Genomic DNA, 64207 nt, shown 5'->3' with positions numbered 1-64207 from the left:
GCAACAGATAGAGACAATTCCTGCCCAACAGCGGATTGAGCGCTTAAAGGGTGCAGAGCACTGTACTAAGCGTTTGGAAAATACAATTCTGCAACAGATAGAGACAATTCCTGCCCAACAACGGATTGAGCGCTTACAGGGTGCAGAGCACTGTACTAAGCGCTTAGCGCTGTACAAGTGGAGGGGTTGGAGATGGAGGGGGAGGGCGTGCGGGGAGGGGGGAGGGAGGGGTCGGGGCTTTCCCTGACGGGCGGAGCGGTAGGACGCAGCCGAGAACCCGCCCTGATAGGCGGGGCGATGGTGGGAGGTCTGCTGTGTGACCTTGGACAAGTCGCTACACTTCTCTGGGCCTCAGTTCCCTCATCTGGAAAACGGGGATGAAGACTGTGAGCCCCACGTGGGACAAGCTGATCACCTTGTCTCCTCCCCAGCGCTTAGAACAGTGCTTGGCACATAGTAAACGCTTAGAGAAGCAGCGTGGCTCAGTGGAAAGAGCCCGGGTTTAGGAGTCACAGGCCATGGGTTCTAATCCCGGCTCCACCACTTGTCAGCTGTGTGACCGTGGGCAAGTCACTTCACTTCTCTGGGCCTCAGTTCCCTCATCTGGAAAATGGGGATTTACTGGGAGCCTCACGTGGGACAACCTGATGACCCTGTATCTACCCCAGCGCTTAAAATAGTGCTCTGCACATAGTAAGCGCTTAACAAATACCAACGTTATTATTATAAACAAAGAATGAATGAATGGATGGGTGAATGAATAATGAATGGATGAATGAATGGTGAATGAATGAATGAATCTTCGGGCCTCGGAGCGGGCTAGGTTTCCTCGCCCCCTGCTGGCCAGGCTTTGAACTGCGGCCAAAGGCAAAGAAGCAGCACGGCCGAAGGGCTCGGGACTCAGAGGGTCAGGGGTTCTAATCCCGACTCTCCCACTTTTAAGAAGAAGAAGAATAACCATGGTATTTGTTTAGCGCTAACTATGTGCCAGGCACTGTACTAAGCGCTGGGGTGGGCCCAAGCAGCTCGGGTTGGACACAGTCCCTGTCCCACGTGGGGCTCACAGTCCCAATCCCCGTTTTACCGATGAGGTCACTGAGGCACAGAGAAGTGAAGCGACTTGCCCAGGGTCACAAAGCAGATAAATGGCAGAGGCCAGAGTAGAGGCCATGGCCCTCGTCCTACCACTGACCTGGAATGCCCTCCCTCCTCACATCCGCCCAACTAACTCTCTTCCCCTCTTCAAAGCCCTACAATGCCCTCCCTTTCCCTTTGCCCCTCCTCTTAGACTGTGAGCACGTTATTGGGCAGGGATTGTCTCTATCTGTTGCCGAATTGTATATTCCAAGCGCTTAGTACAGTGCTCTGCACACAGTAAGCGCTCAATAAATACGATTGAATGAATGAATGAATGAATGAATTCCCCCTACTCCCTCCCTCTGCTCTTCCCTCTCCCCTCCCCACAGCACTTGTGCATATTTGTATATATTATTTTTTACTCTATTTTATTAATAATTTGTATATATCTATTATTCTATTTATTCTGATGGTAATGATGCCTGACTACTTGTTTTGTTTTGCTGTCTGTCTCCCCCATTTAGACTGTGAGCCCATCGTTGGGCAGGGATTGTCTCTATCTGGTGCCGAATTGTACAATCCAAGTGCTTAGTAATAATAATATTGGTATTTGTTAAGCACTTACTATGTGCAGAGCACTGTTCTAAGCGCTGAGGGGATACAAGGTGATTCAGGTCCCACGTGGGGCCCACAGTTTTAAACCCCATTTTACAGATGAGGTCACTGAGGCCCAGAGAAGTGAAGTGACTGGCCCAAAGTCACACAGCTGGCAATAGGCGGAGTCGAGATTCGAACCCATGACCTGGGACTCCCACGCCTGGGCTCTTTCCACTGAGCCACGCTGCTTCTGTTCTGCACACAGTAAGCGCTCAATAAATACGATTGAATGAATGAATGAATGACTCCCAGGCCCATGCTCTATCCATTATACCATGTGACCTTGGGCAAGTCACTTCTCTGTGCCTAGTGACTTCATTTGTAAAATGGGGATCCAGTCTGTGAACCCCACGTGGGACAGGGATTGTTTTCGACCCCATTTGCTTGGCTCCACCCCAGTGCTTAGTGCTTAGTACAGTGCCTGGCACATAAGAGCAGGCCCACTCTGAGGCTCAGAGGTTCCCCCCAACACCGCCATGGGGTGGGTGGGGTCCTCTTCTCAGTGATGGGGAGTGACCAGAAGGGCAGAGTGGGCTGGGGTCCCTCCATCTCACCTGTCTAGCCGCCGACCCCTGGCCCATGTCCTACCTCTAGCCTGGGACACCCTCCCTCCTCAAATCCCCTTCAAAGCTTTACTGAAGGCCCGTCTCCTCCAAGAGGCCTTCCCAGACTAAGCCCCTTTTCCTCTTCTCCCCCTCCCTTCTGCGTCACCCTGATTCGCTCCCTTTGCTCTTCCCCCCTCTCCCAGCCCCACGGCACTTATATATCGGGATTGTCTCTATCTGTTGCCGAATTGTCCATTCTAAGCGCTTAGTGCAGCGCTCTGTACGTAGTAAGTGCTCAATAAATGCTATTGAATGAATGATCTGTCATTTTACTGATTGATATTGATGCCTCTTTACTTACACGGATGTCTGTCTCCCCCCGCTCTAGGCTGTGAGCTCATCTTGGGCAGGGATGGTCACTCTTTATCGCTGCATTGTACATTCCCAAGCGTTTAGTACAGTGCTCTGCAAACTGTAAGCTCTCATTAATAATTATGGTATAATAAATACGATTGGATGAATGGATGGGTACGGCCCGCTCCCCGGACCACCTGCGGACCTTTTCATCTCCTCTTCCCCCAGCCCCAAGTCCACCCCCCCAACCCAATCTGAGCGGCTGCCAGTGAAGCAATTACGGCGCTTTGATCGGCCTCAGAAGCGGCTTTGTCGGGGCCGCGGCCGGAGCAATTAGGAGGCCGGAGCGGGAAGCGGGATGCGTGGGGCCGCTGCAACCGCCCCCAAAAGGACCTCCTGCTCTCCTCGACCCCGACCTCCCGTGGGCCTCTGCAGGGCGTGGGATGGCCCAGTCCAGACCTGGCGGGGAGAGGAGGGTCATCTTTGGGAAACCTCTCCTTCTCTCTGCATGGGTTGGGGGTCATCATGGGAGACCCTCTTCCTCTCTCTGGATGAATAGGCGGTGTCATCTTTGGGGACCCTCTCCCTGAGTTGGGGAGGTCATCTTTGGGGACCTTTGCCGTCTCCCTTCCCTTCAGTGGCTGGTGGAGGAGGGGGGCTACTAGAGTGTCCCCCAAACCTAGCAGACCCCTCCGGTCCCCGGGCGAGGGACACCGTGAGCTTGGGAGTAATAATAATACTGATGGTAATTGTTCAGTACATATTATTCATTCATTCAGTAGTACTTATTGAGCGCTTACTATGTGCAGAGCACTGTACTAAGCGCTTGGAATGGACAATTTGGCAACAGATAGAGACAATCCCTACCCAATGACGGGCTTACAGTCTAATCGGGGGAGACGGACAAAAACAAGACAACATAACCTTACTATGTGCCAAGCACTGTTCTAGGAGCTGGGGTAGAGGCAAGGTAATCTGGTTGTCCCACGTGGGGCTCAGTTTCAACCCCCGTTAGAATAATAATAATAATGATGGTATTTGTTCAGCCCTTACTATGTGCCAAGCACTGTTCTCAGCGCTGGGGTAGAGGCAAGGCAATCAGCTTGCCCCATGTGGGGCTCACAGTCTCAATCCCCATTGTAATAATAATAATGATGATGATGGTGTTCACTAAGCGCTTACTATGTGCCAAGCACTGTGCTCAGCACTGGGGTAGAGGCAAGGTGATCGGATTATTCCATGTGGGGCTCACAGTCTTTATCTCCATTTTCCAGATGAGGGAACTAAGGTCCAGAGAAGTGAAGCGGTTTGCCCGAGGTCACACGGCAGACAAGTGGGGGAGCAGGGATTAGAATCCGAGTCTTCTGCCTCCTTCGCTCCATTCATTCATAATTTTCGAGCACTTACTGTAGTAAACGCTTGGAAAGTACAATTCAGCAATAAAGAGATACAATCCCTGCCCACACCGGGCTAAGCCACCGGAGCTTCATTGTACAGATGAGGTAACTGAGGCCCAGAGAACTTGATGCGACTTGCCAGAGGTAACAGAGCAGATGAGTGGCGGAGCAGGATTAATAATAATAATAATAATAATGATAATAATAGTGTTGGTATTTGTTAAGCGCTTACTATGTGCCGAGCACTGTTCTAAGTGCTGGGGTAGATACGGGGTAATCAGGTTGTCCCACGTGAAGCTCACAGTCTTCATCCCCATTTTACGGATGAAGGAACTGAGGCCCACAGAAGAACTGACCTCCTCCAAGAGGCCTTCCCAGACTGAGCTTCCCCTTTTCCCTCTGCTCCCTCTCTGCCCCCACTTCACCTCCCCTCAGCTAAGCCCCCTTTCCCCCCCTTTCCCTCTGCTCCTCCCCCTCTCCCCAGCACTGTGCTCATTTGTATATATTATTTATTACCCTATTTATCTCGTTAATGAGGTATACATCCCCTCGATTCTATTTATTGCTATTAAGTTGTCTTGTTTTTGTCCGTCCGTCTCCCCCGATTAGACTGTAAGCCCATCAATGGGCGGGGATAGTCTCTACCTGTTGCCGATTTGTCCATTCCAAGCGCTTAGTACAGTGCTCTGCACATAGTAAGCGCTCAATAAATGTTATTGAATGAATGAAGTGACTTGCCCTAGGTCACACAGCTGACAGGCGACGGGAACCCATGACCTCCGACTCCTCAGCCCGTGCTCTTTCCACTGAGCCACCCCCGCGTCCTCTGCCTCCCAAGCCGTGCTCTTTCTGCCCATCCACGCTTTTCCTCGCTCCCTTCGTGCCTCAGTTTCCCCCATATACACGTGCCCCTTAGAAGGCAGTCCTCCGGGTGTTTCAATCCGCGCTGCCCGGCCGGCTCTCCTCATCCTCCTCCCTCCTCGGGGCCTGGTGGGCCCTGGAGCCCACCCAGCCCCCCGCCCCGGCTCCCAGACCAACGGCCAGCCCCCCGCCCCCCCCCCCCGTCCATCCCTTTGAAGGGGCCGAGGGAACAAGAGGACCATTGTGACCACAAGCTCTTCAAAGGCCCGGCCCAGGGCGACCCCCGTTCTTCGGTGGCCCCTCTCTCCCGCTGACCCGGGGGCTGGGCATGGCTCCTCACCCCCCCCCACACCATCCCACCCGCTGCCGCGGCTATTTAGAGAGCGCCACCGCCCTCCTCGTCCCCTCTGGGCTCGGCAGGACCGGACGGTCCAACTGAGAGGGCAGGGCTCCTGGTAGGGGACTCCTGGTCCTCAAGGCGTCGAGCTGCAGGGGCACGAAGGGGCAGAAGGACTGGCAGAGGGGGGCAAGGGCTGAAGAAGAGGCGCCACGGGACAGGGCCGCCCAGGGAGGGAGAGGGGAGGCTGGGAGGCCGTCCGGGCCCCGATCGCCGGGCCATGCTGCCTCCCCTTCTGCCGCTCCTGCTGCTGCCCCTCTTCCCTGGGCCCCGGGTGGACTCGGTCCCTGTGGGGCCTGGGCATCGCCTGCCTCCCGCCGCCCTCAGAGGTGAGTGCCCACCCCGGGGGCGAGGACCGCCGGAGGACAGAGCTGCGGGGGAGGCCGGACCTGGGGGAGGCTGGATGGGGGAGGCTGGAAGTGGGGGGGAGGCCGGAGCTGGGGTGGAGGTCGGAGCTGGGGGGAGGCCGGAGCTGGAGGGAGGCCGGCAAGAAGCTAGAGCCAGGGTGGAGGCCGGAATGGGAGAGGCCGGGCCGAGGCTGGAGCGGGGGGAGGCTAGAGCTAGGATGGAGGCCGGGGTGGAGGCCGGAGCTGGGGTGGAGGAAGGACCTGGGATGGAGGCCGGAGCTGGGTTGGGGGCCGGAGGTGGGATGGAGGCCGGAGCTGGGGGGAGGTCAGAGCTGGGATGGAGGTCGGAGCTGGGGTGGAGGCCGGAGCTGGGGAGGAGGCCGGAGCTGGATGGGGGCCGGATCCGGGATGGAGGTAGGAGCTGGGGGGAGGCCGGCACGAGGCTAGAGCCAGGGAGGAGGCCGGAACGGGGGAAGCCGGCCCGAGGCTGGAGAGGGGGGAGGCCGGAGCTAGGATGGAGGCCGGGGCTGGGGTGGAGGCCGGAGCTGGGGAGGAGGCCGGAGCTGGGAAGGAGGCCGGAGCTGGGAAGGAGGGAGGCCGGAGCTGGGGGTGGAGGCAGGGGACAGAGGGCTGCTTCCCGGGCTCCAGGGCGAGGGCAGAAAGGGAGGGGCGGAGGTAGGAGCTGAGGGAGGCGTCCTCCCCTCCGGGGTGTCCTCGGGGGGGTCCCGAGGGGAGGGAAGGTGCCGTGCCCCTCCGGCGGTCCGGTGCAGCCGGGTGGTGGGTCCGGGCAGCTCTGTCCATCCGGGGGACGGCGGTGCTGCGGGAGGCCCGGAGGACCGTCCAGCAAGCAACCGGGCCCCGCCAAGGGGCCTGTCAACCCTGCCAACCCTGCCAACCCTGCGCCCAACCTCCTGCTCCCTGCCCTGGTGAGACCGCCTTCCCCTCCTCCTCCTCCTCCTCCTCCTCTCCAAGGCAGATCTGTCCAGCTCCCGCCTCCGGGAAGCCCTCCGGCCTGCCCAGCTGGCTCCTTCCTGGACGGGGCCTAGCGGAGAGGGCGGCTCGCCCTCCTCGTGGCTCTCCCCACTGGCAGAGGGAAAGAAGGCTGGGGTGGGGGCTGCATTCATTCGGTCGTATTTATTGAGCGCTTACTCTGTGCAGAGCGCTGGACTAAGCGCTGGGAATGGACAATTCGGCAACAGATGGAGACGATTCCCCGTCCAACGACGGGCTCACATCTAAAAGACCGGGCCGCAGGACCCAGGCTTCGGCCCAGGTCCAAGGGGGTGTCCGAGATCCGGTGGGGGAGTGGGGGGATTGGGGAGGGGAGATGTCTGGATTAATGATATCCGTTAAGTGCTTATTATGTGCCAGGCGCTGTACTAAGCACTGGGGCTGGGGTAATAATAATATAATAATGCTGGTATTTGTTATAAGCGCTGGGGGAGATACAGGGTCATCGGGTTGTCCCACGTGAGGCGCGCGGTTCATCCCCATTTTCCAGATGAGGTCACTGAGGCACAGAGAAGTGAAGTGACTCGCCCCCAGTCACACAGCTGACAAGGGGCAGAGCCGGGAGTCGAACCCATGACCTCTGACTCCGAAGCCCGGGCTCTTTGCGCCGAGCCACGCTTATGATTGTGGTGTTTGTTCAGTGGTATGCCTGGGGTGGGTACGAGGTAATCAGGTTGTCCCACGTGGGACTCACAGTCTCAAACCCCATTTTACAGATTGAGGGAATTGAGCCCAGAGAAGTAAAGTGATTTGCCCAAGGCCACACAGCAGACAACTCATCCAGGTCCTGCCCCACCCTCAATTTGTTCCCATTTTCTGCCCAGGCAGCAGGACATTGTGGATAGAGCAGGGGCCTGGGAGTCAGAAGGTCCCATGTGGAACAACCTCATTACCTTGTATCTACCCCAGCGCTTAGAACAGTGCTTGGCACATAGTAAGTGCTGAACAAATACCATAATTGTTATTATTATTACCTCGGACAAGTCACTTTTACTTCTCTGTGCCTCAATTCCCTCGATCTGTATGGTGGGGATTGAGACTGGGAGCCTTATGCGGGACAGGGACTGGGTCCAACCCGATTTGCTTATATAATAATTATGGTATTTGTTAAGCGCTTACTATGTGCAGAGCACTGTTCTAAGCGCTGGGGGAGATACGGGGTAGTCAGATTGTCCCACGTGGGGCTCACATTTTTTAATCCCCATTTTTACAGATGAGGTAACTGAGGCACAAAGAAGCCAAGTGACTTACCCAAGGCCACACAGCAGACAAGTGGTGGAGCCGGGATTAGAACCCATGACCTCTGATTCTCAAGCCCGTGCTCTTTCCACTGAGCCACGCTGCTTCTCCAATATAAGAAGCAGCGTGGCTCAGTGGAAAGAGCACGGGCTTTGGAGTCAGGGCTCATGAGTTTGAATCCCAGCTCTGCCACTTGTCAGCTGTGTGACTGTGGGCAAGTCACTTAACTTCTCTGTGCCTCAGTTCCCTCATCTGTCAAATGGGGATTAAGACTGTGAGCCCCACGTGGGACAACCTGATTCCCCTGTGTCTACCCCAGCGCTTAGAACAGTGCTTGGCACATAGTAAGCGCTTAACAAATACCAACATTATTATCTGCCCCAGCACCTAGTACAGTGCCTGGCACATAGTAACTGCTTAACAGATACTATTATTATTACCCCAGTGCTTAGAGCAATGCATGGCACATAGTAAGCGCTAAACAGACTTCTCTGTGCCTCAGTTCCCTCAAACTGTGAAAAGGGGACTGAGACTGTGAGCCCCCCGTGGGACAACCTGATGACCCTGTATCTCCCCCAGCGCTTAGAACAGTGCTTGGCACATAGTAAGCGCTGAACAAATACCAACATTATTATTATTATTATCCAGGTGGGCGGGTGGGGGTGGTTTGGGACCTGGATGTGGGGTGGGCCGGATCCAGATTAGGGAAGGGGTCGAAGTCTGTGTCTCTTTCGTGTCCCCTTAGAACCGCAGAGCCAGAGAACCGGTCCTCACCCCCTCGCCGCCGACCACCCTCAGCCGGGTGAGGAGAGGGGTGGGAATCCTCAGGGGGAGGGGGCTCTGGACGGACGCAACCTTTGCATGGCCTAATGGTTAGAGCCTGGGCCTGGGAGTCAGCAGGTCATGGGTTCTAATCCCGGCTCCGCCACTTGTCTGCTCTGTGACCTTGGGCAAGTGACTTCGCCTCTCGGTGACCTCATCTGTAAAATGGGGATTGAGACTGGGAGCCCCACGTGGGACAGGGATTCTGTCCAATCCGATCTGCTTGTATCCACCCCAGCGCTTAGTACGGAGCCTGCCACATAGTAAGCGCTTAATAAATACCATTATTATTATTATTTGCTCGTCTCCATCCCGGTCCAGTACTTAGTACAGTGCCTAGCACATAGTAAGCGCTTAGATACCATTAGTAGTAGTAGTAGTATTTGCTTGTCTCCACCCCAGTGGAGTGCTTAGTACAGAGAAACAGCGTGGCTCAGTGGAAAGACCCCCGGTCTTGGGAGTCAGAAGTCATGGGTTCTAAAGCGACTCGGTTGCTTGCCAGCTGTGTGACTCTGGGCAAGTCACTTAACTTCTCTTGTGCCTCAGTTACCTCATCTGGAAAATGGGGATAAAGACTGTGAGCCCCACGTGGGACAACCTGATCACTCTTGTATTCCCCCCGCAGCGCTTAGAACAGTGCTTTTCACATAGTAAGTGCTTAACAAATGCCATCATTATTATTACAGTGCCTGGCCCATAGTAAGCGCCTAACAGATACCATTATTATTATCGTTATTATTTGCTTGCCTCCACCCCAGTATTACTATTTGTTTGTCTCCACCCCGGTCCAGTGCTCAGTACAGGGCCTGGCCCGTAGTAAGCGCTTAACAAATCCCATTATCATTATGTTGATGATGATGATCTGCTTGTCTCCACCCCAGTGTGTGGCAGAGTGCCTGGCACATAGTAAGGGGTTAGGAAATGTGAGAGGGACGGTGATTTGGTGACCGTCCGTCCCCGCTTTGGTGTCCCCCGCAGAGGCGTGCGGCCGGCGGCGCCCGGGAGAGGCCAACGTGACGTGGGCACGGGGCCGGATCGTGGGTGGCAGTGTGGCCCCTCCGCGCTCCTGGCCCTGGCTGGTGGCCCTGCGGCTCGGTGGCCAGGCCATGTGCGGAGGCGTGATCGTCGGAGACGCCTGGGTCCTCACTGCAGCGCACTGCTTCTCAGGGTACGGCAGGAGGCTGCCAGGGCGAGGGCAGAAACGGGGTCCGCAGCAGGCATGTTTCTGGGCATCGAGGGCAGGGGCAGAGAGGGAGTCGGCAGAAGGCACGTTTCTGGGCACCAGGGCCAGGGCAGAGATGAGCTAGGCAGAGGGCACCTCTCTGGGAGTCGAGGGCGAGGACAGACAGGATCAGCAGCGGGCACATTTCTGGGCATCCGGGGCAAGGGCAGAGACGGGGTCTGCAGCAGGCATATTTCTGGGCGTCGAAGGTGAGGGCAGAAACGGGATCCTAAGCAGACATATTTCCGGGCGTTGAGAGCGAGGGCAGAGACAAGTTAGGCACAGGGCACCTCTCTGGGCGTCGAGGGCAAGGACAGGGAGGATCAGCGGCAGGCACATTTTTGGGCATCCAGGGCGAGGGCAGAGACAGGGTCCTGAGCAGGCATATTTCCGGGCATCAAGGGTGAGGGCAGAGAAGGGGTCAGCAGAAGGCACATTTCTGGGCACCAGGACAAGGGCAGAGACGAGTTACGCAGAGGGCACCTTTCCAGGCGTCGAGGGAGAGGGCAGAAATGGGGTCCCGAGCAGGCCTATTTCTGGGCATCAAGGGTGAGGGCAGAGATGGAGTATGCAGATGGCACATTTCCAGCCACCAGGGCAAGAGCAGAAGCGGGGTGGGCAGAAGGCACATTTCTGGGCACCAGGGCAAGGGCAGAGATGGAGTGTGCAGAAGGCACATTTCTGGGCACCAGGGCAAGGGCAGAGATGGAGTATGCAGAAGGCACATTTCTGGGCACCAGGGCTAGGGCAGACACGGGGTATGCAGAAGGCACATTTCTGGGCACCAGGGTAAGGGCAGAGATGGAGTATGCAGAAGGCACATTTCTGGGCACCAGGATAAGGGCAGAGTTGGGGTATGCAGAAGGCACATTTCTGGGCACCAGGGCAAGGGCAGAGATGGAGTATGCAGAAGACGCATTTCCGGGCACCGGGGCTAGGGCAGAGACCGGGTATGAAGAAGGCACATTCCTGGGCACCAGGGTAAGGGCAGAGATGGAGTATGCAGAAGGTGCATTTCCGAGCACCGGGGCAAGGGCAGAGATGGAGTATGCAGAAGGTGCATTTCGGGGCACCGGGGCTAGGGCAGAGACCGGGTATGAGGAAGGCACATTTCTGGGCACCAGGGCAAGGGCAGAGATGGAGTATGCAGAAGACGCATTTCCAGGCACCGGGGCTAGGGCAGAGACCGGGTATGAAGAAGGCACATTCCTGGGCACCAGGGTAAGGGCAGAGATGGAGTATGCAGAAGGTGCATTTCCGGGCACCGGGGCTAGGGCAGAGACCGGGTATGAGGAAGGCACATTTCTGGGCACCAGGGTAAGGGCAGAGATGGAGTATGCAGAAGGCACATTTCTGGGCACCGGGGCAAGGTCAGAGATGGAGTATGCAGAAGGCACATTTCCAGTCACCAGGGCTCGGGCAGACACGGGGTGGGCAGAAGGCAGGTTTCCTGGCATCAGGGGTCCCTCGGTGCTGGGCGGGACAGGGCAGGGTGGCAGCGCTGCCAGCCAGTCCTGGTCTCCGCCGCCCTCTTGTGGCACAATTCGCTCCAATCTCCAACCGGGACACGAGCGGGCCGGGGGCGCGAGGGACTGTTTTGGACGCCCCGGCCCCCCACCCCCACCCCGGGCTCCCAGACCGTAGCCTGTTGCCCATCTCAGGTCAGGGGGGTTTCCTTCGCCCGTTTTTCCGGCTGCCCTGATCCTTCCTCGCCCCTGTGCTCCCGGCAGCGTTCAGAACGAACTCTCGTGGACGGTGGCACTGGGTGACCCCCCTCCAGGACAACACGAGGAAGAGATGTCCGTCAATCGCATCCTGGTTCACCCCAAGGTGAGGCCTCGGTGCCCCGTGGCCTTCCCCAGCCCCCGGGGCTCCCCGAAATCTCTAATTCACCATGAAGCGGCGGGGCCTAGTGGGTAGAGCGCGGGCCTGGGAGTCGGGAGGTCATGGGTTCTAATCCTGGCCCCACCACTTGGCTGCTGTATGACCTTGGGCAAGTCACTTCACTTCTCCGGGCCTCAGTTCCCTCACTTGTAAAATGCAGATTAAGGCCGGTGAACCCCATGTGGGACGTGGATTGTGTCCAACCTGATTGCTTATAACTTCTCCAGCCCTTAGTACAGTGTTTGGCCCATAGTAAGCGCTTGACATATATCATAATAAAAAAGAGTCCTCCCTCCCTGCCCCTCTATCCCTCTCAGCTAAGGCCACGGCTGGAATCCACACTGCCATCCCCCCGCTGTCCCCCATATCTATAGTTTGACCCCCGGACCTTCCACAATGACCTGGCGCTGGTACAACTGCAGACCCCACTGTCTCCGTCAGAGTGGGTACAACCTGTTTGCCTTCCTGAGGGATCTTGGGAGCTCCCGGAGGGCACGATCTGTGCCATCGCTGGCTGGGGAGCCATCTATGAAGGTATAAGGGAAAGAGGGAGGATGGGGAAGGAGGAGGGGGTGGAGGAAGGGATGGGGAGGGGCAGGGCACGGTTAGGGTTGTGATTGTTCCTTGACCTGTCCCCCAGGAGAGGGTAGGAACCAAGTGGGTATAATTGATAGATGGCAGGTATAGGTGTGTTTGTGTGAGAGAGAGAGAAAGAGAGAGAATGTGGTGTGTGTGAGAGTTCGTGTGTGAGTGAATGTGTGAGTGGGTGTGTATATGAGGGAGAGAGTTTGTGGTGTATGAGAGAGTGAGTGTATAGAGCGTGTGAGTGTGTATGTGGTGTGGTGTGTGATCCGGAGAAGTCCCTGTGGTCCGCGCTGACAGGATTCCTGTACTGGATGTCTCCCCCAGAGGGTCCGGCAGCAGAGACGGTGAGGGAGGCCCGGGTGCCCCTGCTCAGCTTGGACACCTGCCGGGCGGCCCTGGGGCCGGCCCTCCTCACCGCCACCATGTTCTGTGCCGGCTACTTGGCCGGGGGCGTCGATTCCTGCCAGGTACCAGCCCCAGAGGTGGGGGAACAGGGTGGTTAACCTCGGAGAGCAAGATTCCCTGCAGCTCCAGGATGACCTCCCCCTCCACCCTGCTTCCTGGGCTTCAGAAGGATCTGGGGGTTCAAATGTGTGTAGGGGAGGTGGTCAGCTCGTCCCCCTAGGGAGCATCTCCCTCTCTGGCCTTGAAGTCTGGAGGAAGACAGTGAGGGGTGTGGTGTCCCACGGGTCAGGGGTGGCCAAGGGGAGATAAGGGAAGCTAAAGGGACCCGTCGGTCACTTCCGGGTCACTCACGTTCCTGTGCCCGCAGGGTGACTCTGGGGGCCCCCTGACATGTGCCGTTCCCGGGGCCCCTGAGAGGGAGATGCTCTATGGAATCACCTCTTGGGGGGATGGCTGTGGGGAGCCGGGGAAGCCCGGTGTCTACACCCGGGTGGCGGCCTTCAGCGACTGGGTCCACCGGCAGATGAGCGGTGAGTGGCCCCGGCCCCCAAGAGTCCCCTCTACCCTTCCCCCGACGGTGGGATCGGGTGAGCAGAGCTCCGAGGTGGAAAAACCCAGATTCCCGGGATCGAATCCCCGTCCGTCGTCCGTAACGGGCGAGCCCCTTCCCCACTCTGTGCCCCACTGAGGAGTCACGGCCTCCCGCCCGTCCTGTTGGACCCTCCGGTGCTGGTAGGCCGGGGAACCAGGAGTGGGTTGAGGGAGCCAGCTGGCCCACCTTCTCCGTTCCCCCCTAGCTCCCCCCTCCAGCCGGGAGCCCAGCTGCCTGGAGCTCCTGACCCCGGATCCTCAGGGAGTACCCGCCGGAGATCGCACCGACCTCTGCTCCTTCTACTCTCGCTTCTGCCCGGATCCTCCAGGTGGCCGAGCCTGTGCCCAGCTGGCCCAGGAGGAGTGCCAGCTGCGTAGAAGAAAATGCAGTCAGTTCCGCCTAACTGTTGTGTGGTGGCAGGGCAGAGGCCTGGTGGGAAAGTCGGGAGGATGTGGTGGGGACGATTCCTTCCTCGGGTCGTCGGTTTCCAGTGTCCCTTGCCGTGTCTTCCCCCATCCCAGAGTTGCGCTCGGTGGCCCAAACTCTGTTGTCTCTACTGCGACGTGCCCAAGATTTCTTCACCCGTCACCTGGGTCTGTCTGTCCTTGCTCGGACACTGCCTCGCCTGACCCTGTGGCTCCTTGGGCATCGCTGGCACCCTCTACAAGTCCTACATGGAGACACAGGTACCCCATTCCCCTCCCCACATATCTCCCAAATCTGGGGGATGAGCTCACTGTATCATCAATCAATTTATCACTATTGTTCTTGTCTGTCCGTCTCCCCCGATTAGACCGTAAGCCCGTCAAAGGGCAGGGACTGTCTCTATCTGTTACCGATTTGTACATTCCAAGCGCTTAGTACAGTGCTCTGCACATAGTAAGCGCTCAATAAATACTATTGAATGAATGAATTACCAGATACAGAACACTGTCCTAAGGACTTGGGAGAGTACAGCATAACGGAGTTGGTAGACACATTCCACCCTCTCAGGGTCGCACCTGGAGAGTTTCCAATATTCTCTCAGTCTCAGCTACGGGAGGGAGAGTCAAGGCAGAGGCCTGTCCATTCCATTCCTAGCTTGGGCAGTGGCTAGCGAGTGGCAGGCCATCTGCTAAAAGTCAAAACTTCCCTGTCCCAGGCAGCAGTGGCATAAGAGAAGATCGAGGGCAAGAGACTCAAGCTTACTATGTGGAAGGAGGCGATGGTAACCCGCTTCCATATTTTTACCAAGAAAACTCTTTCGATCCGCTACGGGAATGATGGCAGACGGAGGTGGGGTTGTTCTGGGAGAGATTCATTCATTCATTCATTTGTATTTATTGAGCACTTACTGTGTGCAGAGCACTAATCTAAATGCTTGGAATGTACAGTTCGACTCAGAGACAATCCCTGCCCAACAACGGGCTCACAGTCTCAAAGGGGGAGACAGACAACAAAACAAAATAAGTAATCAGGCATCGATACCATCAAAATAGATAAACAGAATCATAGATATATACACTTCATTAATAAAATAGAGTAATAAATAATATATACAACTATACACAAGTGCTGTGGGAAGGGGAAGGGGGTAGAGCAGAGGGAGGGAGTAGGGAAGATAGGGAGGGGAGGAGGGGAAAGGAGGGCTCAATCTGGGAAAGTCTCCTGGAGGAGGTGAGCTCTCATTAGGGCTTTGAAGAGGGGAAGAGAGTTAGTTTGGCAGATGTGAGGAGGGAAGGCATTCCAGGTCAGAGGTAAGACGTGGGCCAGGGGTCAACGGCGGGACAGGCAAGAACGAAGCCTAGTGAGGAGGTGAGCCGTGGCAGAGGAGCGGAGTGTATGGACTGGGCTGGAGAAGGAGGGAAGGGAGGTGAGGTAGGAGAGGGCAAGGGGATGGACAGCTTTGAAGCCGAGTGAGGAGTTTTTGCTTCATGCCAAGGTTGATAGGCAGCCACTGGAGGGTTTTGAGGAGGGGAGTGACATGCCCACAGCATTTCTGTAGAAAGATAAACCAGGCAGCAGAGTGACGTATAGACTGGAGCGGGGAGAGACAGGAGGAAGGGAGATCAGAGAGGAGGCTGATGCAATAATCCAGTCGAGATATTATGAGAGATTGTAGCAGCAAGGTAGCAGTTTGGATGGAGAGGAAAGGGTGGATCTAGGTGATGGTGTGAAGGTGAGACCAGCAGGTGTTGGTGACGGATTGGATGCTTGGGGTGAATGAGAGAGCAGAGTCAAGGATGACACCGAGGTTGCGGGCCTGTGAGACGGGAAGGATGGTCATGCCATCCGCAGTGACGGGGAAGTCAGGGAGAGGCCAGGGTTTGGGAGGGAAGATAAGGAGCTCGGTCTCGGACATGTTGAGTTTTAGGTGACGGGCGGACATCCAGGTGGAGACGTCCTGGAGGCAGGAGGAGATACGAGCCTGGAGGGAGGGAGAGAGAACAGGGGAGGAGATGTAGATTTGGTGTCATCTGCATAGAGATGATAGTTGAAGCCGTGGGAGCGAATGAGTTCACCGAGGGAGTGAGTATAGAAGGAGAACAGAAGAGGGCCAAGAACTGACCCTTGAGGAACCCCAACAGTTAGAGGATGGGAGGGGGAGGAGGAGCCCTCAAAGGAGACCAAGAATAAACGGCCAGAGAGATAAGAGGAGAACCAGGAGAGGACGGAGTCCGTGAAGCCAAGGTCGGGTACCATGTAGAGGAGAAGGGGATGGTCGTCAGTGCCCGGGGCGTCGCTATGGGTCGGAAACGACTCGACAGCATAAGACAAGACACATTCCCTGCCCTCATGAACTTACGGTCAAGAGGGGGAGACAGACATTAATATAAATAAATGAATTATGACTGTATGTTCAGAAGTGCTTCACCCAGCACACACCTTCACAAAAGTTCTCCAGGTTTGCCTTTCCCTCTTGCTGACCCCACTTCCTGCCTCTCTTCCCCACCATCTTGAAGCCACCCCCTCACCCACTGCTCCCTCTCCCCTCCAGGTGCCAGGAGTCCTGGAGGGTCTCTGCTCCAAGACAATCAGGAGCTTCAGACTGGAACGGAAGGTGCTCAAGGAGGGGAAAGGTGTCTTGGACTGGGCGGGCGGGCAGAGGGGAGTTAGGAAGGGGGTGACCTAAAGACGAGACCCCAGCCGCTTTGGGAAGAGGTGAGTGGGGATGGAAGGCGGGAAGTGGAAATGGCAGCCTGAGTTCTAATCCCAGCCCTGCCATTTGCCTGTTGTGTGACCTCGGGCAAGTCACTTAACTATTCTGTGACTCAGTTTCCTTATCTATAAAATGGGGATTCAACACCTGTTCTCCCTCCTACTTGAACTCTGAGCCCCATATGGAAGAGAGATTGTGTCTGACCTGAGTATTTTGCATCTATCCCAGTGCTTAGTACACAGTTGGGCACATAGCAAGCACTTAACAAATACCACAATTATTACTGTTACTGTTATTACTACTTATTAAAGGAGGAAGTAGGTGATAGTTGGGAAGAAATGGAAATCCCCTAAAAAAAATAAATTGTGGAGTAACTTGCCCAGGGTCACACAGCAGACAAGTGGCGGAGTCAGGATTAGAACCCATGACCTAACTCACAGGCATGTGCTCTTTCCACTATGCCAGGCTGCTACCTTGTGCTAAATTCCCACCCATCTCAGGGACCACTGATCTCAACATTCAAAAAAGGGTCATTTTGGGGTTGTCAGCAGGAGTCAGGGATGAGGTCTCCACTGCCCTCCTGCTTCCAGGCTGTCCGGGGCTGGATGCTGCCCAGAAGCAGCTGGCTGCCCTGGAAGATGCCCAAGCTTGGATCCTGAAGGTACCTACTAATCAACTGACCATGGACTTCCAAGAGGTGGGTCCCTAGCCCACTAATGCCCTGGACCTCTGGTCCAACCTCCGTTCCAAGTCCCTGGGGTTTCCCTCCATTTCGAGGGCCTCTCCTGGGCGCGGGCTTGGAGCTGGCTGCTAAGAGTTGCGGAGACAGTGAGCGAGGGTAGAGGGCAGAGGGTGTGTGCCCCTCCTGGCAAGAATGGAAGAAGAGATGGCCACCGTCCAGCCCAGTGATGTTTCCTGAGCTGGTCACCGGAGGGTGCGGGAAGAGAAGGCTGAGGGAGCAACAGCAGACCGGGGACTGGGGAGGTTGGACAGGGAAATAAAGAGGCCTCCTGACCCGCTCCTCCTTCTCGCCCCCACTCACAGATCCTGGTGGACCTGGGCTCCAAGACCCCGGCGGGGTTGTTCCGGGCCCGGGTGCGGGTGGCCGTGGGGAGCCGGACGATGGTCTTTCTGGGGTTGGTGGGACTCGAACCCACGGCCTTCACCCGCAGCCTTCCCGGCCTCCTGGCCCAAGTCTTGCGGGGCCTCGGGGACGCTCCGCCGGAAGGACAAGGGACATCCCGAGCCGGATTCCCTTCTGATGCTGGGAAGGAAACTGGGCCCAGCTCGAACGAGGCAGAGGGGCAACTGGGCAGAGTGGCGGCTACTGGCAAGGAAGTAGGAGGCTGATCCTGGGTGCCCATGATGCTTTTTAACCTATAAGCTCAGTGTGGATAGGGAATATGTCTGTTTTAGTGTACTCTCCCAAGTGCTTAATACAGCGCTCTGCGCACAGTAAGCACTCAATAAATACAACCGACTTACTGACTGACAAACCATTCTGCTGCTCCATCTTGGGCTGATGCTGAGGCCTCAGAGTGGGTACCAGCCTGACCGGTAACCGCCCCCCGGTACCGCAGTCTTCCCCCCATTTCTTGGGTTCCTGGCCTGCCCCCTCAGAACAGGAACTTTTGTCCGTGAGCTCGGAGGGCACCTGCTGGGAGAGAGTATTTATTGGCAAAGTTGGGTTTATATTTCGTGTTTTCAATCTGTGAGGATTTCCTAAATAAACACTGTGACCTCCTCAGTCTCGGCTCCGAAGTTTGTTTGGGCACAGGGTAAACCGGGAGCTGGGCATGGACCGGGCATCAAGTTGAATACTTATGAGGGGAGGATTGGGCACCCAAGCTCCCAGGAGAAGGCACCGAACTAGGGCTCAACTAGGTGAGCAAGAGCACAGGCCTGAGCGCCAGGAGATCTGGGTTTGAATCCTGTTTCAGCCACTTGCCCACTGTGTGACCTTGGCTAAGTCACTTCACTTTGCTGAGCCTCAGTTTCCTCAACTGTGAAATGGAGAACTGTCCCCGGTCCCGCTTAGACTGAGAGCCCCCTGTGGGACATGGACTGTGTCTGGTCTGATTGTCTTGTAGTTACTCCAGCACTTAGCCCAGTGCTTGGCAAAAAGTGACCACTTAAAAAATGCTGCTATTATCATTATTATTATATTTAATAAGAAGAAGAACAACAACAACAACAGCAACAATAATAATAGAATGAGGACAATCAGGCGTGATGGGGAAAAGGGTGAAATAATAATATCGCCAAGATCCGCCCTTTCCTCTCCACCCAAACGGCTACCTTACCGCTACGGGCTCTCGTTATATCCCGGCTAGACTACCGCGTCGGCCTTCTCTCTGACCTCCCTTCCTCCTCTCTCGCCCCGCTCCGGTCTATTCTTCACTCCGCCGCCCGGCTCATCTTCCCGCAGAGACGATCTGGGCCTGTCACTCCCCTTCTTAAACAACTCCAGGGGTTGCCTTTCGACCTCCGCTCCAAACAGAAACTCCTCCCTCTAGGCTTCGAGGCTCTCCATCCCCTTGCCCCTTCCTACCTCTCCTCCCTTCTCTCTTTCCACCGCCCACCCCGCACGCTCCGCTCCTCCGCCGCCCACCTCCTCGCCGTCCCCCGGTCTCGCCCGTCCCGCCGTCGACCCCCGGGCCGCGTCCTCCCGCGGTCCCGGAACGCCCTCCCTCCTCACCTCCGCCAAACTGATTCTCTTCCCCTCTTCGAAACCCTACTTAAAACTCACCTCCTCCGAGAGGCCTTCCCAGACTGAGCTCCTCTTCTCCCTCTACTCCGTCTACCACCCCCCCTTCACCTCTCCGCAGCTAAACCCTTTTCCCCCTTTCCCTCTGCTCCTCCCCCTCTCCCTTCCCCTCCCCTCGGCACTGTACTCGTCCGCTCGACTGTCTATATTTCCGTTACCCTATTTATTTTGTTAATGAATTGTGCATCGCCTCGATTCTATTCAGTCGCCATCGGTTTTTACGAGATGTTCTTCCCCTCGACTCTATTTATCGCCATCGTTCTCGTCTGTCCGTCTCCCCCGATTAGAGTGTAAGCCCGTCAAACGGCAGGGACCGTCTCTATCTGTTGCCTACTTGTTCATTCCAAGCGCTTAGTACAGTGCTCTGCACCTAGTAAGCGCTCAATAAATACTATTGAATGAATGAATGAATGAATAATAATAAAGTGTGGACAATCAGGAATGATCGGGTAAAAGATGAAATAATAATAATAAAGTGTGGACAATCAGGCATGATCAGGGAAGGGGTTAAAGCTGGGGAGAGGGTCTTCCCTCCCCCCACTCTTTTCCCTCCTAGTCCCAGCGGATGCAGCTGTCGGCCAGAGGCTGAGTGAAGGCACCAGCTGAGGCTGAGGGCACCAGGGCCAGGTTGCCTGTGATTATCGGAGGTCGGACGTGCCCATTTTCTCTACTCCCCTCTAACCAACCCCGGACCCAGCTCCCCACCTGTCTCCTCACATTCCACGCAGCCCCCAATACTTCTGTCTGCAAAACCGCAGCCCTTCCAGGCCTCCTGCTCTAGCCCGGACCCATGCCCTCCCCATCCACCCAGCCCCCACCTGCTCGTTTTCTTTCTCCTCCCCAGGCCGGGGGGGGGGGGAGGTGTCCTGTTGCATTTCCGCCGAGTTGTCTCCCCACCCTCCTCTCCTCCCATGACCAGTCCCCGAGAACTTGTCCCGGCTGGAAGGACCAGGCATAGGACGCCGGACGGGGGCTGGGGCAGGATGGAAGGGTTGGTGCTGGTGCTGCTGGAGGTTCTGTTTGTCACAGGTAAGGAAAGAATGACCCTGTGCTCCCCCCACAAACCCCTCTGTGGCCTCAATCCCCCAATCCCAAACCCTGCCCTCTTCCCCACCCCCACCCTGAGACGTCCCTCCACCCACTTCCTGCCCCAGATATCATTCCCTCTCACTGCTGCCCACAGATACCCATCCCCCCCACATCAATCATTGTCCCTGGCCACAGCCATCATGCCACTGCTTAGGACCCCCACCCCCCAGCATCAGAGTAGTGAGTCAGGACTAAAGCAGGGTAGTCCCCTCCATACACCCCTGCCCACTTCCACCTCCCCCGCCCCCCTTCCCTGAGTTGGCTCCATAAGGCATCCAGTACCCCCGGGCAAGCACATCTTGCCTCCCAGATCTCACCCTTGAGTGGCACAAAGCTGCCAGCCTCGTATTTATTAGGTGCTTACGGGGTGCAGAGTACTGTACTAAGCACTGGTGAAAAATACACAGTTGGAAAATTAGACACCGTTAGTACAGTGCCCGGATCGTAGTAAGTGCTTAACAAATACCATGATTATTATTAATTATTATCTCTATCCCTCAGAGAGCTCAGATTCTCCCCACCACACCCAGCCCTTCGGCTAAACCCAGGTCCAAAGTTGTTTCCCTTCTCTCCACCCCCAATCACCCTCCACCCCAGGAAACGGTCACCAATTTCCAGATCCTTGGATGTCCCTTTCCTCTCCCTATCCCAGGCGGCTGGGCCACGAACCAGGAGAAGCGACTGATCCATTACTTGTTTGAGGAGAACGGCTACAATAAGAAGCTACGGCCCGTGAACAACAAAGGGGACAGCGTTGATATCAACTTGGCCCTGACTCTGTCCAACCTCATCTCGCTGGTGAGAATCCAGGATTCTCCCCACCCCCACCAGAAGTTAAGCTCAGGTTTTGGGGGCTGAGGAAGGTCAGCAGGACACAGTGATGTGAAAGAGGGACTGGAGAGAGGCAAAGGATTGCAGGCAGGGAGAGGAAGCCAGCAGAAACAACGAGATTAAGGGAGGTGAGAAGGGAGAGGGACAGAGGAAGTAAGAAGAAGAGGGCGCCGAGGGTGGAGGAGGATACAGAAAATGGCCTGGAGTTGGGTCAGAAATAGAAGCTGGGAGGGGAAGGAGTTGGGTGAGCAATGGAGGCTGAGAGCAGAAAGGGAATCAGTCGTTCGTATTTACTAAGCGCTTACTGTGTGCAGAACATGGGCAAGTACAGCACAACAATAAAAGGTGACATTCCCTGCCCACAGCGAGTTCACAGTCTAGCTGGATCAGCAGTGGAGGCTGAGAGCAGAAGGGCTGGATCAGCAATGGAGGCCGGGAGCAGAAGGGGATGGGGCGTTATCAGCAACGGAGGCTGGGAGCAGAGAGGAATGAGCTGTAGTTCCATTCCAAAATGTGCTTCTTTGAGTTGTTTCACAAAGAAGACTCTAATGGGAGGATGCTAAGCGTGTTTTTCATTTAATCCTAAATTATGGTGAAATCCTTCCCAAATTGTGGTCCTCCTGCCTGAGACCTCCGGTTCCTGAAATCTCAAGTTGTGCTAGCCTCCCTGAGAGCGGGGATTGTATCTCCCAACTCGATAGTACTGAACTCTCCCAAGCGCTTAATACGGTGCTCTGCACACAGTAAGGACAGTTTGATTGGCTGATTGCTAGCCCGCACGGGCTTCACCTGGGTGAGCAGAAGTTTGCTCCTCCACGTCTCCAAGGGTCTGGCATCCCTTTATCTTGGATCTCAACAAGTACACCGCCCCTTCCCCTGACCCCTGCCCGATTCAGGCCTCCAGAGAATCAGTATGGCATAGTGGTCAGAACACGGGCCTGGGAGTCAAAAGGACCTGGGTTCAAATCCCGGCCCTGCCACATCTCTGCTGCGTGACCTTGGGCAGGTCACTTCACTTCTCTGGGCCTCAGTTCCCTCCTCTGTAAAATGGGGATTAAGAGTGTGAGCTCCATGGGGGATAGGGACTGTTTCCAATTTGATTGACTTGTATCCACCCCAGTGCTTAGACCAGTGCTTGGCACATGGTAAGCACTTAACAAGTACCATTATTATTATTGTTATTATCACTCTTATTGCAGAAAGAAGTCGACGAGACCCTCACCACCAACGTATGGATCGAGCATGTAAGGAAGCTCTGCCGTTTTGAGTCTAGTGGGTGGGGAGATTCCGGGTCCCTGCTATTTGGGGATCCCACCCCCCTTGCTCTGAGGGAAGAACCGAGGTTTCTCACTCCCCTCTCCTGACGCCCGCAGCCCCCGACCTCCAAGCACGTCCCGTCTCTAGCTTCTAGCTTGTCCCCTCCCGTGAGCGGGGAGGAAGCGGAGGTTCCCCGGGGCCTGGGACTGACCCACCCACGGACCCCGCAGGGCTGGACGGACAGCCGGCTCGAGTGGAACATGTCCGAGTTTGGGGACATCGGCATTCTGCGCCTGCCTCCTGACATGCTGTGGCTCCCCGAGATTGTGCTGGAGAACAAGTGAGCGTTGGTTCTGCCTCCCCACCCCTGCCACTCTTTCCCATTCCTTCCCACACCCCCAACTCCCCCATCACTTCACCTTCCCAGCCTCCAACTCTGCTCTCCTTTTATTCCTCCCGCCCCTTCCCCGCAGCCAAATCCCCTGTCCCTCCTGCTCCTCCTTCCCTCTCTCATCGGCTCCCGCTCTCCAACTCTCCCATAGCAATGACGGTTCCTTCCAGATCTCCTACGCATGCAACGTCCTGGTCTACCCAAACGGCTACGTGTACTGGCTACCGCCTGCCATCTTCCGCTCATCCTGTCCCATCAGCGTCACCTACTTCCCCTTTGACTGGCAGAACTGCTCCCTCAAGTTCAGGTCGGTTCAGGCATTCTCTCGTCCCTTCCGAGCCCCGGCCTCTTCCCTCAGTTCCACACTCTGACCTCTACCTGCCCTTCCTACTTGAAGCGGAAGGAGAAAATATAATTTATATATATATTAATGCCTGTCTTCCCCTCTAGACTGTGGGCTCGTAGTGGGCAGGGACTGTGTCTACTACCTAATAATGATAATAATAATACTTCTGGTATTTGTTAATTGCTTACTATGTCCCAAGCAGTGGACTAAACACTGGAGTGGATACAAGCAAATCGGGTTGGACACAGTCCCTGTCCCACGTGGGGCTCACAGTCTTAATCCCCATTTTACAGTTGAGGTAACTGAGGCACGGAGAATAAAGTGACTTGCCCGAGGTCACACAGCGGAGAAGTGGCAGAGCCGGGATTAGAACCTAGGTCCTTCTACTCCTGGGCTGTACTCTATCCACTAGGCCACGCTGCTATCTCCCACGCGCTTAGTAGAGTGCTCTGCTCACAGTAAGTGCTCAGTAAAATGATTGGAAACAGCCTGGGGCAGGAGAAGAGTCAGAGGAGCTCAAGACCTCCTGCAGCGAAGGCTCCTAACTCTGGCTCCCCGACCCAGAAAACCATTCATTCAATCATATTTATTGAGCGCTTCCTGTGTGCAAAGCACTACATTAAGCACTTGGGAGAATACAATACTACAATAAACAGACACATTCCCAGCCCACAACGAGCTTACAGCCTAGAGCAGGGAGACAGGCATTAATATAAATAAATAAATTATGGATATGTACAAAGGGAGCAAGTCAGGGCGATGCAGAAGGGAATAAGAGGAGATGAGCTTTCACTAAGGCTTTGAAGGGGGAGAGTCATTGTCTGTCGGATATGAGGAGGGAGGGTTTCCAGGCCAGAGGTAGGATATGGGCGAGGGGTCGGTGGTGAGATAGATACAAGATTGAGGCACAGCGAGAAGGTTGGCATTAGAGGAACGAAGTGTGCGGGCTGGGTTGTAGTAGGAGAGTAGCGAGGTGAGGCCGGGGGGGAGTTGATGGACTGCTCTAAAGCCAATGGTGAGGAGTTTTTGTTTGAGGTGGAGGTGGATGGGCAACCACTGGAGGTTTTTGAGGAGTGGGAAGACATGCCCTGAACATTTTTGAAGAAAAACGATCCGGGCAGCAGAGTGAAGTATAGACTGGAGTGGGGAGAGACAGAAGTCTGGCAGGACAGCAAGGAGGATGATGCAGTAATACAGGAAGCATAGGATGAGTGATTGTATCAGTGGAGTAGCAGTTTGGATAGAGAGGAAAGGATGGATTTTAGCAACGTTGTGAAGGTTGAATCGACAGGATTTAGTGATGGAATAAACGTGTGGTTTGAATGAGAGAGAGGAGTCGAGGATAATGCGAAGGTTACAGGCTTGTTGGTATTTGTTAAGCGCTTACTATGTGCAGAGCACTGTTCTAAGTGCTGGGGTAGATACAGGGTGTTCAGGTTGTCCCACGTGAGGCTCACAGTCTTCATGAGGTAACTGAGGCACAGAAAAGTTAAGTGACTTGCCCACAGTCACACAGCTGACAAGTGGCAGACCTGGGATTCGAACTCATGACCTCTGACTCCCAAGCCCGTGCTCTTTCCACTGAGCCACGCTGTGAGACAGGAAGGATGGTGGCGCCATCTACAGTTATGGGAAAGTCAGAGGGGAGGACAGGGTTTGGGTGGGAAGATAAGAAGTTCTGTTTTGGATGTGTTAAACTCGAGGTTCATTCATTCATTCATTCATTCAATAGTATTTATTGAGCGCTTACTATGTGCAGAGCACTGTACTAAGCGCTTGGGATGAACAAGTCGGCAACAGATAGAGACGGTCCCTGCCGTTTGACGGGCTTACGGTCTCATCGGGGGAGACGGACAGACGAGCACGATGGCGATAAATAGAGTCGAGGGGAAGAACATCTCGTAAAAACAATGGCAACTAAATAGAATCGAGGCGATGTACAATTCATTAACAAAATAAATAGGGTAACGAAAATATAGACAGTTGAGCGGACGAGTACGGTGCTGTGGGGATGGGAAGGGAGAGGTGGAGGAGCAGAGGGAAAAGGGGAAAATGAGGCTTTAGCTGCGGAGAGGTAAAGGGGGGATGGCAGAGGGAGTAGAGGGGGACGAGGAGCTCAGTCTGGGAAGGCCTCTTGGAGGAGGTGAGTTTTAAGTAGGGTTTTGAAGAGAGAAAGAGAATCGGTTTGGCGGAGGTGAGGAGGGAGGGCGTTCCGGGACCGCGGGAGGACGCGACCCGGGGGTCGACGGCGGGATGGGCGAGACCGAGGGACGGTGAGGAGGCGGGCGGCGGAGGAGCGGAGCGTGCGGGGTGGGCGGGAGAAAGAGAGAAGGGAGGAGAGGTAGGAAGGGGCAAGGGGATGGAGAGCCTCGAAGCCTAGAGTGAGGAGTTTCTGTTTGGAGCGGAGGTAGATAGGCAACCACTGGAGTTGTTTAAGAAGGGGAGTGACAGGCCCAGATCGTCTCTGCGGGAAGATGAGCCGGGCAGCGGAGTGAAGAATAGACCGGAGCGGGGCGAGAGAGGAGGAAGGGAGGTCAGAGAGAAGGCCGACACGGTAGTCTAGCCGGGATATGGAGGACATCCAAGTAAAGATGTCTCGAAGGCAAGAGGAAATGTGAGACTGCAGAGAGGGAGAGAGGTCAGGGCTGGATGGGCCGGGGTGTCAGAGGACCTGGGTTCTAATCCTGCCTTTGACAATTACTTCTTGTATGACCTTGGGCAAGTCACTTCACATTTGCCCGTGTGCCTCAGTACTCCTGTTCTCCCTCCTACTTCGACCGTGATCCCCAAGTGGGACTGGGACTTTGTCCAGACTACCTCGAACCTACTCCAGTGCTTAGAACAGCATTTGACACATAGTAAGCCCTTAACCATGCCATTAAAAAAAAGAGTCCAGCTCAGCATGGCTAAAGTTGATGAGCTTGAAGCTCACTTCCTTGCCTACCTGAACTCTGCAGCTCTCTGATGTACACAGCCAAGGAGATCACGTTGCACCTGAAGCAGGAGGAGGACAAAGAGACTAATCGCTTCTATCCTGTGGAGTGGATCATCATTGACCCGGAAGGTTTTACTGGTAATGTCCACCACTATTCCTAGGCCTCCAAACAGGACCTCCTCCCCAACCCCCACCACCCCTGCTTCACCATCTCCGTGGTCCTGTCCCCTGTTCCGAACCTGCCCTCTCGCTATTCCAGCTGTGTCCCCAACCTCTTATTTGCTGCCCTTAGAAAATGGGGAGTGGGAGATTGTGCACAGGCCGGCACGGAAGAACATTGACCCTGGAGCCCCCCTGGACAGCACCGGCCACCAAGACATCACCTTCTATCTCATCATCCGGCGCAAACCGCTCTTCTACGTCATCAACATCCTGGTGCCCTGCGTGCTCATCTCCTTCATGATCAACCTCGTCTTCTACCTGCCCGCCGACAGTGAGGGACCCCGCCCCTTCCCCGGCCTTCCTCACCCCTCTCCGCAACTCTCCTAGCCACCAGTCACCTGCAAGGACCCCCAAGACATCCTCTTGATATCTCCTTAGGACATCTCCAAACTGTAAGCTCGTTGCGGGCAGGGGCCGTACCTACCAACTCTGTATCGTACTCTTCCAACTGCTTAGGACAGTGGTCCGCGCACACAATAAGCTCTCGATAAATACCGACTGATTGTACTGTACTCTCCCCAGCGCTCAGTACAGCGCTCTGCACGCGGTAAGGGCTTAGTAAATGCGATTGAATTGTACTCTCCCAAATGCTTAGTATAGTGCTCTGCACATAGTAAGTGCTCCATTATTTTTATTAATAGTAATGATGATGGCATTTGGTAAGTGCTTACTATGTGCCAAACACTGCTGTAAGCACAGGGGTAGATGCATGATAATCAGATTGTCCCACGTGGGGCTTACAGTCTTAATCCCCATTTTACAGATGAGGTAATAATAACTCTGACAAATGGCAGAGTCAGGATTAGAACCCACATCTACTGACTCCCAAGCCCGTGCTCTTTCCACTAAGCCACACTGCTTCTCAGGGGGAAACAGTAAAGTTAGTAGGCAGTCTAGAAGGGAGAGAGAGAAGGACAAATGAGGAAATGGAGAAAGTCTCTTGGAGAATGATAATAAGAATAATAATAGTGATATTTGTTAAATGTTTATCATGTTCCAGGGATTGTACTAAGCGCTGGGGTGGGTACAAGAAAATCCAATAGGATACAGTCCCTGTCCCACATGGGGCTCACAGTCTTGAGAAGCATCAGGGCCTAGTGGAAATAGCACTGAGAAGTCCGGAAGTCAGAAGGACGTGAGTTCTAATTCTGGCTCTGCCCCTTATCTACTGTGTAATCTTGGGCAAGTCACTTCACTTATCTCTGCCTCAGTTGCCTCATCTCTAAAATGGGGATTAAGAATGTGAGCCCCATGAGGGACAGGGACAGTGTCCAACCTGATAATCTTGTATCTAGAGCAGCACTTGCAACGTAGTAAGTGCTTAACAAATGCTATTATCATTATTAATCTCCGTTTCACAGACGAGGTAACTGAGCCACAGAGAAGTGAAATGACTTGCCCAAAGTCACACAGCAGACAAGTGGCGGAGTCACCATTAGAACTCAGGTTCTTCTGACTCTCAAGCCCGTTAGGCCACGCTACTTTGACGGATCGATGAATTGATCTCCACGGTCCTCCCCTGACCAGCAGAGAGGGGCTTCTGAGAGACTTCTGGAGGGCCTACAATTCTCCCCAGGACTCAAAAGGACATAACCGCTCCCCTTCACCGTAGAGCTGCTGCCTCCAGGGTGTCCTAGGGGAGGAGGAAAGTAGCTCTGGGGAACTCTGGAGACACTTGGGTCGTTTATAGAGCTAAGCTCCCAGGACATTCATCAATCAGTGGCTTTTATGGAGCCCTCACCGTATGCAGAGCTCTGTACTCAAAGCTGAGGGGGAATACAACAGAGTTGGTCGATCAGTTCCCTGCCCCCTGTGAGCTTACGGTCTAAAAGGCAAGTCCCGAGCCAGAGATTCGTTCATTCAATCCTATTTATCGAGCACTTTCTGTGCTTGAGAGAGTACAGTGCGACAATAAACAGACACGTTCCCTGCCCACAACGAATTTATGAGAGGCTGAGGGGTCGGGGGTCAGACAGAAGTTAAGGCTGTGCTTCTTCATAGGCGGTGAGAAAACGTCACTGGCCATCTCGGTGCTGCTGGCCCAGTCTGTCTTCCTGTTGCTTATTTCCAAACGCCTGCCTGCCACCTCCCACGCCATCCCCCTCATCGGCAAGTAAGTGAGATGGCGTTTTCTTTCTCCTCCTCTGCCTTCTTCTCTTCCCCCTCCTCCTCCCCGAACCCTGCCCGTCTCTGCCCGGGTCCAGGCTGTTCTGGAGGCCTGGCGGGCAGAGGGGGTCGGGGTTAAAGCTGTGACTGTGGCAGGTTCCTTCTCTTCGGCATGGTTCTGGTGACTTTGGTCGTGGTCATCTGCGTGATCGTGCTGAACATCCACTTCCGGACACCCAGCACTCACGTGCTCTCTGAGGGACTCAAGAAGGTGAGTGAGGTGGGGAGGGAACGTGGGGTGAGAAGAGGTGGCCGGGGAGTGTTAGAGGTGGGGACAGGGAGAGGGGGAGACTGTTGGGGTGGGGGAAATCGTTGGGGGGGGGGGGCGGGGATTGCATGGGAGTCAGAGGTCATGGGTTCTAATCCCGGCTTCCCAGCTGTGTGACTTTGGGCAAATCACTTCACTTCTCTTTGCCTCAGTTACCTCATCTGTAAAATGAGGATTGAAACTGGGAGCCCACGTGGGACAACCTGATCACCTTGTATTCCCCCCACCCGGCGCTTAGAACGGTGCTTTGCACATAGTAAGAGCTTAATAAATACCACCATTATTATTATTATTGCTGAGGGGAAGTGTTAGGAGAGGGAGCGTTAGGGGGAGAGAGAGAGCTAGAGAAGGAAAGTGAGAAGAGTAAATGGATATGGATGGAGAAAGGAGAGATGACCCAGTGAGCTCATGGCCTCTCATGGTTTAATGACAAGAGTCCGGGCTTGGAAGTCACAGGTCGAGGGTTCTAATCCCGGCTCTGCCACTAATCAGCTGTGTGACTTTGTGCAAGTCACTTAACTTCTCTGCACCTCAGTTCCCTCATCTGTAAAATGGGGATTAAGACCATGAGCCCCAGGTGGGACAACCTGATTACCTTGTATCTACCCCAGCACTTAGAACAATGCTTGGCACATAGTAAGCATTTAATAAATACCATTATTATCATTATTATTTACCGAGAAGCAGCCTGGCCTCTTGGAAAGAACACGGGACTGAGAGTCGGAGAACCTGGGTTCTAATCCCCTCTCCGCCACCTTCGTGCTACGTGACCTTAGCCAGTCAGTTATCTTCTTTGTGCCTCAGTGCCCTCATCTGTAAAATGAATCGTCAGTACTGTTCTGCCTCCCACTTACACTGTGAGCCCTAGGTGGGACCTGATGATCTTGCATTTACCCCAGGGCTTAAGTATGTTCTTAACAAATACTAGTATGATTATTGAGCACTTGCTGTGTGCAGGGAATGTGTCTGCTAATTCTGCTGTTTTGTGCTCTCCCGAGCACTTAGAACAGTGCTCTGCACATAGTAAGTGCTCAGTAAATACGATTAATTGATGCATTGACTGCAGAGCCCCACACTAAGCCTCTGTATCCACCTGTGACTTACCTCTACCCGACGTCCCCCCACCCCAGCTGTTTCTGGAGACCCTCCCCCGGCTGCTCCACATGTCCCAGCCAGCGGAGGAGGAGCAAAGTCCTGGAGGGACCCAGGTGCGCCGGACCAGCTCCCTGGGCTACATCGTCAAGGCCGAAGAGTACTTCACGCTCAAGTCCCGCAGTGACCTCATGTTTGAAAAGCAGTCAGAGAGGCACGGGCTGACCAGCCGCGTCACACCCGCATGTAGGTTGCTGGGGCAGGAGGGGGGTGAGGATGCCCAGGGTGCCAGGGAGAGGTGCGAGGATGCCCGGGTTGCCAAGGAGAGGTACGAGGAAGCCCAGGGTGCCAGGAAGAGGTGCGAGGATGCCTGGGGTGCCAGGGAGAGGTGAGAGAATGCCCAGGGTGCCAGGGAGAGGTATGAGGATGCCCAGAGTGCCAGGGGGAACTATAAAGATGCCCAGTGTGCCAGAGAGAGGTGCTGGAACCATTTGGAGGGGAAGAGGCCAAAGTGGCCTAGTGCTTGACACACGGTAAGCGCTTAACAATTACTATAACCATAAGAGGAGAGAAGCAGCATGGCCTAGTGCATAGAGCATGGGCCTGGGAGTTAGAAGGACCTGGGTCCTAACCCCTGCTCTGCCACTTGTCTGTTGTGTGACCTTGGGCAAGTCACTTTGCTTCTCTGTATCTTGTATCTATCCAGAGCTTAGTACAGTGCTTAACACACAGTAAGCACTTAGCAAATATTATCATCTTTATTATTATTATCATCTGGTGGCATTCCTTTGTGGGAACAACCTTCAGCTTCAGGCCAGAGCTCTCCCATGCAGCAGAACTGTGATTTCTTTGACCTTTTCCAGCCCTCAGGAGGCCATGCCCGGGGAGGGGGCGGTGGAGCAGCGGCAGAGCAGATGGCAGAGCGGGTAACATTGGCAACAAGGGCAGAAGGGGCAGCGGGGCCGTCAACGTAGCGTCGTCCCCAGATCCCCGGCTTCACCCTTAATGGTCCACTCTGGGCGAGACCACAGCCCCAGCCACGAACCCAGCCCTAGGGGTGCCCTCCAGGGCTCAGAAGCTCCCAGACGTTCCACCTGGACAGGCCGGGCGGACCGTCCAAATGTCAGGCAGCTCTTCCCGACCCTGCCAACTCTGCCCGCCTTCCCGGATAGGTAATCTCCCGGTGGGATCAGAGGAGGCCCAGCAGCAGCTGTACGGTGAAATGAAGCCTGCCTTAGATGGAGCCAACTTCATTGTCATGCACATGAGGGACAAGAACCACTACAATGAGGTGAGGGCAGGAGACAGGCACAGGCCCGGCCTGACTGGTGCCTCAGAGAGTGCTTCAGGACCTCAGAGAATGGGCTGCCTTGGAGGTCCTAGTCCCCGGAGGGGAAAAAGATGGGGTCCCGGAGCAGACCCAGACCCCCGGCCTAGACCCTGCACCTTACCTGGACCTGTCCCAGACTCCCTGGGGTTGTTCAGGCTGAGGATGACGACCTGAGGCCGGGGCTGCTCTGGTCTCCCCGGGGTGAGTTGATGGGGGCCGCTCATTTGTCACGGGGAGGGGGTGCTACTCTTTACTTCCACCCTCTCCCCACTCTGCAATGTCCGCTCAACTTCTCCCCATTTAGGGCCCCGCCAAGGGAGGGTCCACTTCTCCGTAACCCTCCTGCTGCAGCGTGGGAAGCAGAAAACAGCGTGGCCTGTTGGAAAGAGTTCGGGCCTGGGAGTCGGACCATGTAGGTTCTGATCCTGGCTCCACCACTCGTCTGCTGTGTGGTCTTGGGCAAGTCACTTAACTCTTCTGGGCCTCAGTTCCCTCATCTGCAAAATGGGGATTCAACGCCTGTCCTCCCTCCTACTTAGGTTGGGAGCCCCATGTGGGACCTGATTATCCTTTTTCTAATCCAGTGCTTAGTACAGTACTTGGCATATAGTGAGTGCTTAACAAATTTGTAATTGCTTAATACAGTGCTTTGCACACAGTAAGTGCTCAGTAAATACAATTGAATTGAATGAAATATTACTATTATTATTGCTGCAATGGCACCTCTCTTTGGAACAGCCTTTGCTTCTGAGCCCTCCCTGTGCCCCAGGGAGCAGATCTTCAGGAGGCTGGGGAAGACACTACCTTTTTTTTCTTATGGTTTTTGTTAAGTGCTTACTATGTACCAGGCACTGTACTAAACAGCGGGTAGATACGAGCTCATCAGGTTGGACACAGTCCCTTGCTGCATATGGGGCTCTAGGTCTCGATCCCCATTTTACAGTTGAGAAAACAGGCACAGAGAATAATAATAATAGTAATAATAATAATTACAGTATCTGTTAAGCGCTTACTATGTGCCAGACACTGTACTAAGCACTGAGGTGGATACAAACAAATCGGGCTGGACACAGTCCCTGTCCCACATGGAGCTCACAGTCTCAAACCCCATTTTACACATGAGGTAACTGAGGCCCAGAGAAGTGAAATGACTTGCCCAAGGTCACACAGCAGGCAAGTGGAGGAGTCAGGATTAGAACTCATGACCTTTTAACTCCCAGACCCATGGTCTATCTACTGTGCCACGCTGCTTCTCAAATGAAGTGACTTGCCCAAGGTCACGCAGTTCTTCTTCACCTGCTCTTCTTCTTCCCCCCAGGAGAAGGACAGCTGGAACCGGGTGGCCCGCACAGCGGATCGGCTCTGCCTTTTCGTGGTGACACCCATAATGGTGTTGGGCGCGGCCTGGATCTTCCTACAAGGGGCCTACAACCAGCCCCCGCTCCAGCCCTTCCCGGGAGACCCCTTCTCCTACTTGGAGGAAGACAAGCGCCTTATCTAGCGGTCCGGTTGGGACTCCCCATCTGCCCTGGCTTTACACGGGATTTGGAATCTAGGACCCGGCACGGCTGCTGAATCCAAAAGGGGCCCTCGTGTAACTGGGAGGACACCTGACAGGGTAGAGCGCAGAAGTCACTGTAGCCTGAGAAGCAGCGTGGCCTAATGGAAAGAGCCCGGGCCTGGAAGTCAGAAGGTCATGGGTTCTAATTCCGGCTCTGTCGCTTGTCTGCTGTGTGAATTTGAGCAAGTCTCTTCACTTCTCTGGGCCTCAGTGACCTCATCTGTAAAATGGGGATAAGGACAGTGAGCCCCACGTGGGGCAGGGACTGTTTCTGACCTGATTTGCTTGTACCCAGAGCTTAGTAGAGTGTCTGGTACAAGTATCACAATTATCATTATTATTATCAAGTCAGAGGACCTGGATTCTAATCCCTGTCCATCACTTGCTTGCTGTGTGATCCTGGGCAAGTGGCTTAACTTCTCTATGCCTCAGTTTCCTCAACTATAAAATGGGGATTAAATATCTGTTGTCCCTCCTGCGTAGCCTGTGAGACTGGGACTGCGTCCAACCTGAGCCTAGAACAGTGCTTGATAAAGAGTAAGCGCTTAACAAGTACCATAATAATAATAAACCACCCTATCTGGAAGAGGTGTCCTTCTGCTCCCTTACTTTCCCTCGGACCCCCTGACGCTGGGGGCTCCGAGATGACCGGTCCTCCTGTTGCTAGGGGGAAAATGGCAGGAAATCCCCGCCCCTTGCAGAGACGCCTTACCCTTCCTCATACTTGGGGGGGCCTCTGGGTCCTCCTGGCTCAGCATCCCTCTGGGTTGTGGGACCTGAAACTTGTACAAGGGGCTTCATTCAATCATATTTATTGAGCGCTTACTGTGTGCAGAGCACTGTACTAAGCACTTGGAAAGTACAATTGTCAACGAATAGAGACAATCTCTACCCAACAATGGGCTGACAGTCTAGAGGGGGGAGACAGACAACAAAACAAGTAGACGGGCATCAATAGCATCAAAATAGATAAAGGGAATTATAGATCTATATGCATCATTAATAAAATAAATAGAATAGTATGTACAAATATACACAAGTGCTATGGGGTGGGGAAGGGGGTAGAGCAGAGAGAGGGAGTCGGGGCGATGGGGAGGGGAGGAGGAGCAGAGGGAAAGGGGGGGCTCAGTCTGGGAAGGCCTCCTGGAGGAGGTGAGCTCTCAGTAGGGCTCTGAAGGGGGAAGAGAGCTAGTTTGGAGGATGTGAGGAGGGAGGGCATTCCGGGCCAGAGGTAGGACGTGGACCAGGGGCCGATGGCGGGACAGGCGAGAACGAGGCCCAGTGAGGAGGTGAGCGGCGGCAGAGGAGCGGGGTGTACGGGCTGGGCTGGAGAAGGAGAGAAGGGAGGTGAGGTAAGACGGGGCGAGGCGATGGACTGCTTTGAAGCCAAGAGTGAGGAGTTTTTCCTTGATACAAAGGTTGATAGACAATCACTGGAGATTTTTGAGGAGGGGAGTGACATGCCCAGAGCATCAGACATCTGGAGTGGTTACGTATGTGTGTGGTGGGGAGTGTGGAGTTTAGCAACAGGGCAGTGATTGCTAGATTTTCCAGATGTTGTTCCCAGGAGCAGAGGAATATCTGAGACTCAGGCAGGAGACTGTGGGAAGCTGGGGTGACTTTGTACATGTGGATGGGCTGGGGGTGGGGAGGCTCCCCCTCTAGACTGCAAGTTCCCTGTGGGTAATAATAATAATAATGTTGGTATTTGTTAAGCGCTTACTATGTGCAGAGCACTGTTCTAAGCGCTGGGGGAGACACGGGGGAATCAGGTTGTCCCACATGGGGCTCACAGTCTTAATCCTCATTTTACAGATGAGGTAACTGAGGCCCAGAGAAGTTAAGTGTCTTGCCCACAGTCACATAGCTGACAAGTGGCAGAGCTGGGATTCGAACTCATGACCTCTGACTCCAAAGCCCATGCTCTTTCCACTGAACCAAAGATGTCCACCAACTCTGGAATGTTGTACTCTCCCAAGTATCATTATCATTATTATTATTATCAAGTCAGAGGACCTGGATTCTAATCCCTGCTCCATCACTTGCTTGCTGTGTGATCCTGGGCAAGTGGCTTAACTTCTCTATGCCTCAGTTTCCTCAACTATAAAATGGGGATTAAATATCTGTTGTCCCTCCTGCGTAGCGTGTGAGCCCCATGTGAGACAGGGACTGCGTCTCTATAGTGTTCTGCATCTAGTAAGCGCTCAGTAAATACCACTGATGGTTTGAATCATGGGGGTAGTAAAATAGATTCTGGATAATAAAAATAGACGCGGTCCCCTCTAGCAGTACAGAGAATTCATTTAAAGGTTTTCGGTGGAATAGTGGGAGGGGAAGGTGGTGCTCTTTGACGAGGGAAGCAGCATGGTGTAGTGGCTAGAGCACAGGCCTGGGAGTCAGAAGGTCATGGGTTCTAATCCCCGCTCTGCCATGTCTGCTGTGTGACCTTAGGCAAGTCTCTTCATTTCTCCATGCCTCAGTTACCTCATCTGTAAAAGGGGGATTGAGACTGTTAGTCCACATGGGACAGGGACTGTGTCCAACCCGATTGGCTTGTATCCACCCCAGCCCTTAGTACAGTGACTGACACATAGTAAGCCCTTAAAGATACCACTAATATTATTATTATTATTACCAAGGGAGAAGGGGACTGGTTTGGACGGGCACAAGAGTTTCTCTAGTCTTGGTTTCCTATTCTCTATGTCCTGCTCAACCTCCAGCTTATTCTTCAGTCTCAGGACTCCTGAACTACAGTCCCTTCCCCCAATTCCTCAACTTCAGTGACCGCCTGCTCCACCTCACCTCACCCACTCACACACTTGATCGCATCACCTCTAATCACTACACAATCTCTAGTCTCGCCAACTCTGAAATTCCTCTATCTGACCACAACCTCCTCACCTGCTTTCTCTCCCACATACCCACTCCCCTCATATCTGTCCTGTTTCCCCACACAGAGACCTGGGATCTTTCCATTCATTCATTCAATCGTATTTATTGAGCGCTTACTGTGTGCAGAACACTGTACTAAGTGTTCGGAAAGTACAATTCGGCAACAGATAGAGACAATCCCTGCCCAACCAGGGGCTCACAGTCTAGGAGTGGGGAGACAGACAACAAAACAAAACAAGTAGACGGGCATCAATAGTATCCAAACAAATAGAATTATAGATAAATACACATCATTAATAAAATAAATAGAATAATGAATATGTACACAAGTGTTGTGGGGCAGGAAGCGGGGTAGAGGAAGGGGAAGGAGTCGGGGCAATGGGGAGGGGAGGAGCAGAGACAAAGGGGGGTTCAGTCTGGGAAGGCCTCCTGGAGAAGGTAAGCTCTCAGTTGGGCTTTGAAAGGGGGATGTGTGCTGGTTTGGCGGATGCGAGGAGAGAGGGCATTCCAGGTCAGAGATAGGTTGTGGGCCAGGGGTCAACAGCGGAACAGGCGAGAACGAGGCCCAGAGAGGAGGTTAGAGGCGGCAGAAGAGCGGAGTGTGCGGGCTGGGCTGGGGAAGGAGAGAAGAGAGGTGAGGTAGGAGGGGGCAAGGGGATGGACAGCTTTGAAGCCAAGACTGAGGAGTTTTTGCTTGATACGGAGCTTGACAGACAACTACTGGAAATTTTTGAGGAGGGGGTGACACGCCCAGCACATTTCTGTAGAAAGATAATCCGGGCAGCAGAGTGAAGTATAGACTGAATTGGGAAGAGACAGGAGGTTGGAAGGTCAGAAAGGATCTTTTGAAGCCCTCCCAGTATTCTAAAGCCATTGTGTGTCCCATTTGGTTTCCGTACCCAAACTACCTTTGCTTGATACAAATTGTCACTCTCAACGACACCCTCTTGGCTAAACTCAACTCCTTTACTCCCTTGCCCCTCTGCTAGTCTCATACTATTAACCTGCATCCCTAGATCAACTCCAGAGTCCACTTCCTCCACTTCTGCACTCGAACTGCAGAGCCCTGCCGGCAGAAATTCAGACACCTGCCTGACCTCCTCCCTCATAAGTTCATCTTCGCCTTTTTTAGTCTGCTCTCTCCTCTGTCTGGCAACAATACTTCTCTATTCTTATAGACTCCCAAACCCACTGCTCCCACCAGCTGTTCCAGATGTTTAACTGTCTCCTCCCACCGCTTGCCCCCCTCTCTCCCAACTCTTTCCCCTAATGACTTGACCGCATACTTTGAGTAAATTGAAACAATCAGGTGTGATTTTCCTAAAATCTTCCCAGCTCCTCTCCAGGCCCTCCCTCTTCCTGTGCCCTCTTCCAACTCTCCCAATTTTCCCAGCAGTATCTCAAGAGGACCCCTCTCAAGGTCTCACCTGGAGAGTTGCCAGTACTCTACTAGTCTCGGCTACGGGAGGGAGAGTCAAACAGAGGCCTGTCCATTCCATTCCTAGCTTGGGCAGTGGCTAGCGAGCGGAAGGCCCTCTGCTACGAGTCAAAACTCACCCATGCTGGGCAGCGGCGCCATGAGAGAGAGTCGAGGGCGGAAACTCGAGTCTACTGCACGGAAGGTGGCAATGGTCAAGCATTTCCATATTTTTACCAAGAAAACTCTATGGATCCACTGCCAGAATGAGTGCAGATGGAGAACGGTGCGTTCTTGGAGAGATGTGTCCGTGGCGTCGCTCTGGGTCAGAAACGACTTGACGGCATAAGACAAGACAATCATTAGAGAACATCTCTCTCCTCCTCTACCCCTCCACCTGTTCCGCTGACCCCATCCCTTCCTACCTCATTAAAAACACTCGCCCCCTACTCTCTCCCTGTCCCAAACTCCATGTTCAACAGTTCACTTTCCAATGGCTTCTTCCTCACTACTTTCGTTTGGACCCATTTCCCCCCATCCCCCCAAAACGTTCCCTCAACCCCACGGTTCCCTCCAGTTATCACCTCATTTCCCTCCTACCTTTCCTCTCCATACTCCTTGAGCAAGTTGTCTACTCCCATTGCCTCCACTTCCTCTCTTCCAAATCTCTCCTTGACCCCCTCCAATCTGCTTTCATCCCCTTCACTCCACAGAAACCATTCTCTCAAGGGTCTTCTCGCCAAATCCGATGACTTTTACTCCATCCTAATCCTCCTCGACATCCCAGTTGCCTTTGGCACTGCGGACCACCCCTTCTCCGGGAAACATCATCTAACCTTGGCTTCCCTGACCCTATCCTCGCCTGGTTCTCCTGGTTTTCTGGCCGCTCCTTCTCAGTCCCTTTGTAGGCTCCTCCTCTGTCTCCCATCTCTGTCAGGGGATGACTTTCAAGTTTCAATTCTGGGTTCCCTTCTATTTTTCATCTACACCTAATCTCTTGGAGAACTCATTTGCTCCCATGACTTCAACTACCATTTTTACACAGATTTGTTTCTCCAGCTTGGCCCTCTCTCCTTCTCTGCAGGGACTCTGTCCAACCTGAATAACTTGTTCCTGCCTCAGCGCTTAGAACATTGCTTGCTTGATACATAGTAAGCTCTTACATATGGTAATGATCATAATAATATTATACCTGTGTATCCCACCAACACTACAAACTAAACACATCCAAACCGGAATTCCATATCTTCCTCCCAAATCCAATCCACCCCATCTCTTTCCCATCATTGTAGACAATTCCACTAGCCTCCATCTCACATTCTACTTCCCAAGAGCTAAGTACAGTGCTCAGCACACAGTAAATTCTCAATAAATACAATTGAATGAATGATCTTTTAGTTATCTCTCTCATTCAACCCACGTAGTCTATCACCAAATCCTGTCGATTCTACCATCATAACATCTTTAAAGTCTACCCATTCCTCTCCATCCAAAATGCTACTACCTTGATCCAAGCACTATCCTATCCACTGCATCGGCCTCCTTGCCGACCTCCCTGCCTCCCGTCTCTCCCCGCTCCAGTTCATACTTTGCTGCATGCATCATCTTTCTAAAAAACCATTTGGTCCACATCTCTCCTCTCTCCAAGAATCTCCAGGGGTGGTCCATCTACTTCCCATCAAACAGGAACTCCTTACCCTCAGCTTTAAAGCAGTCAGCTCTGCCACTCCTACCTTACCTCACTGATTTCCCATTAAAGCCCGACCTGCACACTCCACTCCTCTAGCACCAGTTTGCACATTGTGCTTTACATTCATCTATCTCACCGCTGACCCATTTCCTACATCCTCCCCCTGGTCTGGAACGTCCCCCACAGCCACCCGTATATGCCAGACCCCCCAGCTCTCCCCACATTTGAAACCTTATTAAGATAATGTTGGCTCCGAGAGGCCTTCCCCAAGGAAACCCTCTTTTTTCTGACTCCCTCTCCCTTCTGCATCAGCTCTGAACTTGGATCTGTACCCTTTGAGGACTTACTAATGTTGGTATTTGCTAAGCGCTTACTATGTGCAGAGCACTATTCTAAGCGCTGGGGCAGATACAAGGTAATCAAGTTGACCCACGTGAGACTCAGTCTTAATCCCCATTTTACAGATGAGGTAACTGAGGCACAGAGAAGTTAAGTGACTTGCCCACAGGCACCCAGCTGACAAGTGGCAGAGCCAGGATTCGAACCCATGACATCTGACTGCCAAGCCCAGGCTCTTTCCACTGAGCCACGCTGCTTCTCGATACTTGATATTCACCCCATCCTCAGCCCCACAGCACTTATGTACATATCCATGGCTCAGTGGAGAGCCCGGGTTTGGGAGTCAGATGTCATGAGTTCAAATCCCGGATCTGCCACTTGTCAGCTGTGTGACTGTGGGCAAGTCACTTAATTTCACTGTGCCTCGGTTACCTCATCTGTAAAATGGAGATTAACTGTGAGCCTCCCGTGGGACAACCTGATTACCCCGTATCCACCCCAGCTCTTAGAACAGTGCTCGGCACATAGTAAGCGCTTAACAAAAACCAACATCGATTAGACTCTAAGCCCGTCAATGGGCAGGGATTGTCTCTGTTGCCAAATTGTACATTCCAAGCGCTTAGTACAGGGCTGTGCACGTAGTAAGCGCTCAATAAATACTATTGAACGAATATCCATAATTTATTTCTTTATATTATTTCTGACTCTCCCTCTAAACTGTAAGCTCCTTGTGGGCAGAAAATTTGTCTACCAACTCTGTTAATTTTTTTGTTATTAAGCGCTTACTATATGCCAGGCACTGTACTAAGTGCTGGGATACATACAAGCTAATCAGATTGGACACAGTCTCTGTCCCACAGGGGACTCACAGTGTTAATCTAGAGAAGCAGCGTGGCTCAGTGGAAAGAGCACGGGCTTGGAAGTCAGAGGTCATGAGTTCCAATCCTGGCTCTGCCACTTGTCAGCTATGTGACTGTGGGCAAGTCGCTTAACTTCTCTGTGCCTCAGTTACCTCATCTGTAAAATGGGGATTAACTGTGAGCCTCACGTGGGACAACCTGATTACCCTGTATCTACCCCAGTGCTTAGAACAGTGCTTGGCACATAGTAAGCGCTTAACAAATACCATTATAATTATTATTATGATTATTATTTTACAGATGAGGTAACTGAGGTTCGGAGAAGTGAAGTGACTGGCCCAAGGTCACGCAGCAGACAAGTGGCGGAGCTGGGATTAGAACCCAGGTCCTGCTGACCCCCAGGCCCATGCTGTATTCACTAGGCCACGCTGCTTTTCGTGTTTGTTTTGTTGTCTGCCTGCCCTTTCTAGACTATGAGTCCATTGTTGGGTAGGGATCGTCTCTTATCTGTTCCCGAATTGAACTTTTCAAGTGCTTAGTACAGTGCTCTGCACAAAGTAAGCACTCAATAAATATGATTTAATTAATTAACGGATTAATTCATTAATTAATGCTGTTGCTGTGGGTCACCAGCCCCCGGTGCATACCAACCAGGACCTTGCTGGACCGGGGAGCCTCGGTGACACGTAGTAAAATCAAACCACACCTCTGATCACGAAGGTTACTGTGGAAAGTTTTTTTTACTTAGTTTTACCAACGTGCAAGGGAGTGACACATCCACACACTCACTCCACTCCATCAAGAGTCCAATACCAGTCTGTGGTCAAAGGAGCCCGTTCTGCCAACGCTTCTTCTTTCTGCTTCCAAATGTTGCTCTCGGCATGCTTCCTTCTTGCTTCTCCTCTGCGGGCTTCTGCTCCAGCGTGCCTCTGTGCTGCTTCTTGCGTGTGTACCTTTGGGGTGCCTCGCTTGCTTCCGCTGCTCTCCTGCCTTCCTCTGTGCCTCTCTGCCTGCCCTTTGCATGCTTCCTCGGGATTCAAAACGAGCGCCTTCTTTCTGCGCCAGACGTCGCAGCTGTCGCTCTACGTGGCCGTCATTGATTAGTCTAGGCCCGTAACCGGGTAGGACAGGGAGATAAAGCCCCGCTTTCCACTATGCTCCAGCCCCCACAGGCCCGCAATCAGCCGTCTCAGATCGAGCCCATCACTGCCTTCGCCAGTCTCTTCCGTCTTGTTGTTCGCGGGATCACAAACAGTCGCGGCAGCTTGATGTGGGCTCACCACACTATATTGCATCCTCTCAGACATTTAGTACAGAGTCCTGCCCATAGTAAGCACTCAATAAATATGATGGAGTGATTGATTGCTGTTGGTCCAGGGGAAAGAGCACAGCTCCAGGGAATCAGGAGACCTGGGCGTTAATCCTGGCTCTGTCTCCTGGGACTGGGCTATCGTACGTGAAGCTTTCGGACAGAACCACCCAGGACATTTTGCAAGGTGGACAGGCACACCCCTTAAATCCTTAAAAATAGCTGGATAGCGTGGTGGCAAAAACTGAGGTGGGTACCAAGACGAAAGGACGCTGTAGGACAGCGCTGGCACGATGCTCGTCACCATCAATAGTATTTATTGAGCGCTTACTACGTGGAGAACTTTGTACTAAGCACTTAGGAGAGAACAATATAAAGGAGTTGTTGGCCACATTCCCTATGCCACAGATACTTTGGTATTAGTAGATCCTGCATTTAAACAACCTTTGTGTGCACTTCACAGTGCGATGCATGACTGCTCACCTACAAACTTGTTATACTCCTTACCCCAGTAAATTGATCAACCATATTTATTGAGTGCTTACTGTGTGCAAAGCACTGTACTAAGCACTGGGGGAGAACAGTACAACAGAGTTGGTGATGGGCACTTGACTGGCAGCTGAGAGAATGTGAATGATACTGCACAGACTGCTATCACATCGATTAGACTGTAAGCCCGTCATTGGGCAGGGATTGTCTCTATCTGTTGTCTAATTGTACATTCCAAGTGCTTAGTACAGTGCTCTGCACATGGTAAGTGCTCAAATACTTTTGAATGAACGAATAGAAACAGAGAGGCTTTAGTGGATAGAGCGCAGGTCTGGGAGTCAGAAGGACCTGGGATCTAATCCTGGCTTTGCCACATGTCTGCTGTGTGACCTTGGGCAAATCACTTTACTTCTCTGGGCCTCAGTTACCTCATCTGTAAAATGGGGATTAAAGGCTTGTTCTTAAACTGGGAGCCCCAGGTGGAACAGGGACTATGTCTGCTCTGTATTATACCTAAACTAGACATAAACCCCTCCAGACTGTAAGATCATCGTCAGCAGGGAACATCTTATCGAAAATTTCATGACTCTGTGATGTGTTTACATGGGTATGTCAGAGACAAGTTTATTTCTACAAGGAGTGGTAATAATTTTGGTATTTGTTAAGTGCTTACTATGTGCCAAGCACTGTTCTAAGCTCTGGGTAGATACAAGGTAATTAGGTTGTCCCACGTAGGGCTCACAGTCTTAATCCCCATTTTTCAGATGAGGTAACTGAGGCACAGAGAAGTTAAGTAACTTGCCCAAAGTCACACAGCTGATAAGTGGCAGAGCCGGGATTAGAACCCACGACCTCTGACTCCCAAGCCCATGGTCTTTCCACTGAGCCACGAGTGGTGGTTGACAGACAGAGTTTCCTCAGCTAACCAAGTCCGACTCGACTCCACATAATTCAGAGTTTCTTTACATTCAGTTGGTCCAGCATCCGAGCTTCACACGTGATCAAAGAGCACAATACAAGGTACATACTCTGAGACAAGCAGCATTAAATTTTTACTCACTGTAGCTGGCCAGGGGTCTTTACCTTGCTAAGGAAGGAGCAGCTCCATCTTCTCTCAAGACCTAGGCCTATGAAGCTTCCCGAAAAGGCAAATATTTGGACAGGAAGAAACAAAGGAAGAGGAGGATACATGACAGGCCCGCTTTGAGTAAATGCCGGCTTGGCCAGACGAAATGGAGTCCGGGCCTAAAGGCCCAGCACATTCCACCCCTTGGTTTACTACTGCTACTAGGGACTCTAGTCACCAGAGTTACTCTTGTTCACGCAAGATGGATAGAAGACAATCAAGCAAGCCTAGAGGCAAGCTCAGAGGGGACGGTCTTGAGAGATAAGGGGCAAAAGCTAGTTTTAGACCACAGTGCTTCCACAGTTTCTACCAACTCTCTACTCCAGCGGCCCCATCTCTTTGATCATTTCTCTGGTCAGTCCCAGATCAGCCCATTCTGTCCCCTTGGCCAATTCATCCCTCTGACAGCCTCAGATTCATTCAATAGTATTTATTGAGCGCTTACTATGTGCAGAACACTGTACTAAGCGCTTGGAATGTACAAATCGGTGACAGATAGAGACAGTCCCTGCCCTCTGACGGGCTTACGGTCTAATCGGGGGAGACGGACAGACAAGAACAATAGCAATAACCCATCCCTCAGATCCCTCAACCTTTCACCAGACTCATTCTTTCATTCACCCAATTCCTCTGTCAATCTGTCCTCCTAACCACCTTCTCTGGCTGCCCTCTGACCTGTCAGGACTTGTTTGCCTGCGAGGCCTCCTGTCATGTCCGAGTGGTGGCAATCCCGACTTTTCCTGCTCCACGTTCCCTTTTCATTAACTAGGTTCCTTTACTACCAAAACGATTGAAGATGGAGAGTGAGGCGTTCTGGGAGAGACGTGTCCATGGTGTCGCTATGGGTCGGAAATGACTCGATGGCATAAGACGAGGCAAGGTTCCTTTTGGCTTCCTCTAAAACTTTCTATATCTCTTGCTGGGGCCATGGCATTGTCTTTCCTCGGTGCCCTTCCACCCATCCATCCACCCAGCCACCCTCCCAATCATCCATCCATCCACCCACCCATCCATCCGGTGGCTGGTGACAGGGTCAAGAGAGAAGTGGATTGACGTGTTAATCCACGTCATGGCTCAATGATACAAAAGCTGATGTTTGGGACCTTGCCGTCTGCCTGGGAAGGATAACTGACACCAGAAGCATGACCACTTCTTGGGAGGAGGCTACAACTGAGTGGAGCCAGAGATATTTAAAAGTCTTACGGATGCTACAGAGTAGGAGGACCTGGGATGCAAAGCACTGTATGTGTGAACTAACACAAACCCCTGACCCCATGCCTCTGAATTTACAAACCAGGAGATGGGGTAATTGGTTAATTTAGGCGAGTTGATGGAAGAGTTTGGCACAAGGGAATCGATGCCAAATAGGGATTAATTGACCAGAAGAGAATTGTTTTCCACTGGGCTCAAATGACATCCACCAGGATTCACTCACAAGGCTAACTTCAGGAGGGTTCCTAGACCTTAATGTTATTCCTGTGGTGGGCCATGATCACCTGCATCCCTTTAGATCTCAGCCATTCAATCAGGGCTCAGGGTTTGCCTACGAGATGCCCGAGAGGTTGGAAGAAACCTATGGACCCAAGCTGATACACACACACACAGACACACACACGCACACACACACAGACACACACATCCATTCATTCATTCATTCAATAGTATTTATTGAGCGCTTACTATGTGCAGAGCACTGTACTAAGCACTTGGAATGTACAATTCAGCAACAGATAGAGACAATCCCTGCTCATTGATGGGCTCACAGTCTAATCGGGGGAGACAGACGGACAAAAACAAGACAACTTAATCACAAGAAATAGAATCAAGGGGATGTACACCTCATTAACAAAATAAGTAGGGTAATTAAAATATATACAAATGAGCACTGTGCTGAGGGGATGGGAAGGGAGAGGGGGAGGAGCAGAGGGAAAGGGGGCTTAACTGAGGGGAGGTGAAGGGAGGGAATGGGGAGGGAACAGGGAGCAGAGGACGGAGGGGGAGCAGAGAGAGAGCAGAGGGGACAGAGGGAAAAGGGGAAGCTCAGTCTGGGAAGGCCTCTTGGAGGAGGTGAGCTCTCAGTAGGGCTTTGAAGAGGGGACGAGAGTTAGTTTGGCGGAGGTGAGGAGGGATGGCATTCCAGGACCGCGGGAGGACGTGGCCCAGGGGTCGACGGTGGGATAGGCGTGAACGGGAGACGGTGAGGAGGTGGGCGGCAGAGGAGCGGAGAGTGTGGGGTGGGCAGTAGAAAGAGAGAAGGGAGGAGAGGTAGGAGGGGGGAAGGGGGTGGAGAACCTTGAAGCCACGACTGAGGAGTTTTTGTTTCATGCAGAGGTTGATAGGCAACCACTGGAGGCTTTTAAGGAGGGGAGTGACATGCCCAGAGTGTTTCTGCAGAAAGATGATCCGGGCAGCGGAATGAAGAATAGACTGTAGTGGGGAGAGACAGGAGGAAGGGAGATCAGAGAGGAGGCTGACACAATAATCCAGCTGGGATATTATGAGAGCTTGTACCAGTACGATTGCCGTTTGGATGGAGAGGAAAGGACAGATCTTGGCGATATTGTAAAGGTGAGACCGGCAGGCATAGGTGACGGATTGGATGTGTGGGGTGAACGAGAGAGACGAGTCAAGGATGACACCAAGGTCGCGGGCTTGAGAGACAGGAAGGATGGTCGTACCGTCCAGTGACAGGGAAATCAGGAAGAGGACAAGGTTTGGGAGGGAAGATAAAGAGCTAGTTTTAGACATGTTGAGTTTTAGGTGGCGGGCAGACATCCAGGTGGAGACGTCCTGGAGGCAGGAGGAGATACAAGCCTGAAGGGAGGGGGAGAGAACGGGGGAAGAGATGTAGATTTGAGTGCCACACACACACACACACACACAACTATTTCAATGTATCTAGACCTAGTAACTGCTCAATAAACAGGGTGGTCAAAAGAGTTTAAGAGTAGAAACATCATGGATGTTGGTATTGATTTTGTATTTTGTATTTTGTAGAGCAGTGTGGCTCAGTGGAAAGAGCATGGGCTTTGGAGTCAGAGGTCATGAGTTTGAATCCCAGCTCTGCCACTTGTCTGCTGTGTGACCTTGGGCAAGTCACTTCACTTCTCTGTGCCTCAGTTACCTCATCTGTAAAATGGGGATTAAGACTGTGAGCCCCACGTGGGACAACCTGATTCCCCGTGTCTACCCCAGCGCTTAGAACAGTGCTCTGCGCATAGTAAGCGCTTAACAAATACCAACATTATTATTATTATTTTTCTGAAACTCGGATGATAAATTGTGACCTAGCTGCTTAGGCTATGCCAATGTGGGCCTGCCCTGGAGGGAGATCCGTAAAGATGATCGGAATCCATCTCTCAATATGTTGATGGTTGCCACTGAATTCCACCTTGATCCGGGCTCTTGTCTTATGGTGTCGGGTCATCTCCGACACTTAGCATCAGCCTCCTGCCTCTCCCTGTTTCAGTCCATACTTCATTCCGCTGCCTGGATTATCTTTCTACAGAAACGTTCAGGGCCTGTCACCCCCTCCTCCAAAATCTCCAGTGGTTGCCTATCGACCTCCATATCAAATAAAAACTCCTCACCATTGGCTTTAAAGCAGTCCATCACCTTGCCCCCTCCTAACTCACTTTACTCTCCTATCTGCAGCCCAGCGCACACACTCGGCTCCTCTGCCGCCGCTCACCTCCTCACGGTCCCTTATTCACGCCTGTCCCGCCATCGACCCCTGGCCCACGTCCTATCTCTGACCTGGACTGCCCTCCCTCCTCACCTCCGCCAAACTAACTCTCTTCCCCTCTTCAAAGCCCTACTGAGAGCTCACCTCCTCCAGGAGGCCTTCCCAGACTGAGCCCTCCCTTTCCCTCTGCTTCTCCTCCCCTCCCCATTCCCCCTTCTCCCGCCCTCTGCTCTTCCCCCCTCTCTCTGCCCCACAGCACTTATGTATAGATCTGTCATCTTATTTATTTATATTGATGTCTGTCACCCCACCCTAGACTGTGAGTTCACTGTGGGCAAGAGTGTCTCTCTTTCTTGCTGTATTGTACTTTCCCAAGCGCTCAGCACAGTGCTCTGCACAGAGTAAGTGCTCAATAAATATAACTGAATGAACGATTGAATGAACTAATCCACCTAACCATACTGTTAGTCATTTATTTCCCTTTATTCAGAGCTTGGGAAAGTATCAGGCACTTAGGACAGAAAGTAATAGTTAAATAATGATAGTAATAAGAAGAAGAAGAATTATGGTATTTGTTAAGTGCTTACTTTGTGCCAGGCTCCGTAACGGCCTTGCCCTCAAGAAGCTTGGAAAGAAGGGTTAGGGGGACACGCATCGCATATATCCAGTGAGAGCCGGAGGATAAACATATTCTCTAGTTACTCCCGGTCCCGTTCCCGGCTGGATCCAATGTCCCGGAGGGGCGGGGGGGAAGGGAAGGGAGTGGTCCCGGGCACCTCGGTTGGCAGGGGAGCTGGCTTACTCCACGCCCTGCCTTGCCTGCCCACCGGGCCCTCAGACAGGATCCGGGACCGGGGATTTAATTCAAGCACATTTACTAAGCGCTTACTGTGTGCAGAGCACTGGCATAATGGATAGAGTGCAGGCTTGGGAGTCAGAAGGTCAAGGGTTCTAATCCTGTCTCTGCCACTTGTCTGCTATGTGACCCTGGGCAACTCACTTCACTTCTCTGTGCCTTAGTTACCTCATCTGTAAAGTGGGAATTGAAACTGTGAGCTCCATGTGGAACAGGGACTGTGTCCAATTTGATTTGCTTGTATCCACCCCAGTGCTTAGACTGTAAGCCCGTCAAAGGGCAGGGACTGTCTCTGTTACCGATTTGTACATTCCAAGCGCTTAGTACAGTGCTCTGCACATAGTAAGCGCTCAATAAATACTATTGAATGAATGAATGCTTAATACGGTGCCTGGCACATAGTAAGTGCTTAAAAAATACCATAATTATTATTACAATACAACAATAAACAGGGCCAGTCCATGCCCACGATGAGCTTACAGTCTAGAGACAAATAAATAGTCACCAGTACAAATAAATACAACTTCTACGGATATGTTGGGCCTGGAGCTAGAAGAGGAGGGGCCAGGGGTGGGGAGGCATGGAGCCGGCCTCCCCCCGCCCCTGGAAACATTTCACCCCCACCCTTCCCTCCCGGTAATCTGAGCCCCTCATTGTGTCCCCCTCGATGACAGCTGAAAATGCTGCGGCCCAGCAGCTGGGCCCGGGCCGGGACGGTGGAAGAAGAGCCGGGGGGCTGGGGAAGAGGTCGGGGAAGGGGCCGGGGAAGGGGTCGAGATATCTACCCCGGCCAGAGGAGCCACCCACCCTAGACTTCCCTCCTTCCTCCCTCTGCTGCCATGGTCTGGCTCCGAGCGCTGCCGTTGCTGCTGATCGCCTGCATGGGTACCAGGGCGTGGGGGGGCACGAGGCGAGGGGGCACGGGAGCTTAGGGTAATGAGGGAAAGGGGACTCCAGGGGGGCCAAGGAGCCAGAAGGGACATTAGGGAGGGGGTGGGGAATGGGGTGGGACGGGAGGACCTTGCCCCATGGGGCCTCCGGCTGGCACCAGTGTCCAGCTCCCACCTGGCGACCCCCAGCCCGGATCCCTGGTCCTCCCTGGGATGGGTCCTCCCGCCTCCTCCTCCCTAGCCCCCCTGGGGGGGGGGGGTCAGACCCCTGGCTCTCCCCCAGGCACCCAGGGGCGGAACCAGGAGGAGAGACTACTCGACGACCTGATGCGGGACTACAACAAGCACCTGAGACCGGCCGAACGGGACTCGGACATCGTGAACGTCAGCCTGAAACTCACCCTCACCAACCTCATCTCCCTGGTGAGCCCGCCCGGGGCCGTGGAGGGGCCGGGAGAGGAAGGGATTAATCCCCCGGGATGCTCACGTGGACCCTCTGCCCCTAGAATGAGCGGGAGGAGGCACTCACCACCAACGTCTGGATAGAGATGGTAAGAGCCCACCCCTCCCCTCCCGACACCACCCGACTCCCTTAGCCCTATGCGCTTTTCTGAGGCCAGTCCCTGTTGGGCTTTGCCCAGAGCCAAAGACCCTCCAGCCCTTAGGGTCCAGCCAACATCATCATCATCATCATCATCATCAGGGTGTAGTGGATAGAGCCCGAGTCTGGGAGTCAGAAGGTCATGGGTTCTAATCCTAGCTCCGCCACTTCTCTGCTGTGTGACCTTGGCCGAATCACTTCACTTCTCTGGGCCACATCTGTAAAATGGGGATTGAGACAGCGAGCCCCACGTGGGATGGACTGTGTCCAACCTGATTTGCCTGTATCTACCCCAGTGCTTGGTACAGTGCTTGGCACATAGTAAGCGTTTAACAAATACCGCAATTATTATTATCATCATCGTTATTATTACATTTGTTAAACACTTGATTCATTCAATCTTATTTATTGAGCTCTTACTGAGTGCAAAGCACTGTACTTAACACTTGAGAGAGCACAATAAAACAGCAGACACATTCCTGCCCACGAGGACCTCACAGTCTAGAGGGGGAGACAGATATTAATATAAATAGATAAATGGATTAAATAAATAAATGAATTAAAGATATATACAGATCTATGTGTTTGTGCTGTGGGGACGGGAGGGAGGATGAATGAAGGAACAAGAAAGAGCGGAGCAGAGGGGCGTGGGAGAAGAGGAGAGGAGGGCTTAGATAGGGAAGGCCTCTTGCAGGGGATGTACCTTCAGAAGATGGAGAGAGTGATTTTGGAATAGGTAAGGTGTTCCAGGTCAGAGGCAGGAGGTGGGCGAGGGGTCAGTGATGAGATAGATGCGATTGAGATACGAGTAGATTGGCATGAGAAGAGCAAAGTTTGCAGGCTGGTTTGTACTAGCAAAGCAGCAAAGTGACGTAAGGGAGCAAGGTGATTGAGTTCCTTGAAGCCGATGGAAAGGAGCTGAGAAAACCGAGAGGCGCAGAGAAACAAAGTGATTTGTCCAAGATCACACAGCAGAGATGGGATTAGAACCCAGATCTTCTGACTCCCAGGTCCTGTAAGTCTGGAGCTCTTTCCACTAGGCCATGCTGCTTTCCCTTCTCTCTGCTGGGGAAAGAGCGTGTGAGCGGGGCAGCGAGAGAGGGCCGGGGTGGGGGTTGGGTTTCTGGCTGAGAGTGGAGAGAACGAACTAGGGGGTGGGAGACAACGAGGTCTGTGAGTTGAGCAGCAGCTGTGCCCACCCCCCTGCCCCGCCGCCCCCCTGCAGCAATGGTGTGATTACCGTCTCCGCTGGGACCCCCGGGATTACGAGGACGTGCAGGTGCTGAGGGTGCCATCCAACATGGTCTGGTGGCCGGACGTGGTGCTGGAGAATAAGTGAGGAGGGGCCGAAGGTGGGTGGGGAGGGGTCGGCGCGGGGATGGAAGGCCGGAGTCCACGGCAGGGAAGGGAGATTCCACCTGAGAGAGGTCAGGAAAGTATTGTGAGGAACAAGAGAGTAATGTAGTCGGTGGGGGTGTGGGACTGGAGCCTGGGAGATGTGAGCATGAGGGAAGTTTGGAGGTGGGAGACCTGGGGAGGGAGGCTGGGTGATTGATTCATTCAGTCAGTCATATTTGTGTGCTTACTATGTGCAAAGCACTGCACTCGGCTCTGGAGAGAGAATAATATAACATCAGATACATTCCCTGCCCTCAGTGAGCTCACGCTCTAGGCGGGGAGATGTGGGATGAAGGATGAAGGGAATCTGGGGGTGGGAGAACTGGAGAGGGAGGCTGGGAGATGTGGGAATGAAGGAAAACTGGAGGTGGGAGAACTGGGAAGGGAAGCTGGGAGGTGTGGGGATGAAGGGAATTAGGGGTGGGGGGTGGGAAAGACCGATAAGGCAGTCCTGAAGACCACCTGAAGGATGAGGGGAGGTCTGGAGCAGAGACTCAAAGGGAGGTCGGGGATTGCCTACTTCAGGGTCACGCAGACCCTGAGGACACTCCAGGTCACCCGATATCCGGAGTCCCAACGGGGAGGGGCTGCCGGGGCAGGGTTTGAACCGGGCAGAGTTGCCGGGCCCGGCTGACCCGTGCCCCTGGGGCTCTTCTTGCCCTCGCGCGCCAGCGTGGATGGCATCTTCGAGGTGGCCCTGTACTGCAACCTGCTGGTGTCTCCCGACGGCTGTATCTACTGGCTGCCTCCGGCCATATTCCGCTCTTCCTGTCCCGTCACCGTCACCTACTTTCCCTTCGACTGGCAGAACTGCTCCCTCGTTTTCCAGTGAGAACCGCGACCCGGGGGATGAGTGGGAGAGAGGGGCAGAGGGAATCCAGGGACTTGGGTGGAAGGGAGGCAACCGGAAAATGGGGCCCGAGTGTGTGCGTGTGTGGGACACAAGCCCACAGATTGATATTCAGACATAGTCACAGTCGATCAAATGGTGCCTGATCAAACAACACCTCCGTCTCCCCGGGGCCACCAGATCCCAGACCTACAGCGCCAATGAGATCGACTTGCAGCTGAGCCGGGAAGACGGCCAGACCATCGAATGGATCTTCATCGACCCCGAAGCCTTCACTGGTAACCCTCTTTCTCCGGGTCTCGACTCCAGACGGCTCCCCTTCCCCTCCGTGCCCAGGAGCGGCGTGGTGTAGTGGATAGAGCCCAGGCCTGAGAGTCAGAAGGTCATGGGTTCTAATCCCTGCTCTGCGACTTGTCTGCTGTGTGACTCTGGGCACGTCACGACTTCTCTGTGCCTCAGTTACCTCATCTGTAAAATGGGGATTAAGACTGTGAGCCCCACGTGGGACAACCTGATCACCTTAATAATAATAATAATAATGTTGGTATTTGTTAAGCGCTTACTATGTGCCGAGCGCTGTTCTAAGCGCTGGGGTAGACATAGGGGAATCAGGTTGTCCCACGTGGGGCTCACAGTCTTAATCCCCATTTTACAGACGAGGGAACTGAGGCACAGAGAAGTTAAGTGACTTGCCCACAGTCACACAGCCGACAAGTGGCAGAGCTGGGATTCGAACTCATGAGCCCTGAGCCTTGACCTTGTACCACCCCCAGGGCTTAGAACAGTGCTTTGGACATAGTAAGCGTTTAACAAATACCAACATTATTACTAAGTGCTTACTATGTGGGAAGCAGCGTGGCCTGGTGGCAAGAGCACGGGCTTGGGAGCCATAGGATGTCGGTTCTATTCTCGGCCCCGCCACTTGTCTGCTGTGTGACTTTAGGCAAGTCGCTTCACTTCTCCGTGCCTCAGTTTCCTCATCTGTAAAAGGGGGTGAGCCCCAAGTGAGACAGAAACTGTATTCAACTCACTTTGCTTATATCCACCCTACTGCTTAGTACAGTGCCTGACACATTATAAGCGCTTAACAAATACCATCATTATTATTTTGTGGGACAGGGACCATGTCCAACATGATAAATGGGCATCTACCCCTGTGCCTGGTACATAATAATAATTTGTTATTTGTATCTGTTAAGCACTTACTATGTGCCAAGCACTGTTCTAAGCACTGGGGTAGATATAGAGTAATCAGGTTGTCCCACGTGGGGCTCGCAGTCTTAATCCCCATTATACACTTGAGGTAACTGAGGCACAGAGAAATGAAGTGACTTGCAGCAGACGAGTGGCAGGGCTGAGAATAGAATCCCCGTCCTCTGACTCCCAAGCCCACGCTCTTGCCACCAGACCACACTGCTTCCCACATAGTAAGCGCTTAATAATACTGTTGGTATTTATTAAGCACTTTCTATGTGCAAAGTACTGTTCTAAGCGCTGGTTGGGGGGTACAAGGTGATCAGGTTGTCCCACGTGGGGCTCACAGTCTTAATCGCCATTTTACAGATGAGGTGACTGAGGCACAGAGAAGTCAAGTGACTTGCCCAAAGTCACACAACTGACAAGTGGCAGAGCAGGGATTAGAACCCATGACCTCTGACTCCCAAACCCGGGCTCTTTCCACTGAGCCACGCTGCTTCTCCAGATACCACCGTTATTATTACCAACTTGCGGTCAATTGCCACCTTCCTCCCCTCCCTTCCTTGGAGCGGCATCTCTTTTACATCCCCCGCCTCCTCTCCTGGCACAGAGAACGGCGAATGGGCCATCAAGCACCGCCCAGCTAAGAAGCTGTTGGATCCCCGGGTGTCCCCGGACGAGCCCGGGCACCAGCGGATTGTGTTCTACCTCCTGATCCAGCGCAAGCCCCTCTTCTACGTCATCAACATCATTGCCCCCTGTGTGCTCATCTCCTCGGTCGCCATCCTCATCTATTTTCTGCCTGCCAAGGGTAAGGGGCATATTGTGGGGCAGCACGCTCTCAGAGGCCGCCTCTCGACGCCATCTTCGGACGGGATCCCGGGGGAGGTTCTGACCCTTCGGGCTCTGGGGAACAGCTGTCAGCTAGCGCACCGGTTAAGGGGCCCATCTTCCGCGACAGCTCACTCAATCAGTCAAGGAGTGGTATTTATCGAGCGCTGACTGGGTGCAGAGCTCCATACTATGGGCTTGGAAGTACGGGGCCTAGTGGATAGAGCACGGGTCTGGGAATCAGAAGGACCTGGGTTCTAATCCTGCCCCCCCAACTTGTTCATTCATTCATTCAGTCATATTCACTGAGCACTCACTGTGTGCATAGCACTGTACGAAGCGCTTGGGAAGTACAATTCAGCAAAAAAGAGACAATCCCTGCCCACAGCGGGCTCACAGTCTAGAAGAGGGGGAGAGAGACATCAAAACAAGTCTCCCGTGTGACCCTGGGCAAGCCACTTCATATCTCTATGCCTCTGTTTCCTCATTTGTAAAATGGGGATTAAGGGAGTGAGCTCCACGTGGGGCAGGGACTGTGTGCGATCCATTTTCTGGAATCCACCCCAGCGCTTAGAAAGGGCCTGGCACATAGTAAGCATTTAATGAATACCACTATTATCATTTCTATTATTACAATGCAACAGAGCTAATAGACACGTTTCCTATCCTCCAGGAGCTAACCATCCAGAGGGGGAGATGGATGTTAATATAAATCAATAATTTACAGATATGTACATAAGTACGTGGGGCTGAAGGAGGGGAGAATCCTCAGGGCCCCTTGGGGCAGGGTTTTCCCTGCATCTTGTTTCTGTCAACTTCCTCCTCCAGACAGCACCAACTGGGTTCCAGGCATTATCAGTTCCTTGTAATCAGTTTGGGGGAGGCGGTTGGGAAGAGGGTCCGGCCCAGACCCTCCTGAGCTGGACCTCCCTCCCGCCCCCCGGGACAGCTGGTGGTCAGAAGTGCACCGTCTCCATCAACGTGCTGCTCGCCCAGACCGTCTTTCTCTTCCTTGTCGCCAAGAAGGTGCCCGAGACATCCCAGGCCGTGCCGCTCATCAGCAAGTATGGGGATCCCCTTCCACCGCCCCCCACCGAGGCTCCTCTCAGAGAGATGGGGGGCCGGTAATGGGGGGAGGCTGGAGCCCGGGAGTCTGAGCACTTAGAACGGTGCTTGGCACATAGTGAGTGCTTAAATACCATAGTTATTATTATTAAACTGTCAACTCGTTGTGGGCAGAAAATGTGTCGGTACTATTGTTATAACTGTAATTTATTATTCGTATTGATGTCCGTCTCCCCCCCCCCAGACTGTAAGCTCGTCGTGGGCAAGGAATGTGTCTGTTTATTGTCGTATTGAACTCTCCTAATGGCTTAGAACAGTGCTCTGCACACAGTAAGCGCTCAATAAATACAATATAATGAATGAATGAATGAATCGGGCCCCCCTTTCATCTCCTCCCTCCCTTCCCCGGATCCCTGCAGGTACCTGACCTTCCTTCTGGTGGTGACTATTCTCATTGTGGTGAACGCTGTGGTTGTGCTCAACGTCTCCCTCCGGACGCCCCACACCCACTCCATGGCCCGAGGAGTCCGCAAGGTGGGATGCTTTCCCCGTCCCCCAGCCTGCGAGCTTGCTGTCTCCCCGCAGCCTCCTTTCTATTGGGCTTGGGGTCGCTCCTGATTCTCCTCAGCGCTCCCAGACCAGACCGGTGCCCTTCCCTTGCTGCCTAAACCCGCTTCCCTCCTGCCTCTCCATCTTTCCAGGGCTCATTTCTGCCCATGCGCCTCCCATTCCCACGTCCAGAGGACCTGGCTTCTAATCCTGCCTCCGCCACTTGTCTGCTGGGTGACCTCGGGCAAGTCAATTCACTTCTCTGTGCCTCAGTTATGTCATTTGTAAAATGGGGATTAAGACTGTGAGGCCTAGGTGGGACAGAGACTGTGTCCAATCTGATTATCTTTTGTCTACCCCAGCACTTAATAATAATTATCAATAATTACAGTATTTGTTAAGCGCTCATTACGTGCCGAGCATTGTTCTAAGCACTGGGGTAGATACAAGGTAATCAGGTGGTCCCATGTGGGACTGGCAGGCTCAGTCCCCATTTTACAGATGAGGTAACTGAGGTATAGAGAAGTTATATTTGTTATATGAGTTATATAACTCATTAGAAGTTATATTAGAGAAATTGTCCAAAATTAGAGCCAGAATTAGAACATTCTAATGTTCTCATGTAATATTCTAATGTAACATTAGTAAATCCTCTGACTCCCAAGCCTGTGGTCTTGCCAGGAATACAATGTACTACTTGAGGCATGTATAATACAGTATATATGGCCAGAAGTATAGTAAGAGCTTAATATATACCTGTTGTGGGGTAGGGATTGTCTCTGTTGCCGAACTGTACTTTCTAACCGCTTAGTACAGTGCTCTGCGCACAGAAAGCGCTCAATAAATACGATTGAATTGAATGAATATACCAAAAAAAAAAATGATTCCCAGCCAAGGGGGCCCTAACCAGTCTGATACTCCTTTATGGCAATAGGTTCACTCCCATTCCAACTCCCCCAGCACTTGTTCTTGGTCCTGGACCCCGGGAAGATCACCACCCCCAAAGCCGCAGATCATATATATTATTTATTACCCTATTTATTTTGTTGATAAGGTATATATTTCCTTGATTCTATTTATCTTGATAATGTTGTCTTGTTTTTGTTTTGTTCTGTTTTGCTTTGCTGTCTGTCTCCCCCATTTAGACTGTGAGCCCATCATTGGGCAGGGATTGTTTCTATCTGATGCCGAATTGCACATTCCAAGCACTTAGCACAGTGCTCTGCACATAGAAGCGCTCAATAAATACTATTGAATGAATGAATGAATGAACAGGCCCTTCCTCACCCTCCGACTCTCTCCTAGGTGTTCTTGCTGCTGCTGCCCCGCCTACTGAGGATGCACGTGCGACCCCTGGCCCCGCTAGTCCCCCACGACTTGCCACCTCCACCCCGGACTACCTCCCCAGAGCGAGCGGAGGTGTCTGGGGACGAGGCCGCCCTGTGGATGCCACGGAGCGAACTCGTTTTCCAGCGGCGGAAAGAGCGGGATGGGCTGGTGAAGGCTGCGCTGGAGAGAATCGGTGAGGCGGGCAAGGGGTGGGTGGGGAGTGAGGGAAGAGAGAAGGTGGCATTATGCCTCTTTTCTAACTCCCGAGCCTTCCAGAAACCCCTGGAGGCTCATGGGTGTCATGCCTGCAGATGCCCACTGCCCGGGTAAGTAGACACCAATTAAAGTTCCAGGCCGGGGGAGAGTGCCCTCATCCTCAGGTTGGCACCATTTTCTCCTGGATCAGTTCTAGACTGTAAGCTCGCTGTGGACAGGGAATGCATCCATTTATTGTTATATTGTACTCTCTCAAGTGAGCTCACCTCCTCCAAGAGGCCTTCCCAGACTGAGCTTCCCCTTTTCCCTCTGCTCCCTCTGCTGCCCCTCTACCCACCCCTTGACCTCCTCTCAGCTAAGCCCCTTTTCCCCCCTTTCCCTCTGCTCCTCCCCACCCCCAGCACTGTGCTCGCCCGCTCATTTGTATATATTTTTATTACCCTATTTATTTTGTTAATGAGATGTACATCACCTTGATTCTCTTTATTGCTATTGTTTTAATGAGATGTACATCCCCTTGATTCTATTTACTGCTATTGTTTTTGTCTGTCCGTCTCCCCCGATTAGACTGTAAGCCCACCAATGGGCAGGGACTGTCTCTATCTGTTGCCGAATTCTCCATTCCAAGCGCTTAGTACAGTGCTCTGCACATAGTAAGGGCTCAATAAATACTATTGAATGAATGACTGACTGACTGAATGAATGAATAGTAAGCGCTCAATAAATACCATTGAATGACTGACTGATCCCACCCCCCTTCCTGCTCACCTCTCCTACTTTCCTACTTTTTCTGCCAGGGAATGGGCTGGAGTTTGGACAGACCCAAGAGTTGTGTGTCAGTCTGAAGAATGCAGCTCCCGCCATTCAGGCCTGCGTGGAAGCCTGCAAGCTCATTGCCCGGGCCCGACGTCAGCAAAGCCAGTTTGACAATGTGAGCAGGTGCAGGGGAGCGGGGGTGGGAGTGTGACTGGGGGAGGCCAAACTGGGTGGGGGGAAACCTCATCCTAAAGTGAGCTGGAGACCGTAAACTCATTTTGGGCAGAGAACGTGTCTGTTTATTGTTATATTGGACTTCCAGGTGCTTAGTACAGTGCTCTGCCCACAGTTAAGTGCTCAATAAATACAATTAATAACAATGTTGGTATTTGTTAAGCGCTTACTGTGTGTAGAGCACTGTTCTAAGTGCTGGGTAGATACAGGGTCATCAGGTTGTCCCACGTGGGGCTCACAGTCTTCTCCCCATTTTACAGATGAGGTAACTGAGGCCCAGAGAAGTTAAGTGACTTGCCCACAGTCACACAGCTGACAAGCGGCAGAGCCGGAATTCGAACTCGTGACCTCCAACTCCCAAGCCCGGGCTCTTTCCACTGAGCCACGCTGCTTCCTGGCTGTGGTATTCATTCAGTCGCATTTATTGAGCGCTTATCGTGTGCAAACCACTGTGCTAAGCGCTTGTACTCTCCCAGGTGCTCAGTACAATGTCGAAGCGGCCTAGCTTAGTGGAAAGAGCCTAGACCTGGGAGTCAGAGGTCATGGGTTTGAATCCCGGCTCCGCCACCTGTCTGCAGTGTGGCCTTGGGCAAGTCACTTCACTTCTCTGGGCCTCAGTTACCTCATCTATAAAATGGGGATTGAGATGTGAGCTCTATGTGGGGCGGGGACTGTGACCAACCTGATTATCCTGTATCTACCCCAGCGATTAGAAGAGTGGCCAGAGTAAGCATGTAACAAATACCATAATAATAATTATTATTATTACCATGCTCTGCACACAGTAAGTGCTCAATAAATACCTTTAATGAATTGATTGAATAAGAAGTGGGGTCAGCAGATGGACTGTTAGGGCAGAAAAATTCAGGACGTTGATGGGAGAAAGACAGGGAATTTGAGTGTGTACGTGGCCTGGACCACCCCCATGTTTATTTGTTCCTTCCCCGCAGGAGAATGAAGAATGGATCCTGGTGGGCAGAGTGCTGGATCGAGTTTGCTTTCTAGCTATGGTCTTGCTCTTCTTCTGTGGCACTGTTGGCATTTTCCTTATGGCCCATTACAACCAAGTTCCCGAACTCCCATTTCCCGGGGATCCCCACACCTACTTGCCCTAATCCTACAAGCACGGCTGGCTCTGGAGGCTGGCACACCCTGAGAACCCCCAATATGCCTGTGGCTGAGGGGGTGGTCCGGAGAGATGCACCCAGCTGCCGACCCTGTACCCCAAAACTACATCTCAGCCTCTGACTTCCTATCCCGATCCTGGGAATCGAGGTTGGGTCATCGCTGAGGACTGCATGTTGACCTGCTTGGGACCCTTGGAGGTCTGCGATCCAAGCTCAAAAATTAAATAAAAATTGGGGAAAATAAAAAGACAGGTGTGAGCAACTGGCTTGGCAGTTGGGAATGGAATAGTGGGGATGATGATGATGATAATATTAAGACCCTTTAAATGCTTACTGTATGTCATACACAGTGCTAAGTGCCGGAACAGACACAAGATAATCAGTCATAGGGGACTCATAGTCTAAGAGGAAGGAAAACAGTTTTACGGTTGAGGAAACTGAGGCCCAGAGGAGTTAAGGGACTTGTCCAAGGTCACCCAGCAGGCCATTGAAGGAGCTAGGATTAAAATCCAGATCCTCTGATTCCCAAGCCCATGCTCTTTCCTTCATATCTGTAAATTCTATATTATAAATTATTTACTTATATTAATGCCTGTCATCTCTTCTAGACTGTAAGCTCACTGTGGGCAGGAAACATATCTACCATTGGTTGAATTGAATTCTCCCAAGCGCTTAGTTCATTGATCTGCATTCATTCATTCAATAGTATTTACTGAGCGCTTACTATGTGCAGAGCACTGTACTAAGCGCTTGGAATGTACAAATCGGCGACAGATAGAGACAGTCCCTGCCCTTTGATGGGCTTACAGTCTAATCGGGGGAGACAGACAGACAAGAACAATGGCAATAAATAGAGTCAAGGGGAGGAACATCTCATTAAAACAATAGAAAATAAATAGAAATCAGGGTGATGTACATCTCCTTAAACAAAATAAATAGGATGATGAAGATATATACAGTTGAGTGGACGAGTACAGTGCTGAGGGGATGGGATGGGAGAGGGGGAGGAGCAGAGGGAAAGGGGGGAGAAGAGAGTTTCTTAACCTTCTTCTTCTTCTTCACCTCTCCGCTCCCCGTAAATACAGGGTAATCTGGTTGTCCCACGTGGGGCTCACAGTCTTCATCCCCATATTACAGATGAGGTAACTGAGGCCCAGAGAAGTTAAGTGACTTGCTCACAGTCACAGAGCTGACAAGTGGCAGAGCCGGAATTCGAACTCATGACCTCCAACTCCCAAGCCCGGGCTCTTTCCACTGAGCCACGCTGCTTCCTGGCTGTGGTATTCATTCAGTCGCATTTAGGTGAGGTGAAGGGGGGGTAGAGGAAGCAGAGGGAAAAGGGGAGCTCAGTCTGGGAAGGCCTCTTGGAGGAGGGGGAGGCCATCTGCATGTAATGAGTGTTCAATAAAAACCATTGAGGGTGAAGATGATGATGATAACAAGGCCATACTTCTTCCCCCAGATTAATTCTAGAGGCACTAGAGATCTTGAGAAGGGAAAAGATGTGGCCTCCTCACTCTGATGCGAGCAGGCACCACCTGGGAATCGACAAGTTTTTCTCAACTCCCAGCTCTTCACCTCCCTCAATCAATATTTCGGAGGCCCTGCCATGACCCCAGCTTTTGCTTCACCGAGGTTTCTCCTGACCTGATTCTGCCATCTGCTTGAGCCAGGGGCGGATTTTCCCTCCGATGAGATTTGACCCAAAACTTTGGGCTGTTGGGGTGAGGATGTCCTATCAGATGTGTCAAGCAGCCATCTGCCCTCTTCTTCTTGTTAGAATAACATGTCGCCGAGAAGGTCAGAGCGGGGCTTCAGAAGACAGCACAGGGAACAGAAGATTAGAGCAGGAGAGACCATTCATTTGGACAAAGTTAAATCCTCTAAACATATTTGTTTCTGCTTCAAAAAGCTTGCAGTGACATTTAATATCATGAAGATGCACTGTATGATATGATGACTAAACTGAAATGCAAAATATAGAATACAGTTGGAGTAAGGAAAAGAATCGATTTGGATACGGAATGGATTGAAGTACCTATGGTTTTAAAATGGGCTGGAAAGGCTTTTCTAGACTGGAAATAATTTATCCAGAAAATTGATTCGATCCTGAGACTAACTCTGAAAAAGAAGGTTTTTTTATGGTATTGATTAAGCACTTACTACGTGCCAGGCGCTGTGCTAAGCAGTTGGGGTAGATACAAGCCAATTTGGTTGGACACAGTTCATATCCCACATGGGGTTCACAGTCTTTGTCTCCATTTTACAGTGAAGTAATCGAAGCAGAGAGAAGTGAAGCTACTTGCCCAAGGTCACACAGCAGCCAAATGCCAGAGCCAGAATTAGGACCCAGGTCCTTCTGGCTCTCAGGCCTATGCAAGTTGCCAAATTACAAAACGTCATAATCAATCGATGGTATTTATTGAGCGATAACTGAGTGCAGGGCACTGTACTAAGTGCTTAGCACTGTAATAAGCACTTAACACTGTACTAAGGAAAGAAACACCCTCATTATTTATCAACATCATTTTATTTTTGTGTGTGTGGCATTCGTTAAGCACTTACTACATGCCAGGCACTGTTCTAAATGCTGGGGTAGATATAAGCAGCGTGGCTCAGTGGAAAAGAGCACAGGCTTGGGAGTCAAAGGTCATGGGTTCGAATCCCGGCCCTGCCACTTGTCAGCTGTGTGACTGTGGGCAAATCACTTAACTTTTCTGTGCCTCAGTTCCCTCATCTGTAAAATGGGGATTAAGACTGTGAGCCCCACATGGGACAACCTGATTACCCTATATCTACCCCAGCGCTTAGAACAATGCTCTGCATATAGTAAGCGCTCAACAAATACCAACATTATTATTATTTAGGATGGACACCATCCCTATCCCACATGGGGCTCACGGCCTTAATCCTCATTTTACAGATGAGACAACTGAGGCACAGAGAAGTTTAGTGACTTGCCCAACGTCACATAGCAGACAAGCGGACGAGCTGGAATTAGAAACCAGTTTCTTCTGACTTCCAAACCCGTGCTCTATTCACTAGGCCACGCTATTTCCTGACCCATTTTGCTGAAGCACTGAATTAGGCCCTTGGAGGAAACACATAAAATCTTTGCCATCAAAGACTTTCAAGCTCAAGGGGGAAGCAGTAGATATAAATGGAAGAATGAACCATAGTTCCATGAGAAAATAGATTTAAATAATAAACACATGTGAATATATCAGTCTAGAACAAATAAAGATGTGGTTTTAGTATATCACAATTTGACGAGAGTAATTGTAATCTGGTACAAAGATTTTAGGACTATTGTTAACCAAAAAGACAATGAGATCTTTGAACAATTCAAATTGCACATAAGATGAGGCAGAAGATGAAATTCTGCACTGTCTTTAACAGTATTAAATAATTTAAATCAGAGTTCCAATGATAAAACGTTTGTAGATTCTTTCATTAGAGATTAAATAGTTATTGGAATAAAAATGTAGACATAGGAAAAAACTACTGGAAGCACTTCTAGAAGCTGTTAAGTATCTGAAGTGCATTAATAATATATGCAAATAAAGGGAAGAGATAATAGATGAGGTTCTATGGTAGCAGTCAGCCAGAATTTGGTTAAGGTGAATCAAAACTAATGGGAAAATTTGCATTTTAGTTATTAATTGCTATTCAAACTTTCCAGAAACTGCATTAGTGACTCACACCAAAACATCAAAAGCAATAATTAGATTTGCTCCTGGTGGGCTGGGAACATAACTACCGACTGTGAGCCTGATACTGGGCAGAGGGATTGTCTCTAGCTGTTGCCGAACTGTACATTCCAAGTGCTTAGTACAGTGCTCTACACATAGTAACCGCTCAATAAATACTGTTGAATGAATGAACTGTGTTGTATTGTACTCTCCCAAGCGCTTATTATAGTGCTCTTCACAGAATAAGTGCTTAATTTCAATCAGTCAATCAATCATATTGCTCCCTTTATTCATCCCCCTTCCAGCCCCAAAGCACTTATGTCCAAATCTGTAATCTATTTATTTCTAATAATGTCTGTTTCTCCCTCGGGACTGTAAGTTTGCTGTGGGAAGGGAATGTGTCTATTGTTGAACTGTACTCTCCTAGGGCTTAATACATGCTCCGCACACAGTAAGCGCTCAAAATATGCACCTGAATGAATGAACGAATGAATGTAAGAGCTTACAGTCTAGAGGGAGAGATCAACATTAATAAAAATAAAGCAATTATGTATATAATAATAATGCTATTTGTTAAGTACTTACTACGGGCCAAGCACGGTTCTAAGCACTGGGGCAGATGCAAGGTAAACAGGTTGTCCTATGTGGGGCTCAGAGTCTTACTCCCCATTTTACAGATGACGTAACTGAGGCACAGAGAAGTTAACTGGCTTGCCCAAGGTCACACAGCAGACAAGTGGCGGAGCCGGGATTAGGACCCACGTCCTGTGACTTCCAAGCCTGTGCTCTTGCCATTAGGCCACGCCGCTTGACGTGAGTGCTGTGAGTCTGAGGGAGGGGTGAATCCAAATGCAAATAAATACCACCGACTGATCTGTCCCCTTATACTACCTAAAGTCGTAACGGGCCTTAATAGAGTAGAATATTTGCAGTGGAATATTGCTTTCCTACATGACATTTGCAGCCCGGCTTGCCTTCAAGTCAAATGGGTTAGCAGGAAATGGGGTCAAAATAATGGAAAGTATTTGCGAAAGCAAAATATTGAGGTTGGAAGCTCTTTGGGACAGAAGCTCTATTTGGCATTATTAATTGCCAAACCACTCCGCTGTTAACAGTGGCATTATTTAGGAAGAAAGCCAGACTTGGCTCTCAACAAATTTGGAATGGAAACAGCGAAGCTGAGGGTATTTAGGAGAGGCAGGATGAGAGGAAACAAAAACAAAAGCTGTGGGATAGGACAGACATTCACCCAGTTTGCCAACTGAAGAATGCTGTTGGGTTGTCCAGTAGAAAATGGGAAGCAGCAGGGTCTAGTGGAAATAATAATGTTGGTATTTGTTAAGCACTTACTATGTGCAGAGCACTGTTCTAAGCACTGGGGGAGATCCAGGGTAATTAGGTTGTCCCACGTGAGACTCATAATGGAAAGAGCCTGGGCCTGGGAGCCAGAGGACCTGCGTTCTAATCCCACCTCTGCCAGTTGCTTGCTGCGTGATCCTGGGCAAATCACTTAACTTCTCAGTGCCTCAGTTTTCTCAACTGTAAAATGGGGTTTAAATACATGTTCTCCCTCCTTCATAGACTGTGAGCTGCATGTGAGGCAGGGATTGTGTCTGACCTAATTAACTTGTACCTACCCTAAGGTTTAGAACAGTGTTTGACACACAGTAAGCGCTTAACGAATAACATAAAAAAATACTGTGAAGATAATGATGTTTTGCGGTAAAAGATGCTAAAGATCGTAACCAAGGTTAAAATGGGAAAGACTTGGATTTGAAAAGGGGATGGGCAACGTTTATCACCACTATCATTTCAGAAGAAGTAAAAAATGAGTAATGCCAAAACCCTGGCTTCAAGGCAAATGAGAATAATAATAATAATGGTGATTGCTAAGCACTTACTATGTGTCAAACACTGTTCTAAGCACGGGGATAGATACAAGCTAATCAGGTTGGACATAGTCCCTGTCCCACATGGGGCTCAGTCTTGATCCCCATTTTACGGATGAGGTAACTGAGGC

At 52.2% G+C, this 64207-nt stretch overlaps 3 protein-coding genes and 1 non-coding gene across 4 annotated transcripts; all 4 read left to right on the top strand.

The window, feature by feature from the left end:
• Positions 1-5853: 5853 nt before the first annotated feature.
• Positions 5854-13491, top strand: PRSS56 (serine protease 56). Its single transcript, XM_039914292.1, has 6 exons — positions 5854-5932; positions 9686-9875; positions 11660-11759; positions 12188-12347; positions 12723-12865; positions 13171-13491. Exons 1-6 carry the CDS (start codon positions 5854-5856, stop codon positions 13489-13491), a joined length of 993 nt encoding a protein of 330 aa, XP_039770226.1.
• A 3725-nt stretch (positions 13492-17216) lies between these two features.
• Positions 17217-32890, top strand: CHRND (cholinergic receptor nicotinic delta subunit). The gene is made up of 13 exons (XM_039914287.1): positions 17217-17231; positions 17579-17728; positions 20988-21188; positions 22421-22465; positions 22709-22818; positions 23021-23176; positions 26173-26288; positions 26443-26643; positions 28374-28485; positions 28635-28749; positions 29937-30144; positions 31071-31189; positions 32547-32890. The coding sequence occupies exons 1-13, from the start codon at positions 17217-17219 to the stop codon at positions 32727-32729; spliced, it is 1731 nt and encodes a 576-aa protein (XP_039770221.1). The 3' UTR covers positions 32730-32890.
• A 4200-nt stretch (positions 32891-37090) lies between these two features.
• Positions 37091-37228, top strand: LOC114816259. Its single transcript, XR_003764023.1, has one exon. It is a non-coding gene; the product is annotated as a small nucleolar RNA SNORA7 (small nucleolar RNA).
• An 11063-nt stretch (positions 37229-48291) lies between these two features.
• On the top strand, positions 48292-58483 carry CHRNG (cholinergic receptor nicotinic gamma subunit). The gene is made up of 12 exons (XM_029062686.1): positions 48292-48337; positions 48626-48765; positions 48849-48893; positions 50169-50278; positions 51014-51169; positions 51372-51469; positions 52999-53199; positions 54169-54283; positions 54704-54818; positions 56139-56355; positions 57176-57309; positions 58319-58483. Exons 1-12 carry the CDS (start codon positions 48292-48294, stop codon positions 58481-58483), a joined length of 1542 nt encoding a protein of 513 aa, XP_028918519.1.
• The last annotated feature ends 5724 nt before the right edge of the window (positions 58484-64207 follow it).

The sequence above is a fragment of the Ornithorhynchus anatinus genome, chromosome 1 (assembly GCF_004115215.2).
Source record: "Ornithorhynchus anatinus isolate Pmale09 chromosome 1, mOrnAna1.pri.v4, whole genome shotgun sequence".
Taxonomy (NCBI): domain Eukaryota; kingdom Metazoa; phylum Chordata; class Mammalia; order Monotremata; family Ornithorhynchidae; genus Ornithorhynchus; species Ornithorhynchus anatinus.
The sequence above is the reverse complement of the archived record's forward strand: the minus strand, read 5'-3'. Positions and strand labels throughout refer to the sequence as shown.

Bases quoted from the DNA above. Each gene is read 5' to 3' on its own strand.
- PRSS56 (XM_039914292.1), top strand. From the start codon at position 5,854: ATGGAGGCCGGGGTGGAGGCCGGAGCTGGGGTGGAGGAAGGACCTGGG. The intron at 11,760-12,187 runs GTGAGGCCTCGG...CCATATCTATAG, and splicing joins GCATCCTGGTTCACCCCAAG to TTTGACCCCCGGACCTTCCA. The intron at 12,348-12,722 runs GTATAAGGGAAA...TGTCTCCCCCAG, and splicing joins CTGGGGAGCCATCTATGAAG to AGGGTCCGGCAGCAGAGACG.
- CHRND (XM_039914287.1), top strand. The intron at 22,466-22,708 runs GTAAGGAAGCTC...CGGACCCCGCAG, and splicing joins CCAACGTATGGATCGAGCAT to GGCTGGACGGACAGCCGGCT. The intron at 30,145-31,070 runs GTAGGTTGCTGG...CTTCCCGGATAG, and splicing joins CAGCCGCGTCACACCCGCAT to GTAATCTCCCGGTGGGATCA.
- CHRNG (XM_029062686.1), top strand. From the start codon at position 48,292: ATGGTCTGGCTCCGAGCGCTGCCGTTGCTGCTGATCGCCTGCATGG. The intron at 51,470-52,998 runs GTAACCCTCTTT...CTCCTGGCACAG, and splicing joins CGACCCCGAAGCCTTCACTG to AGAACGGCGAATGGGCCATC. The intron at 53,200-54,168 runs GTAAGGGGCATA...CCCCCGGGACAG, and splicing joins CTATTTTCTGCCTGCCAAGG to CTGGTGGTCAGAAGTGCACC.